This window comes from Thermobia domestica, chromosome 16 (assembly GCF_964235325.1).
Source record: "Thermobia domestica chromosome 16, izTheDome1.hap1.1, whole genome shotgun sequence".
Taxonomy (NCBI): Eukaryota; Metazoa; Arthropoda; class Insecta; order Zygentoma; family Lepismatidae; genus Thermobia; species Thermobia domestica.
The window spans coordinates 11279592-11351680 of record NC_137469.1 but is presented as its reverse complement, the minus strand read 5'-3'; the positions used below and the strand labels follow the sequence as shown (position 1 = coordinate 11351680).

Here is a 72089-nt window from a genome sequence, read left to right as displayed (position 1 = left end):
AATTTAGTCTCCCACCAGCTGCTCAACTTAATAAGCTAAAATTCGGCATTTTTTTTTAAAAAAATAGCATACAGTCTAGAATTTTTAGCGTTTTTGATAATTCCCATCAGATTCTAGAACATTCAATTTTCTTACACACACCCTTGAATAGAAAAGGAATCCAATTATATCTCCAAATCCAATTTTATCAATCAGTATCATATGTTTATTGCATCAATTTTTTTAAAGGTTAGGTTTGCTGATTTATTTGTTTTCTTTTAAAATACGGAGTAAACACATCCTCATGTCTGGTTTTGTAAAACACATGATTTCATTGTTTCGGAGTTTCGATCAAGGCAATTAACAAAATAGACATGCTTAATCCTTCTCTTCTGGGCGCCGCAGTCCCTTCCGAGAAATAATTACAGCGTGTTTTTTAAAATAGCAAATTGATACGTATAAATGAAGGTTGAGAGGGAAGAGACCATTAAACCAGTTATTCTATCACTAATAGTTGAGTTACAGAATACATTGCTTTGTGCATACACCCCCTTTTATTTTGAACATTTAACTTAGTAAAAGTTCCTGGCGTACGTATTGATTCCTTTTTTAGTGGGAGTTGGTAGTGGATTGATATTTAAAAATAACGAAAACGATTAATATTAGTGTCGAATCCACAGTTTGGGGATCAGTGAAATGAATAGTAACTCTCCCAAAGCTGTTCAAGTCTAAGCTTAGCCCCCATCCACATTATGGGGATGAAAATTAAAATGTCCAAGTTCACTAAAATTAGTGTAGAATTCATAGTTTTCGGGGTCGCTAGATGAATAGTGAAAATCTCCAATCTGTCCAAACAGTGTTGTGGTCACGAGAAGAGAAATAAGGGTTTGTCGTCTCGTCTCAATTATGGAAGACTTATTTCTCGTCTTGATTATTGAGGGATTAGTTCTTGTCTCATCTCAAAATTTACTCGGAATGTTTTGTAAATTTATTTGTCCTGATTTTTCTTAATTTCATCCACAATTTATGAGATTTCCTCATCTTTACAAGAGGTTCAAGAAAGGTGTAGTATTGCTTAAATTTAAACTATGTTAATTGTTGTAGCAGTAGTGTGGGGAAGGGAGAGCCGGGACTATACAGCTACGAAAGTTTTTTGTTTTAAATTCCTGCATTATTATTTTTGTCAACGTTATACCTAGCCAATTTTTAAACTGTCAAAATTAATAGCCTATGCTATTCTTATTTTCAGTACATTGTCCCTTTTACTTATTTTATTGTTATTTATGATGTAAAACCTGTTTAAAAACGCTTGCCCTTTCTCTATTGAAAGTCTAAGGAAATCAAAATTTGCTTGAACAAGTCGTTGAAGCGGTAAGGGAATATAAAGGCTAAAATTTGTAAAAAAAAAAAAAAAAAAAAAAAAAAAAAAAAAAAAAAAAAAAAAAAAAAAAAAAAAAAAACCCGAAGCCTAAAACGCACACACTACCCTATTTGTATTCCATACTACTGGTACGAAAAGAAATAACGGTTTTTTGGTTTTTAAAAGAACCGACAGACATTTTTAAAAAACCGGGAAGATTATAAAACAGTTTCGATTTTCTGTGAAAATTGTTCCGAATTTAAAAACTGTGTATTTGTAACTCATACCGATTTTTAATAAAACACCTAACCGTTTTTTTTAGTAAAAAAAAACAAACTGGTTTAAAACCAACAACAGTTTTGGTGAATTCGGTTAGTGACAGAATTTAAAATGTTTTTGAAGATTGTAGTAAAAACTAATTAAACTTTGAGTTGACTTGGGCAGCAGTTTCTAATTGTTCGTGTGTCCAGCATAGTTGGTACGTTGAACTTGGATATTAATATAAGTACTTGCAACCCTAACTGTAGCCGGTGACAAAAGGACAAGCTTGACACAAGTACGATTGTCAGATTTACTCTCACTCCGTGTTGCCACAGTCCTAGCTCTGGAGTGGGCTGAAAAATAGTACCAAATTGAAACGAAAAGGGCTGAATTCATTATTTTATACCATCGGGGGTAAAACTGTCGGGAAACGCGGGGGAACGCCGTCTCCCCACTTTCAGAAAATATCTGTGGCGTCCCCAACTTCTAAAAAATTGCAATGGGCAAATATAGGTACAAGGGACGGCGTGAAGTCATGCATCCCCCTACTTTTTCAGATCCACTTTTACCCCTGAGTGTAATACATGGCTCTATAACATGAAAGTAACAGAGGTAAAGTTCTATAACACTTTCTCCCCGTTTTCCAAGAGTTTAAATCAATAAAGTGTTTTTTAAAATTAATTTTTAAAAACATCCAAATAGGACACTAAAATTTCTAGCACAGTGCTTCTTTCTCGTCTCCTTCATGCGCGGCACGGATGCGTTCATCTAGCATTTGTTTTCCGGTATATTTCGAATTACGAATTTTCTACACAAAGTTCGTAGCGTTATGCGGCGTAACGTCACAGAAATGAATGTTCAACAGCACAGTATGAGTAACGTGAGATGTAGGAAAAGTCTTACTGACACTTTTGAAAATATGACAAGTATTTGCTAAATGGTGTTGAATTGGGTAGAATTGTACCAACTTTTTCACAAAAGGAGCTGAAAATGCCTGCGTGGTACCAAGGGGCCGATGAATGTCAAAAAGGGCTGAATTTGGTACAATTGTACCAAGTGTGGCAACACTGCTCTCACTCAAATATCAGTGTATCGAAAAACTTTATAAATGTAACTACTTTTGTAGTAGATACACAAAGAAAGTAAGACTCACTGTTAGAATAGCAATAGAGGTATCCAAACTCTTTCTTTATCTGTTAAACTTCTTACGATAAGGTAAGTTTCGCAACACGAGGTCAGTTGTTGGCACGTCTTAGGAAGTGGGGTGACAGTTTTGATTCATTGTATTCTGTGATAGTTCAGTGAATTTTGTTATGCGCATTTCTTCTGTTTTGTTATTTTCTTTTTATAGTTTTCCGTGCTTTATTTGTTTGTTATTATTAGTGTTGTTATTAGTTAATGTTGTGTTTAACTGCTATAGTGCTATTTTTGGAGATAGTGACTGAAAATTCCCATATTGTTATAAGAAGCAAAGACATTAATGCAGGGATGTAATTTTTTTAAAAAATATTGTAATTAAAAAAAATCATTATTAAAAAATTGTTCATATAATAAAAATTGTTTATTAATTCATATTTTGTTGCTATGAATAGATTAGGTGTTAAAAAATCACATTACATTTGTGGTAATAAACATTTAAAATAGCATACTATAAATTTTACTATACAATCAGGAAGTTATGAACACTAAACAAAATTTCTTTACAAAATGAAATATAAACATTAAAATTTTGATTTCTTCCTTATAAGCACATCTAAGAATACATAGATTATCTGTAGCTATCATATTTGTTCCAAAATAAACATCGGACAGCTTGACAACAATATCATTCGGGTCTTTAACGATTTTGAGTAACAAAGTAAAATCTGTAGAAAATGTTGCTACCACTCCCAAATTTAGCGGTATTAGCCATGACTTCCAAGAATTTATATTTATCCAAACTGGATTCAAAACATTCTTCATGAACATAGTCAAAGTGGTTGTCTGTCTCCTTCCGTCTTATTGTGTGTTATAGAAGAAAAATCTTGTCCAGTTCTTTACCAGGAGGTAATGTGCCTAAGATCGATGACACATTCCCGCGCTGGATGGCGATGCTGATACGTTGGAAAAGGAATGTAGTAGCTCGGGGGTCACCAGTTTTGATTGCTATTCGATGACCAACTTCATTAATGAAATTAGATCCTTCGTGACCCCAAGACCCACTGGTTTCTATTGCTACTGTTACAAACCAATATTTGTCCAATAGGTTTGAGTATTTTAGTCTTTTGTCTGATTCTCTGTGAGCGCCGACGAGACCTGCCTGAATTGAAGAATGGGGTAAGTTGGAAGGAGCAAACGTATCGGAACATGTGAAATCCCATACTAGTGTTTTTCCATTTTTCCACGGAATTGTATATATAATTAAAAAATAAGAAAATGTAAATATATATAATAGAAAAATAAAAAAATATTTGTGTTTTCCTTTTAAAATTTTGTTTACATGTTTATAAATGATATCATCATCCTTTATAAATTTTTCTTGTTAAACACTTTTGAAATGATTGAGTACGAATAATATGATGCAGAAAGAATTAAACAAAATATCCGCATAACACAGAATGATCGTCCTGATATTGTCGATTATTTGTAAAATATATCTTAGTATTTTTTGATAAAAAGTTTTTTATTTCCTTGGGAATGTCCATAGCAAGACTATCAAAGTAATATCCTTGTTTTTTCTCATTGGTGTAAACTGCAACCCAATGTGATCCACTTGAATCAGATGCATCATGATTAATCACAAGTGCAGCAGGTTGTTCTACCATTACAGGAAGTCTCTCAATAGGGTAAATCCCGGTTACACCTTCCTCAGTAACTTTATCAGCTAGTAACACTTTTAACAATTCGTCATTATACATGATGAAGATTATTTTTTTATTGTCGCAGGTATGTAATTGTCACTGTTATTCACATGTAAAACATAATCATACCCTTTTACATATTCACTATACAGTAATGCTTCATGAACACTGCACCTATATTGTCCGAAACGATGTTTATTATGCGCACACTTGTCAACGTGAAAACTTAATGCAGTATACCTTGGACAGTTTATTTCTTCCAAATTTGTAACATTTCTTTGAAGAATTTCTTCAAGGAAACACTTTCTAGTTATTCCGTAAGTGTAATTACTTGTAATATTTGAACAATATGTTTGAAGTATTTCCTTAAGATGAGAATACTCTACATCGCCTTCGTGCCAGGTAATGCCATACACATTCTCACTTAGATACTTCATGATCGGCTCAGATAACTTATTTAATGGATATAGCAGTTTAAATATCCAATTTTGAAAAAAGGGAACGTCAGGATTTACAATTGCCAACTCCTTTACAATAAATTCATAATCGTTATCGTGAAAAGCAGAGAAATGCACAACCACCCTCATCATACTCAACTGAATAAATTAGAAGGTGTTAGCAGTATAAATATTTCTATCTTTGTCTACTTGTGCTAAGAAATCAAATTCTGCATACGCAATGCTTGTAACAGGTTCAGTTAAAGTTTCTGAAAATGATACTTTTAAATTTACAGGGGAATCAGGAACTACATCCCAAGTGTTATCATCTAAAGTTCCTGTTGGAGACAGAATAAAAGCATACAGGTACAGAGCATATCCATTAGGATATTCTTCAAGAGTAACAGTATGTGAATAATTTTGATAATATATACCAGTACCTGATATCAGTGTATAGTAACTTAAAAGGTATAAATCATTATTAAAATCAGGAGTGAGGGGGTTGGGAGGAAATGATTTTGAGCCAACTTGTAGTTGCAGTTTGTTAACGTTAAAGTTTGGAAACTCATAAGGATTAAGATGTGATTTCCCGTTGAACGCTGTGTTGGAGATGAAACCAATAACCATTCCTTTAAGAATATTACCCAGGAAGAGATTATCAAGGTTGGAAGACTTTACTTGTGCAGGTATAGTATAAGATCTCTCTACTCTTGTCAGAGGTAACTTGGCCGTTTCCGAAACCATTCACGTTTTCAATTGCATAGCTAAATCTGCAGCTACATCAATGAAGCTTGTCGTACATGAAGAATAACTTCCTCAAGTACAACTTTGTAACTCGTATTTTCAGGAGATATTAGATTTATCCTTACTGCAGTGTAATTTTACACGTAAGCTTACTTTATGGGGAAACATACAATCTAAACTTACAATGTCAGTATGAAGGCGTTCGTACATTTCAAAAGATTTACTATTTTTCACCTTATTAGAAGGTTTTTCAAAACAAACATTTGCATTATCTAATTTATTAAAATTTTTTGCAGTATCTTTATGCCACATGGCAAATGCTAAATGTGTTTGGGAAGCATCATAAGAATAATTTAATAGTGTTTCTATGTATGCACGATAAGGATAAGATCCTGATGAAGAACTAATTAATTTATCATTTAACAAAATATCAATTTGACTGAATAATGAATGGAGGAAATTATTTACTGGTGCAACAGTATCATCTTCAGTTAAATTTGTACCATCAGCTTTTGTAATTTTAGAACGTACATAAAAATATAGATATCCAGGATGATTAAATTCCCCTGTTTCTCCAGGAAAAACAAATTCAATAGGTCCTTCCAAGGTTAATGTAGAAATAGCATGATATTCAGTATTAGTAGTTGCTTCAATAGCTGTTTGTGTCATAGGTAGAAAAGAAATCAAATTCATTGGTACAACATTCAGAACTATCTGAAATCAGGAGTGGCATTATGAAAAGATATCGTTTATATGTTTAAGTTTTGTCGGTGGTCCTAACTTTACAATTGGAGGAGCCTTCCTTTTGCGTGACCGTCTGTTACCGCTACCAGTTGGAAACTGTCCAAATTTATTAATGGCTTTTGTCTTTAAACTACCACCAGCTTCTTTTACACGTGCGCGAACAGATTCTTTAAATGGACGATTTTCCAATACATAACCCGCAGCCTGTATACCCGTTTGTAATGCTTGACGCCCTACAGTTGTTTAAGAAATGATAAAGCAAAACGAAATAACCTTTTAAAAAAGTACCTATAGCATGTCCCCTTTGATATACAGGTCCTGAAAAATATCGTATTCCACAGCCACGATGATAAGAATCGTGTCTTGATCTCATTATTATTATTATTACTTAACAGATGCAGGAGAGCGTTTAAAATATAGTGTTACGGTCTGTGTCCCAGATCGAAATGACAAATTTTGCCCTGCATGTTCTTTTAATAGTATTTCGATTGTGTTAAAATAAAATTTTGCAAGTGGCATATAATGAATACCTTCAAAGGTAATTGTTTGAACTTTTCCGTATTTAATATCAGAGATTGTTGCTATACGTAATAATGGTGCTTTTGTATCACCTAAAAATTGATATTGTATATTTGTATAAATAAAAATTTTAATGTGGATATCTACTATCTACATATGGTTGTTTGAGTCCGCGACGTTCTTTCACAAGATCCGATTTTTCAGGAAAAGCTAATTGTAAAGCTAATGTAGGTGACAATGTAACAGATTCTACATGTGCATGATATTCAACATGTACAATATTTGAAAAACGAAATCTTATAATTCTTCATACTGTGTTTAATGCATCTATTAAATGATGAATGGTTGGATAATATCCAATAACAACTTTACTTTTCATAGACTTTGCATTTTTAAGTTTGTACCATATAACATTTTCACCTTCGGTAACATTTTAACATGTTAATGGAATATGTACTTCAGTTAATCCTACATACAAATCGGATTCTGATAATCGTATATTAGTTTTTTAATTGATTAATGTGTTGGATTATTTGTAGGATATGCTTTTGTACTGGCGTTTGAAACTAATGTAATGTAAAAACTATCATCAGTACTTTCAGAAATCATTTTCGTTCAAAGTGAAGTGTCAAGTTTGAAGTCCCAAAACGAAATGGTAATTTTAATCCGTGTTCATCTTTTAAGTTTACTTCTATCGTATCAAAATGTTTCTTTTCAACTTTATCATAATGCGGTGTGTGAAACACAAAAGATTTTACATGACCGTGTTGTACATTATATACACTAAGTTTTCTAACTATCGCACAGTGGGGAGAAGTGTCATTTTAGTGGCTGAAAATTCGAAAATCAACCAACACCTATGCCTAAACTGGCAATACATAATGAATCGGAGATAGTGAGTCCATGCAATGTCGTTCAAAACAATGTGATAAGAAAGCTAATGAGGAGTGTACGAGTCATTAAATGTTGACCATATTTACATTTCTGTTTGTGTCCAAATGAAGTTATAAACTTTTGTGTTTGCGAAAACATCTCTTTGCCAGTTCGGTTGAGATTTTGAATATTCTGGGTATGTATCAAGTACTTGGTACTTAAGTAATTCTTTACATATCGGTAGTCGTATTATTTTATAATTAGGACGGTTTGAAATAAGCCTTTAACTAAATAGAACTCAAAATGTATTTTTATTATACATAATGTGTGTAAACATTTAGTAACTGATGCAGGGAGATGGCGTCTTCATTTTTATTTTGTTTTGATTTACATACTGTAAAGAGTTAATGGTGAAAAAGCTAGCTGCAAGATCTGCCTATTAATTTTATATAATTTTCTGCAGCAAATATAACGATGAAACGTCGGGAGATATTTCAAGTGTAGCGTAGTGCAGATGTAGTTTCTGATCGAAATACCGAAAATGTCTCACGAACAAACGTTAAGGGACTTGCTGAATACATTGTTGTATTCTTCAGATCCCGTAATTTCTTCAATCTCAGAAACTACTATTATCTATCGCAGTCATACAGAGCCTGTTTCACCAGATGGAAGAAAATTATTGTTAGATCCCTTGCTACGTGAGCCTGATGCAGTAACTCAGGATTTATGCTCCAAGAGCGAATAGGTACGAGTGGTAATTACTATCTATACATATGTAATGCATAAATACGTGACATGGCTGCAAGATATTGGATAGAATTCTTGTGCATATGAAGGTGTAGTTCTTGTTGAGTGTCAATCTATCTACATGTCACACTACATGCTTCTTCGTTAATTTCATAAAACGATTCATACTACTAGAAAAAATACATGCGCATACCAAACTATTACGTTACTTCCTTCTGGAACAAAGTGGCCATGCATGGATCGCCAGAGTTACGTTTTCCTCGTTAACTTAATGCAAGGTTCATTATACTACAAAAATCAAACATTCTGTTTTCTGTTTTCCTGAAGTAAGTGGCTATACATATATAAAAAAATCTTTGTTAAGTTCATAAAAAGTTTCATACTACTACAAGAGGACATAGGTGTACCAAATCACCATCTTGCGTCCTTGTCTAAAACAACGTGGATGTGCATGTACCAATATTTTTATTCATGAACAATTATAGGGTTTCTTGAATATTTTCTTGTACGAACATCATTTACTAAATCTATAATATTTGAACCTGGTATTGTTTTTCCTTGGATACGTACTATGCCAGACTTATTCCACTGAATTTTATTACGATTTGTCAATTGTTTTAATAATCGATCTGTTTACCTACGTAGTGTTTTCGGTACTGATTGTAAAATGTCTGATACTAATGGTAAAATAGAAGTATTGTTATCATGTTGGCAAGCTGATGATTTTCTTTTTCTTCTTCTTCCTCCTGAATAACAGGTAATGCAATAGGTTTAGTAATTAGTCCTGCTAAGTTCGCGTGAACATAGCAGGACCACAATACAAATTTCTATAAATTTAAAGATTTTTCTGTACAAATCGTTTGTATTGCGTTTGTACTGGATTGTACCTTAAAAATGCTCGTTTGAAACAGCCTTAAATTCGTAAAATCAAAAAATAAAGTGGTCCTTCTAAGTTCACATGAACATATTAGAACCACATTATTTTTTGATTTTTTTAAATTTGAGACCGGAACAAACGAAATTTTTACGGCACAATCCGGTACAAACGCAGTACAAACGATTTGCAGAAAAAGAATCTTCATTATTTTAGAAAGTTGTATTTTGGTCCTGTTATGTTCACGTGAACTTAGCAGAATTACTTTATTTTTCGAGTTTTTCGAATTTGAGAGCGGTACAAACGAGAATTTTTACGGTACAAACCGGTACAAACGCAGTACAAACGTATGGGATGCAAATATATATAATTTTCAAAAGCGATCCTGCTAAGTTCACACTCGTGACTGAGTCGGTGAACCGTACAAATCCGAAGACCTTGTCATACCTGGAAACCCAGACAGACTCGAAGTAGCAATAATATGAGCTCTTTAGCATTACTCTAAAGTGTTATACTTGATGAATGATACTCGCTGCTTGAGCTCGAATATGCATTTGTTCGATTCTTAGTGTGACATTGCTTAGTCATGTTTAAGTATTTCAAATATAAGGTCATTTAGAGAGATTTCGACACTTTTAAAGTCTGGCAAAGCTAATGATCCTATACGCACGCAGGAAGAAAGTGTCGGTCCTCAGGACAAGTTGCATATGGACAGAAATTAATTTTGCCTGTTGCAAAGGAAGCAGAAGTCTCTAAAGTAAGTACATAAAGCTTAATTTAAGAAAAAAATATCCATCTTATAAATTTCAGCGTGTGAAAAATAAGGTATAGCTGTAATATATGTTGATGAAATGAGACAAAGGATTGGTATTGTGATATAGTATACCTTCTGTATGCATGAGAGGCAGACATTGCCGGTTAGAGGGACGACTCGTGCTAGATATCGTTGACCAATGCATGTAGAGAGATTTCAACATATACCTCCTTCTGTTATAATGAAGGGCAACAGACGAAAACACTTCTATCTCAAAGAACTATCGTCTGGTTCATCTTAGAAAAAATGAAATCTTTAAGTTTTACGTCCCACAGTTATGCCAGCTAGGCTAAAGGGGACGGTGATGATGAGAAATGAATGAAATGGTGGAATGAAGAAAGTAGAAGAAAACGGGAGAGTCCCGAGAAAAGCCACGCACACATTATTTGCCCACCACAAAGTTCACTTGGCGCAAACGCAGTTCACATGTCAAAGATCCTGATGTAAATATTAAAGAAAGCATCTAATGCTGAATAGAAAAATGTTTTTTCCCCACCACATAATACTTCATAAAAGGAATAAGTTGTTTATGATAATTCCACATAGTTTCTCTTTTTCATAAGATGTCATGCGGTTTCTAATGATTGAAGATTATCCTGTTGTGATTGCATCGTCTGAAAGGTCTCTAATACAATTTTGGCTATAGCTATTCCATCGCCCAAGAAACCGGCTATAGCTATTCAACATGTGATGTATGGTTGTTACCACTAACACTGAATTTGTATTCTCACTAACTCTTAATTTTTATTCTGCAATTTCGTTTCAAACATCCAAAAACTCATTCTAATCGTAAGGTACAATGGCGAATATTTGCTGTTATTCTTGAGATATGGTCGATATTACTCCGGATGAATTTAAACAAGTAAACAGAGTGCCATAAATCTCCCATTCTTCCTTAATAATTTGCCACAAACTGCATGAAAATCGGACTTAATTTAGAAAATCTAGACCCAAATGAAATCCGTGAGTTTTACAAAAGTCACCCTGTATAATTGAGTTTCTGCACTGCAGTATTATTAGACAGATATCCCCGCATTGTTGTTCATATGTATTTATGACAAATCTTAGATTATGGTTGGGCCGCCGTGGCTCAATGGTAGAGCGTTCACCTCTGGTGCATGGGGTCCCTGGTTCGATTTCAGCTCGCGCCAAGTGAACTTTGTAGTGGACAAACACCTTGTGCGTGGGTTTCCTCGCGGTTCTCCCATTTTCTTCATTCCACCATTTCATTCATTTCTCATCATCACCGTCTCCTTTAGCCTAGCCGGCATAACCGTTGGACGTAAAACTCCAAGATTCGTTATTAGATTATGGTAAAAATTTGACTTACACACAAAAGATCCCTTGAATGATCTATTTACGTAAATCGAAGACTGTTTGCAAGCTCTCACGCTACTGCTCAGAGTATGATCCATTTCTACATTAAATTAAAGGATCGCTAATGAAGGAAATTAACTTCGTTTGTCAAATTGAATATATCTGTAAGTCCCCTTGAAAGAAAAATTGATGATCCTTAAAAGGGCCCATCATGGCGAAATTAAAATACGGCTAATTTTACAGTAATTATGTGATATCTACAAACAGATAAAAGATAATCGAAATGTGGAACAAGAGTGTTCTAGACAATATCATTTTGCATCAGGTACCATTATCACGAGTCACCTAGTAGCTTTCCGTTTGCAGCCATTTAAAAACGCGAAAATAAATGCCGATTTTCTAAATGGCTGGAAATCGAAAGCAGATAAGTGAGTTGCGATAACGGTATCTCATGTAAAATAATATTGTCTAGCGAGCTCTTGTTCCACATTTCGATTATCTTTTATCTGTTTGAAAATATTACATAATTACTGTAAAATTATCGGTATTTTAATTTGGCCGTGATGGGGCCTCTTAAGATTTTTTTAAAAGTAATACCAGTTAGTTTTGATATAGTAGGCGTGATAACTTTAATATAGAACACACACACTTTCTCTCTTTATATATACATGTAATATTCAGAAGAAACTTTCCCTTCAGAACGAAACATCGCACCACGCAAACTTGAAAAGATTCAACATAATTCGTGTTAGTTTGCTCTATGAAAAGAATTTCGTTATCCTGCGTAAATAAAATAGCTGATTTCTTAAGGAGCATAAATGTAATTGCGTCACATTCTTTGCTGCTTCTACTACAAGAAAACGTGTAAATTAAATTGCTTGTTTCTGTTTTCGCACTCAAGTGAAGGAAAACTTGATTTTACATTCAGAATGATTTTCTTCCTCCCACTAAATTTAGTGAATGTTCGTTTTTTCAGCATAACACAAAATAACAATTATTTCAAGAGACAGTGGCATAAGCTATGCCAAACAGTTGTAACAATTCGAGATCCTGCAATCACCTATCAATCTTAGGATAAGGGCTGTAAAAGGTCACCACTATGTAGCGATTTAAATATATATATATATATATATATATATATATATATATATATATATATATATATATATATATATATATATATATATATATATAGTATATATATAGCCCCTGGTTTATTATATTATCCACGATTTTTATCGGAAGGTGCAAACCACGACTTTTTTTAGCAGGGTTGTCCAAATATATTATGAGAAATTAGATAAAGCAGAAAAGTGATTAACAACCTGACATACAAAAAAATAATACGAAATTTACCATTTTTCGTTTGCTTGTTTATTCATAAGTGAAAGGAGATAATGAAATGCAACTTACCACAATCATAGATAATGTTATTCTACAACAGAAAATATGAACTTGAAGAATTTTCAGAGTTGCCATCTATAGAAATTATAGTGTTGCCAGAATAGCATCTCCCCAAAATCTAAGTTAAGGCAGCGACTAGAGGAATGAACTCAAGCCATTTGATTAGTATGCAACATGTTGTTTTGGTATTCTGTGAAGTGAACTACTTCTTAAATAATAGTTGTATTTAGTTTGCAATAAACAGTACAAAATAAATACAAAATATGATTTAAAAAGTAGTTAAAAGGAGCCAAGACAACATGATAAGTCATCAATTATCCTTGAGTTCATTTTTCTAGTCGTTGCCTTAACCTAGATTTTTGGGTAATTCATATTCTGGTCACACTGTAATACCTATGGATGGTAACACTGAAAATTCTTCACGTTCATATTTTCTATTGTAGAATAACATTATCTATTATTGTGGTAAGTTGCATTTCATTATATCCTTTCACTTATAAATAAACAAGCAAAAGAAAAATGGTTAGCTTTTGTATTATTTATAGTATTCTGCAACCTTAAGTTCTGAAATATTCTGAATGTTTTTAAAAAAAATCACGGAAACTTTATCAAACATGAATCTATGATTGCTAGGAGGTTAGCGTTTAACTTTGTTGGAAGGTAATTATCTGATAATGACGCTTGATTATCCTCCGTAAACGAAATGTCAAGCAAATACACGTTACACTGTATACTAGTAGTGTACACAGAATTTCATTTATGATGCGTCCAAACGCCGAAGTTCATATTGATGTTTCAAATAAGAACGTAGCACCGCAATGTGTATTATTGTATTATGCATATATCTAATATAATGTACCCATATTTCTCAATTTTTACGTCAATAAAGCTTAATTTCAAAAGTTTAACTAAGTTTCGGCATTCTGTAGCCTTTTTAAAGTAATAAATGCTAGTGTTCCTTTAAGGCATATAGTATTTTTCGAAATATGTTTTTTAAATGTTTCTTTTACGATATTCGAGGCGAGATTACATGTTTTACGTGCCGTCTCGTGTCTCATCTTCAAATGTCCAGCATTTGTTTCGTCCCGTCTCGAGAGCACCCTTGTGGCTAAACGGTTAGCGTAGGTGCCTTTGGCGTGGTAGAACCGGGTTCTTGTCGGGGGCTCAGGTGTTCGAGTTGGGTTGATTTTAACGTCCCGTTCAGCAGCGAGGCTATATGAGACGTGGACCTACTGATTAACGTGGAATCCGAACCACATAAGCTTCCGCCGGGAATCGAACCCGGGTCTCATGTGTTCGAATTCTACGTTAAGTTATAGGTCCTTGTCTCGGTTTCAAGACAGGACAAAATGAAAAGCTATTAATTTAACGTGCCACGAATATGTCCTTTATGTTAAGGAAGACGATGATTAAGGAAAAAAAAAGTTTTACGCTTCATGGTTATGCCGGCTAGGATAAGGAAACGGTGATGATTATAAATGAATTCAATGGTAGAATGAAGAAAGTGGGAGGAAACGGGAGAACTCCGAGAAAACACACTCACACGGTGTTTGTCCATCACAAAGCTCACCTGGCGCGAGTTGGGATCGCACCAAAGACACAGGTGAACACTCTACCATTGAGCCACCGCGGTCTCTTCATTAAGGCAAGTGAATAATGATGAAATAATTGGTGAAATGAGGATGTAGGAAAAATGGGAGTACCCAGAGAAAACTCATGAATATGATGTTGTCCGCCACAAACTCACTTGGTCGGGGATGGAACCAGGGACCCCATGCACCAAAGAGAAACTTGTACCATTAAGCTATCGTACTCCCCTTGAGACAGAAAGAGGCAAGGCTCGAGGCATGTCTCGTCTTGTGCTTATCTCTACTTATACAGCCTGGGATCGAATCAGAGGACTCCTTGATTAGACGTGTGTTCTCTACCTCTCAGCGTATTATTATTATTATTATTATTATTATTATTATTATTATTATTATTATTATTACTTGTATATGGAACATGGTGTTAAGAATGCTGTATGCTCTTTGTTTCCATTTTTACTTCCCCGCCTGAATTTCACTTCATTTTCTTAAGTATTTGTGCTCTATTGTGAGTAATCTTTGCATAAAAACTGGAAATTTTTATGTACATTTGCTGCGACGGCATAAGTAAACACCTTTCACCGTTTGTATTGCTGTTTTCAAGAGTGGCTATGGTCAAGTACAAAGAGAGAAGAAGTAAAAACAAAATGCATGTAAAAATTATGCGAATCTAAAAGAATTTAAAATGAAGTAACGTCTATTTGTTTGCGCGAAGAGTGATATAAGAATTGCTTAATAAGGCACGTATGGAAATAGGCCTATCTGTTGCTCAGATTAGTCAGAAGGCTTACAAAAAGGATTCAGGGGGCGTGAAGTATACGATAAAAAAAGAAAGAAAAATAGGAAAGGAATAAAACCAAACTGAATAATTAAATTTAAAAGTACACAGCTAGTATCTTTGTGAATCTATCTCGTCAGTTTGTGAATCTTACACGTCAAATGTGCATCTCGGTTTCCTGACTGCTGCCAGCGTTTTTTCGCCGAAAAGGATGGAATTCCCATTTTTGATCCCGTTCGGTCGAATCTTTGGGTATGTTCTTGTGTTTACTGCAACAGTAGTCATCATATATTACAAAAGAAAACATGCTCGTATGGTGGAGCTTCTAGAGAAGATCCCAGGACCACCAGCTAAACCGCTTCTGGGAAATTTCTTGTACATCAAGAAGAAAAAACGTGAAGGTAAGTGTTTTCTATATTAGATTAGCAACTAGATTTCTGGTTGTTCGACATCCATGGCCATGTTACTGCGTCATGTATAAGGGATGACTTTCTCGGTGATCACACTACCCGGCGAATTGCAGAGGAAGAAAGAAAGAAGGAAGGGACCCTAGTAACAAATTTGGTTGGCCCAACGTTGGGAAAATGATGGTCATGCAACATACCAACGGTGGCCCAACGTCAGGTTTGGTCGCTTTGACAACCATTTCCCAACCAAAAGAACTGTTCCCCGACATTTAGCCAATGTTGAAATAACGCATTTCTTGGTTGGAGAAACAGTCAATTCTAGTTTCGTTGCGTGAAGATGGGGAGAATAGTTGGTTGGCCAATCATACATTTAACCAACGTTGGGCCAACTTAACTTTTTCCACTATAGGCTTTCACCAACCATTACCCACCGTTTTGATCAAATCTCACTCAATTCCCAACGGTGGGCCAACCAACCTTGCTACTAGGGAAGGAAGTGGCATAGAACGAGACTGGGATCACTTGTACCAAAGGCAACAGCGTCAGAGGCTACGTTATTCGGGGCTACCGTAAGTACTTTCTTTCTAATTTTGACTTTTTATACAAGAATTGAGACGGGTTCTAAGATTGATGTTTTAAGCAAGTTTACTTAAGAATTAACAGGCTTCATAATAAACAGATATTAAGCATAATGTTTACACTTTGTGCTTATGTCCTTTATCACCAGCAAATATTGCAAAAGATCTGAAAGTTAAAGCGGTGTCTCAACCATTGCAGTGCATTCAGTACTCCCCAGCTCGAACCCTGCACCTTGTCCACCAAAGGCACATGGGAGCCATTAGATCAGAGAGGAGGGCTATAATAATAATAATAATAATAATAATAATAATAATAATAATAATAATAATAATAATAATAATAATAATAATAATAATAATAATAATAATAATATTTGCAACTCAGCACAAATGCAGAAACACACAACCAAATTAATCATGTTTTAGTAGATAAAAGAACCCAATCATATTGATATTCAATCACTTAGACAAGCTGACTATGACACTGACCACTACCTGGCAGCAGTGAGAATAAGAGAAAGATTATCGTTAAAAAAAAAAAAATAAAGAAATAATTTTCATCTGATAACGGAAAGGTTTAATTGAAAGAAATTAGAGAAGGATCAGGCGAGAGTAGATTATTAGATTGAAGTGTCGAATAGAATCTTAGATAGTTCGGAATGCATTAGTGTTGAGGATACTTGGGTTAAAATTAAGGATAGCATTAAAATTAGAACAAACAAAAAAACTAGGGCACGCGAAAACACATAGAAAATAAAATCTTTAGGTTTTACGTCCCACGATTATACCGGTTAGGCTAAAGGAGGCGGTGATAATGAGAGATGAGTGAAATAGTGGAATGAAGAAAGTAGGAGGAAACGGCAGAAGCCCAAGAAAACACACGAGCACGATATTTGTCAACCACAAAGTCCACACAGCGCGAGCTGGGATCGAACCGGGCACCCCAAGTGCATTCCTGGTCGAACCATCGTTTGTTCCTATGTATTTTCGCTAGGGGGCGAAAACACATAGGAACAAACAATGGTTCGACCAGGAATGCACTAAACGAACAGAGAATAGAAAACAGACACAACTACATTGGCTACAAAATCCGAACGACAGAACTGCATAAAATTTCATTAACATTAGGTGGGAAAGATTTAGAGCTTTTAGAACAAAGAAAAGTGTTTTTTTTTTTTAAAAAAAAAGAAAAATATTCGGGACATGTATAAAAGTTTCAGCGAAGTTAAAAAAGGCTATTAACCTTTATATATACAGCTCGACCCCGATAACTCTAATTTCTTGATAAATCGAATTTTTTCACATTCGCTTGAACTCTCCATGACACTCAAATGTTATAAATAACCTCTGAAAGTCGAATATTTAAAAAATGCAATCTCGGTAAGTCGAATTTTATATCATAATCATATTTTTAAAAAACCTCGGTAACTCGAACTTTCGTATCTACGAATCTCTACAAGTCGAAGTTTACCTCTATAATTCGAATTTCTCTTGACATGACCTCGATAACTCGAAGCTCTATGCTTTTACACAATTGTCATTGTTGCTAGTCCTGTCAGTGTACTGTAATTGTGTTTTACTATTATTAAAGGTGCTATTAAGGTAAGGCCTCGGTATTGAGAGCTGATCTGCCAAACGCTTTGGCTGTCTGTACTTCAAGGTTTCCCCAGGTATCCACTTGACAGAGGCTGCTGAAAACTGGAGTAACATTTGAACCAGAGTAAAAACGGTTCAAATAACCGTATCAATGATCGAAATCGGGCTGTTTGTTGATAAGTAGACGTCTTACCATCTCAACCATCGCCACTCTAATTTTATCAATGAGTTACATATTTTAGTTTCGGAAAACGTCAGCTTTTTTAACGCATTGTACTGATCAACTATACAGGGGTGAACCTGAAAGATGTGCACAAACTCCGGGAGGTGATTCGTGATATGAAAAGAACTGACAAAATTCTCTTGAATATTATCGAATTCCGCGTCGTGTAAGAGTGACAGGGGTGCGAATGTGGAATCGAAACTCCAATCGTGACAATTGGAACGGAACAGAAAGGTGTGCACATACTTTGTGAGGTGATTCGTAACATCAAAAGACGACAAAAAGTCCTGTTGCATGTTGTCGAATTTCGCGTCATGTACGAGTGACAAGAGTGCTAACTTGGAATCGAAAGTCGAATTCTGAAAATTAGAACGGAATAGAAAGATGTGCACAGCAATCACGACGGGTAATTCGACAACATGCAAAAGGACTTTTTGTCTTCTTTCGATGTTACGAATCACCTCCCGGAGTTTGTGCACATCTTTCAGGTTTACCCTGTATATTGTATGATATATAATCAATCTATTCTGGTTAACATGTTGGTTTTGACCCAGGAATTAAAGCTATACACTAGTAAATTTATATATTTAGTCCTGTATTTAAAATAAGTTATTTCAACACAATAAATAAGGAATAGTATTTAAAATTCTGAGAACCTTTGTAACGACCGATATTTTAGGTTCGGTTACAAATTATTTCATAACGATCTATTAATAACCACACACTGTTTATGTTCACCGTTATTTTCACTTACTTTGTTACACTGTAAAAAATGAGGTGTTGAAACAACACAAAATGACTACCACTTTAGCGTGTTACTTGTGTGTTAATTCAGCACCAAGCACATCGCCTTCCGAGCATATCAAAAATAACTAGTTATTACCTGAGAGAACTTGCATTGTTATTTATCGTTTAATGTGAGCAAAGCTTTGTGAAATATCTTTGGCACCTATGTCAAGTAATGAGTAATGTTCTATGTTTTCTGTAATCTGTCACAATAATATTGTTGTAAACCTGTGAATCGTCTGACAACAGTTACATAGGCAACAGTTCTGCCATCTTATGTTCATATATGCTAAGGCACAAGAACAGGAGCGTTATTTCAGACTTCGCTTGAGGGGGGCAAAAGCACCACAGACACAAGACTATCCGGTTTTGTACTAGTATATTAGTAGACAATCGATTAAAGTATATATATTCCTCAAACTCTTGGGGGGGGGGCAATTGCCCCCTCCTGCCCTCCCTAAATGACGCCCCTGCACAAGAATAACAGATAAAGAAAACAGATGGAAGCACAGCTATTTGTATAACTGTTGTCAGATGATTCACAGGTTTACACCAATATTATTGTGACCGATCACAGAAAATATAGAATGTCATTAGTTAATTGCCATAAATGCGAAATATGTTTCGCAAAGCTTTGCTCATACCAAACAATAAAAAACAATGCATATACTTACAGCCAGTAATGAGGTATTTCTGATATGCTCTAAGGCGATGTGTTTGGTGTTAATCGCAACTGGATAAAGACAGTTAACGCTTTAGCAGAGGAAAGTCATCCAACTAAGTATTGGAAACATTTCAATCGGCTCATAGGGAAAACCAGCACCTCTCAGTATCCTCTACTAGACAAGAATACTGCCCTTACAACGGACTCTACGAAAGCGGATGCCTTTGCCCATGTTCTTCAGACCACTTTTACACCAGAAACTTCTTTTCGAGATAGGTCGACACTTTACAGACGCATTGACAGATATACCAATCCTCATAATAGATATCTTCAAATTAACGTAGACCATACTATGGATGACCAGCATCCTTTAACGGCGCCAATAACGCCACTGGATATTACAGACGTGATACGTCACAAGAAAAACACTGCGCCTGGGTTTGATGGTATAACCTACCGCCATATTAAAGAAGGTCCTGCTATTTTGCTACATATTTTGGCAACGCTTTACAATTTTGTTCTCAGAACCGGCTACTATCCACCTACTTGGAAAGTCTCTAAAGTGCTAATGTTTCTGAAACCCCACAAAGATAAAACGGATCCAGTTTCTTATAGGCCAATTCAGCTCACGTCCACACTCGGCAAAATCTTTGAGCGCATCGTAGTCCGCAGACTTCATAGGCATTTGCTAATACACGATCTGTTACCCAAACATCAAGCTGGCTTCCGTCCTGAGCATAGTCTCCTTGATAACCTCTTACGACTTAGCACTATTCTTACGAACCATTATAATAGAACTGCACCCTCATGCCTACTTTTATTCGATCTTGAAAAGGCCTTTGATCGCGTGTGGCATAATGGTCTTGTGTATAAGTTACACTTCTTCAATCTTCCTGCCGCATATATACGTATGGTGTACCACTTTCTTACGAATCGTCTTGCATACATTTCCATCAACGACAGTTTATCTTTCCCTATTTTTCCTTACACCGGTGTCCCGCAAGGTTCAGCCTTATCGCCACTATTATATATCTTGTACGTCAGTGACCTGCCTGTAATGCCTGAGCCTATTTATACCTTCACATTTGCAGACGATACCGCACTGCTGGCTTGTGGCAAAACTATGCACCAAATCAACATCTCTCTGCAAAAAGCCATAGATGCTTTTACCAACTGGTGCAGTAGATGGAAGTTGAAATTAAATTGTACTAAGACCCAGGCTCTCGTCATCATTCCACACAAGAGACGCAGTCGAGTACGCCGCAATCCATCATTACTTAACATTAATGTAGACGGTGTACCCATCCACCCTAGCACTACTGCTAAATATCTGGGGGTAACTTTCGACGCCAAGTTATCTTGGAAACCTCACCTTCTTTCCATCAAGGAGAAAGCGCAAAATCGTTTAAATCTCCTGAAGCGGCTCGTCGGTACTACCTGGGGTTTGCATACCGATACTGTTCTAAACACGTACAAGGCATTTCTTCGCCCATGTCTCACTCACGGTCACACTGCCTGGGTTAGTGCGAGTGATGATTTCTACGAGCGCCTACGTATTATAGAACGCCATGCTTTACGTCTCGCATTTCGAATCAGATTACCTAGCCCGACACGTCTCTTATACGAACGACTAACATTCCCGCACATCACTCGACATCTGGAAGACCTTCGCTCTCGCTACATAGACAAGAAATGGAGAACACAGCACCATACACTTATGGACACCATACACATTGATAGTCGACTTTTCGCCTCACCTACTTATTACTATCCTCCACTGCGACATCTCCTCTCCATCTATAGCCGGACGTATCCAGAGCACCCTGACCATCATTTCTTCGACATTTATCATCCATCAGAATTCAACCCGCACATCTACCCATCGTCTGCACAGTGACTCCACCTAACAAGGGCTTCCCCCTTGTCTATCATCAGTGTTGAGTAGCCCCAACACAGAAGATAAGCTCATTTGTGAATACTAACTCTTCCCTGTGTACTGTGGCGTCTAAGCACTTCATCTCATCATTCGCTCCGCTCATTAAATAAACATCTTTCTAAAATTCACAATCCTTACATCTGATCACTGTTATCTGGAGCACTGTCCTCCATACTACATGTTACTATTCCACATTCCTATCTGTGTTTCTAGTTTGTACCATCAATGTTTTACAACAACAATAATAATTCACCTGTGTATGAATAAAGTGACTTACTTTATTATTGTTGTTAAACCTCATAGCCCATATATGTGCTAAATCATAAGCAATGTCTATCTGAATCACTCCCAAAGAGACGACGTTATCGTCTGCGGTATAACATATTAAAAAAAAAAAAAAAAAAATTTGGTGTTAAATTGACACACAAGTAACACGCTAAAGTGGTAGTCATTTTATGTTATTTCAACATCTCATCTTTTGGTGTGTACATTATTCCTACTAAACGTTAAAATTATAATATACACGTTGCGAATAATGGTATGTATCACTAGGAAGTGCTATTATCTCCTTGAATACTATTTCCGCTTTCAAGGTTAGGTTTTGCTAGAACAAAATCCAACAAATTGATTTAATGTAATCGGAAAGCGTTTATTTTACGCCCTACCCTAGCCAACTCTTTAAACTTGGTCACAAGGAAGCAGGCAAGTTTAGATTTACATCGAAATTGCACCACTTGAGTATAACGTATTATGATGAGGGTCAAGTCGAACAAAACGAGCCCTGCGGGGCTTCTAAACCCCTTCGCTCGCTCAGCTATGTTTCGTAACGTAAGTAAATCACCCTTTTTTAATCATTAAAGTTGTATGTGCCCTTCTCTAACTCCCCATTACCCCTACAACCCCTCACTTCGCGAGGGCCCCATTTCTTACTCTTCTGTTGCTTTATAACGTCATTGTTTATAAGGGCTATCAGAAATCTCTAGGAAAATGGTGGAAAAAAACACAATTTATGCATTATATATTATGTACAAGATAAAATTAGTATTATTTTCATCTAATTTTTAATGAAAAAAGTGTCGAAAATTTAAAAAAAAATAATAAAAAAAACTTTCTTTGGGCAGGGTTTGAATCCATGCCAAAAGCAATTTTCACCATTAGCACGCTCGGCTACGAGGGCCGACAGCATCTGGTGTTTGCTTTGTGCAATATATACGCTATGTGGCAAAAATCGGATAACTCCAACCAATCAGAACCGTGTATTTTAGTTCCTATGGCTAGGGTCGAGGTGATTTTTTTAAAAACGCAATCGGATTTTTTTTTTTTTTTTTTTTTTTTTTACAAAATGTGTTTTGTGATTTTACTGATTTTACGATAGTTTGAGCATTCAAAAGTAAAGACAATATCATAGGAATTTTATAAAAACACATTTTGTCATTTATTCTGAAGTTGATCGCCTCCCTGGTTTTCGACAAAAAGCGTAATAACAACTACGAAAATTTAAAAATCATAAATTTTTAGGACCGCTTTAGAAAGGTATAATAGAGAAAGGTAGGGTAGAGTAGAGTAAAGTAGGGATAAGTAAGGAAGGATAGGATCGGGTTAGCTTAGGATTAGGAAAGTTTGTATCTGTTTTGTTAAAATTAATAGAGCGTAATCGTCTCTGCGTAAGCGTACCAATCGGAGCGCCTTTGTACACCTGCAGCCATGTTCAGAATACAAATGCTCGTTATTTTCCCACAATCCAACCATGTGGTAACCTTGCGCTAATAAATTACCTCTGCTTGCCAAATAGTTCCAAGTTTATAACCGCTTATAAAGAAAAATAAACACAACTTCCGCTCCCCTTACATATTATAAAACACACCAACGAGCAAATTATCCATTCCTTCCCTGTAAGTTTTCAAAATTTTGCTAGAAACGGACGACCAACTTTGGAACTTACCCCCACATTTTGGATATCATATTGTTAGAAATAGGAATTTTGTTGATTTGTTTAATAGATAATAGAGTGATAGTAAATGACATTCTAAAACTCATTGCCCCTAAAACTCTCTTATGTTACTTGTCACCATGCCAAAATTATGAACACGCAATTCATGAATAACAGCAAAATAATTATATAATATATGCCACTGTTGTATAATTTTGATAATGTCAAATTGGAATGGAATATGGAACAAGTGAACCAATGTACAGACGTAGGTGGGGCTGCGGTGGCTCAGTGGTAACGGGTTCACCTCTGGTGTATGGGGTCCCTGATTTGATCCCAGCTCGCACCAAGTGAGTTTTGTGGTGGACAAACACCGCGTGCGTGGGTTTTCTCCCGTTTCCTCCCACTTTTTCTTTCCACCATTCCATTCACTTCTCATCATCACCATTTCTTTTAGTCTAGCAGCCATATTCGTGGGATGTAAAACCAGAGGTAACGAACGCTCTACCACTGAGCCACGTGACCCGAAATACCTCGAAAGGGATAGTGGCTCTATACACTGAGATACGGTGTTAATGAATACGAAATATAATGAAACTTTTTAAGTATTAATTGTAAAGCTCTTGTAGGAATTATAAAGTATATATTACGTTAGTTTATCTTTTAAATTTATCTTTCAGATTTATTCAAGTTGATGTGTAAGGCTTCCAAGTATTATTTTCCAATCCTACGTTTCTGGTTTGGTCCTCTCGGATATGTTATACTGTTAGCACCGGAAGATCTCGAGGTAAGACGCTTAAACTAAAAATTTTAATATATTTTTTTTTTGTTGGTGTCTTAAAATCTTGGGCGTAAATAAGGGCCCCGCAGACCCCGCATTGCGAGGGGCCTCAAGCCAACAAGGGGCCCCAAATCGTGAAGTGGGACGTAGAGAAGGGACCCTGCTCCACGCTGTCTGCGGAAGGGCCCCCAAGCCTTCAATTACGCCACTGCTTAAAATAGAATACTGGTCTTATCTAAATTGTTTTTCTCTTATTGAAGCGAACGGAAGCGAGTTGCAACCATTTGACAAGTACGTTCAGTCGCTCAACTATATGGACGAATTGTTGAGTGCAGTAGTTATGTTGGAAACAGTGGCGGTTTCAGGAGTCACCCAGAGAAAATTCCCCTTACTAAGACGTATCTATAATCGTCCTCAACGTAGTAGTGTTTTCTTAGTAATATTTTCGCCTCGTGTATTGAAAGTCCCTCCCTCCATGGGAAACCTAAAATTATCGTCCATGACAAATTTGCAGTGCACTTAAAGCACACATTGGCAAACTTTCTGTAGATACATTCGTTATTAAATTCACGGTAGAGTAGCACGATATGTTCAATGAATACTAGAAAATAACTGGTCGTAATTTTAATATCAATTATTTTTATTTCAATACTGAATATGTTCATTGTGTCAGGCTGTCTTGCAATTTAACAAGAATATCAAAACACACATGAACAACTCATAGGAATGTTAGTGATTTCCAAGTCTTATTACCCACGGGCTTCTTCGCACCCGTGTTAGTTCGTTGCGAGCTTCAAACTTTCCATTTGAAATTTTGTCTTAAACTGAAGAAGAAAAACAAACTTAAAGTTCCAATAGTAGAGTTAAAGTGTTACATTTATTTGCCTAACTTTAACTATATACATGGTTTTGATTATATTTAACTATTTTTTTATTATTATTTTAAGTATGTTTAATTTCCTTTAACTGTCTTGAATTGTTTGCCTAACTTAATTTTTAACTATCTTTCCTTCTCTTTCAACTATTTTAAACCTTATATTTAACTTTAATTTTTACATATCTTAAAATTTTTTAACATTTTTTTTACCCACTATTATTTTTAATTATCTCTAATCCTTGGCGTATTTACGATTTTGTTTCGAAGGGGATGGGGCTTTGCTAACTTTATTCCTGGAAATGTGAAAATTCTGCAAGATATTTAATTTACTTTAAAGTAGTAAATAAAATTTCGAGGAGCTTAAGTCCGGAAGTTCCCTTAAATACGCCACTGCCTCTAATTATTTTTTTTTTATCTATCTTCAAATGTTTAAACTGACGTTAATTTTTCACCGTTTAGTACTTGACATAACTTTAATGTTTAAAAATCAATTTTCAATTTTTTACCTACCTTAACTTTTTTACTTGCAGTTTTACACATTTTTAATACTTCTTAATTTTTAAACTGAGGAATGACGAATGCAACATTTAGGAGGAACAAAAGTCTGTTTTGTGTATCCTGGAATAAAGAGTTAAGGAAAAAGACTCATGAAATGTTTCGTATGTAGTTTTATGCTCTGTGGGGCAGAAACATGGACATTACCCAAAAGTGATGAAAAAAGACTGTTGGATTTCGAAATGTGGGTGTGGAGAAGAATGGAGAGAATTCGCTGGGTCGAATAGAAGACGAATAAGGAAGCAATAGTAACGATAAGCTAGAAAATAAAAAAAATCGATGTAATTAAAAGAAGAAGAAACTGGTTGGAACATTGGCTAAGAAAAAACTGTATCATAGGCAAGGTGTAAGAAGGTACACTGGAAAGAAAAAGGTAGAGAGGGCAAAAGACGCTACAGTTGTTGGATGATACTTAAACAGAAAATTCTTACGTCAAGACGAATAGATTAGCTAAAGATCATGGAGCATAAAAGCTTCTTAGCATGTGGAAAGTGCCCTCCCAATCAAGACAGAATACCTCTGATAATTTAGTTTGTTGTTTACCTTTTTTTTAACGTGCTTTCAATATTTTACGTATGTTTAATATTTTATCTATCTTCAATTTCCAATTTTTTAAACCTACCTTCAATGTTTTTTTCTTATTTGGCACTAGGGGCCTTATGCAGAGTCGTTTTGACGTATGATTAGCGTCATACTAAAGGCCTGACTACTGCAGGAAACATATATTAGTCGAACTCTTTAGTATGGCACTAATAACGCGTCAAAACGACTCTGCATAAGGCTCTAGGTGTCTATATATTAAACTGTTAGGTTTATATGTTTGTGGTCAATCCTTTCGAAAATGAGATCTCGAACACCACAAATACTATAAACGTGCCTTTTTCTCTGGTCGATTTTCAAATTTAGTGTAGATTTGCCAGTTCTCATTCAAATCTTAAAAAAAAATGTCTTTATTTTTCTATTCCACATTTTAGGCGTCGTTTTGGCCCGATTAGTTTAATATTGTCACTAGGCTGTTAAGGTTGAAACCCTTATGAAAGGCAACCAGTAAAGGAGCTATGTATAGCGGGTTGATGGACATTTCAGGCGCTTTGCTTTAATCTGACAAGTGAATGACAAACCCTATTGCAAGCTGGTAACTTCGAAGGCTTGTGGACCCACAATGAGGCGTATTCGGATATGAAATTAAAGAAAAAAAATGTATTTGGTATCATCTATTACTTATTCAAGTTTGCCACAAACTCACTGAAATGCTATATATTATAACAGTACATTTATATGTTTGTATATAGCAATTCACACACTTTGACACTCCTCCTGTGTTCGTAAAGGGACTTGCACAGATATAGTGAGAAGTGGGAAGGAGATTCGCGCTCATATTAGAACTGTACGCGCTGTAAATAGTGCAGGTTCAGCTAGTAATTATTGAAAATCTGTTTCTGATTTTTATTTAATGTTCCATTTGATAGTGAATATCCATGCAGTAATCGTTTCTCTATAAAATCATTTTCAGGTTATCCTGAGCAATATGAAACATATTGACAAAAGCAGAGACTACAAATTTGTTGAACCTTGGCTTGGAAGAGGTCTTATCACGGGATCAGGTAACTATATGCTATTTGTTCGTTTGATTTCATCAACCACTGCATAATTAACTTAATGTCAAAATGTACATGCCTTTTGATCTCTACAAGTATGTATATTTTAGTAAAACAGAGAGATAAGTAGGTTTTATATACAGTGTGTTTCAAAACAACACCGACAATGTTTGGAAGATGATTCCTGACCCCAAGATAAGAGAAAAAGTATAGACCAATCTGGGTGCACAAATGCTTCCTTTAGGAGTTGTAGGCTGCGAAAACATGAAAAAATGAACTTTAAAGGTCCATAGCTCCAATATTATGGAACCTACCGTAGTTGGGTCAAGACTTCACTTACTAATTAATAATGCACGCTATCCAAAAATACATTTTTCAGAATCCTAAGGTACTAACGTACGTAACAATTTTTATATAGGGAGTTGTGCTACGGAATATAATACATACTCACCAACTGTTTCTATAAAAATTGTTGCGGAAATATCGCAAGATTCTAAAACATGGATATTTGGATAGGGCACATACTAGTTCTTACGTGAAGTCTTTACCCGACTACGATAGGTTCCATAGTATTGGAACTATGGGCCTTTAAAGTTCTTTTTTTATCTCAGGCACATCTCATCTCCCCCATAACATTCTCTTCCCCCTGTAAATGATAATGAAAATGACCCAAAATACACGGTTAGTTGGTTGTTTTTTGTTTTAAAAGTTAAGTTCTCCCTTTTTAGCACCGAAGCTCGAACAATAAGGCTATGGCTTAACAAAGATGCGTTACCCTTCCCTCCCGTAGTGAACGCGACTTAGATGGCTACTCGGTAATTTTACTTTCGCCAGAGTTAAAAATCATACTGTGAGTCAGTCAGGGTTTCCCTTACTGCCACACCTTTATTCTCATTCATGCGAATCACGAGAAATGATCTTATTGTGTTAAGATTTTTCTGTGATTAGCTAATTTTTCGGAATTCTTTGTATTTTTCTGGATTTTCTTTTGTTATACACACATATACTTTATAATAGCAGAGTTCCAATACTCTGCACAAAGCATCTTCCAAGGAGCTGTTTCTTGCTAAAAATCCCCTTGTCTGGCAACATGTCTTTCCTTTTTTTTCCCTTCCGTTAGACATCTTTCACTGATTCCGAAATAGCAGGCTGTGTATTGTTCCGAAACGCACTAAATACGCTCGAGTCGACGTATTCTGTGCGTTTTTTATTGCTTTCGTGTTTGCAGCACATTGTGATTATCCATCCACATTTAAATACAAAGTCAGCGTGTTTCAAGTAGAGATGGCCAAAACCGGTTCCTGGTGGAACCGTTTTTCGGGTCTGAACGGATCCGGTTCTTGAAGATCCGGTTCCGGAACCGGTTTTTCGGATCCAGGTCTGGAACCGGTTTTTCGGATCCAGATCTGGAACCGGTTTTTCGGATCCAGGTCTGGAACCGGTTTTTCGGATCCAGGTCTAGAACCGGTTCTTCGGATCCAGGTCTAGAACCGGTTCTTCGGTAACCGAAACTTTGTTACCATCCCTACGCTAAACGCGCGCTGCTGGCAAGCTGTGAGCAATGTGCTAGATGAAATGGTGGAAGCGCCCAGGCGGTGACAGCTTGTTTCATTTGGCTAAATAAAGCGGGTAACTGGCAAACTCATTGGCTAAACAGGCAAACTGGCCAACTCATTTGGCTAAACACCCACTGGTGGACCAAAATTTTTTTGGGGGGCACAAGCGGGTCTGGGCGGGGAAGGTACAAGTGCATGGTCCTCTTTGCATTATTTTTGAAGGTGAACTTTGTGCTTCCTTTACGGGTGTTTGGGGGCTTTCAGGTCCAGGTCTGGAAGTGGTTCCTAAGATCCGGTTCTGGAACCGGGTTTTCAGATCCAGATCTGGAACCGGTTCCTAAGATCCGGTTCTGGAACCGGGTTTTCAGATCCAGATCTGGAACCGGTTCTTAAGATCCGGTTCTGGAACAGGGTTTTCGGATCCAGGTCTGGAACCGGTTCCTAAGATCCGGTTCTGGAACCGGGTTTTCGGATCCAGGTCCGGAACCGGTTCCAGAACCGGTTCTGAAAACCGGATCTCCGAGAACCGGTTCCTCGCGGAACCGGTTCCGCCGGAACCGGAACTTCGTGGCCATCCTTAGTTTCAAGCGTACGCATGAGCGATTAAAAAAAAAGCGTTGCGAACCCATCGACTAGCCGTATACTATAACAGACATCTAGCTAACATCTTAACGTGAATTCCGAACCCCATGAACGTTCATCGGGAATAGAATCCAACCTTCCCACTCCTAAAGATATAATTCGATGTTAAATGTCGCTTTCGAGCAGCTAGGGTTTAAGACAAGGCTTACTGTTTCTAAGCGGGATATGAACCGCAACTCAGGTTTGTATCAAAGACACATACTCTGCCGGAAATTGAACCATGGACTACGCACACGCGTGCACGCAGCGTTAGCGTCAGTGTTCGTTGGATCTCTTAAGGGCCTTCACTACAGCAAAATTAAACTACCGCTAATTTTAGAGATTTTCTGTAATATCTTCAAACCAAATAAAAATATTCGAAAAGCAGAAACGTAGTGAACTAGATGATTCTATTTTGCATGTGATACCATTATCACAACTCATCTATCTGCTTTTGATTTGCAACTGTAGATAGATTTAGCATTTTTCGCGGGTTCTGTAAATAGCGGCATACCAAAAGCAGATAGGTGAATTATGGTAAAGGTATCACATGTAAAATTGTATTGTCTAGTTCACTACGTTTCTGTTTTTCGAATATTTTTATTTGGTTTGAAGATATTACAGAAAAACTCTAAAATTAGGGTAGTTTAATTTCGCTGTAGTGAAGACCCTTAAGAAAATTCCCCTCGACTGACACAAAATTTTCCCTTTTCTTATCAAATTTCCCCTAGTTTGTTGAGTGTCCCATTCCTATAACAGAAGCAGTGTAATAAGATTAATTTAAGCTGTATTAAAGGCAGTAGCAACCACATTTGTTTCATTCAATTGCTTTTTGCTGCTATGTTTTTTTTTTTTACTTTTTCCTTCATTTTGTTCCTACAAAAAATACACACAAATACACCCAGCAAACAACTGGATGAAATTGTGTTACTTTGAACCTTTCCGCAACACAAATTATTGCTATTATATTGGTTTATTTCTGAAGAACAAAGACAAATTTAAGCATTTATATTGATCACTCAGCCAGCGAGAGAATTTCCCTGGATTTTCACTTTAAAAAATCCATTTTTTTCTTTTTGCTAATTTTATTTATGATCTTTCCCAAGATTCGGGAAATTTCCCTCAAACTACAAATACTGTTAGCATCTGGAGAATGCATCCGGAGGGGTGCTTACGGGGCAATAGCTGAAACTGTCTCGTCTCGAAAAGTGTATCTGTTTCTATTGCAGGGCCGTAACTTGTGGGGGTAGAGGCAGTAGTAGTCCCCCCGTTATGGCTAGCCGAGTCAGCAAAAATTTTTGTGACGTCATAGGTCAAAGGTCAATGACCTCGGCCAGGGGTCAATGACCTAGGGGTACCTAGGACCACCCCCTCTAAATTTTGGCAGGGGAACCATGGCCCACCCCTAAATTTTGGCAGGGGTACATAGGACCACCCCCCCTTAAATTTTGGAAATTGCCAAATCTAAAAATTTGGTGTGGTAGCCTAGGACCATAGTATGTACCTCTATCAATATTGGGTGTCTATGTCGTTCCCTTTCATGGGTAAAAAAATTGCCAAAAATTCAAATTTCGGGGGTTTTTGACCTTATTTATCCCCTTTGATGAGGTATTATTACCCTATATAGTTATATGGGCGTATACAGGGGTTCATTACCTTTCATAACATATGGGTATATTAATGCACCCCTTGAAAAATTTGGGAGGGGTACCTTGGCCCACCCCTTAAATTTTGGAAATTGACCAATTTAAACATTTGGTATTATAGTACCGGACCCTAACATGTATTATGATAAATTTGGGTGGTCCACCTCGTTTCCTTCTAGGGGTATAAAATTGCCAAAATATAAACGTAAGCAATACGTTATACCACGTGTTTGGTTTTGGTCGATTTTATCCCCTTTGATGAGGTGTTATTATCCTATATAGTTATATGGGCGTATACAGGGGGTCCATTCCCTTTCATAAGACATGGGTATATTAATGCACCCTTTAAAAATTTGGGAGGGGTACCTTGGCCCACCACCTAAATTTTGGAAATTGCCCAATTTAAACATTGGGTATTATAGTACAGGACCCTAATATGTATCATGATAAATTTGGGTGGTCCACCTCGTCCCCTTTTAGGGGTACAAAATTGCCAAAAATGGTTTTTGGTCGATTTTACCCCCTTTGATGAGGTGTTATTACCTTATATAGTTATATGGTCATGTATAGGGGTACATTCCCTTTCATAAGACATGGGTATATTAATGCACCCCTTGAAAAATTTGGGAGGGGTACCTTGGCCCACCCCTTAAATTTTGGAAATTGACCAATTTAAACATTGGGTATTATAGTATAGGACCCTAATATGTATTATGATAAATTTGGATGGTCCACCTCGTTCCCTTTTAGGGGTATAAAATTGTCAAAAATATAAACGTAAGCAATACGTTGTACCACGTGTTTGTTCTTTTGGCCCATTTATCCCCTTGGATGAGGTCCTACTACATTATATAGTTATATGGTTATGTATAGGGGTCTATTTCCTATCATAAGACATGGGTATATTGGTGCACCCCTTGAAAAATTTGGGAGGGGTACCTTGGCCCACCCCTTCATTTTTAGAAATTGCCCATTTTACACATTTGGTATAATAGTATAGGACCCTAATATATATTACTATAAATTTGGGTGGTCCACCTCGTTCCCTTTTAGGGGTACCAAATTGCCAAAATTTTAGTACAACTACGTGTTTGGACTTTTGACCTAATTTATCGCCTTTGATGAGGTGTTATTATCCTATATGGTTATATGGGCGTATACAGGGTTCATTACCTTTCATAAAACATGGGTATATTAATGCACCCCTTGAAAAATTTGGGAGAGGTACCTTGGCCCACCCCTTAAATTTTGGAAATTGTCCAATTTAAACATTTGGTATAATAGTATAGGACCCTAATATATATTACTATAAACTCGTTCCCGTTTAGGGGTACAAAATTGCCAAAATATAAACGTAAGCAATACGTTGTACCACGTGTTTCGTTTTTTTACCTAATTTATTCCATTGGATGAAGTCCTATTACCTTATATCGTTATATGGTCACGTATGGGGATTCATTTCCTATCATAAGACATAGGTACATTTGTGCACCCCGTTTAAATTTTTGGGAGGGGTACTTTGGCCCACCCCTTTAATTTTGGAAATTGCCCCTTTTACATGTTTGGTATTATAGTATAGGACCCTAATATAGATTAGTATAAATTTGGATGATTCACCTCGTTTCCTTTCATGGGTACGAAATTGCCAAATTTTAGTACAACCACGTGTTTGGTTTTGGCTCAATTTATCCCCTTGGATGAGGTCCTATTACCTTATATGGTTATATGGCCATGTATGTATTGGTCCATTTCCTATTATAAGACATGTGTACATTGATGCACCCCAGGGAGAGGATTCGGTATCATAGTACATGACCTCAACATGTATCATGATAAATTTGGATGGTCCATCCTGTTCCCTTTCATGGGTAAAAAATTGCTAAAATATAAACATAAGCAATATGTTGTACCATGTGTTTGGTTTCTGGCCCAATTTTTCCCCTTTGATGATGTTCTATTACGTTATATGGTTATATGGACATGTATATGGGTTCATTTCCTATCATAAGACATGGGTACATTGACGCATACTTTAAAAATTTGGGAGGGGTATCTTGGCTCATCCACTCGGTTTTAGAAATTGTTTAATATAAGCATTTGGTATCATAGTACAGGACTTCAATATGTACCACTATAAATTTGGATGGTCCACATCGTTCCCTTTCATGGGTAAAGAACTACCAAAAATCAAATTTTGGAGGTTATTGACCCCGTCTGATAAGGATTTAACACGTTATATGGGTATGTACAGAGGTTTATTACCTTCATATGTTTATGTTCCCTTTTAAATTTGGGAATTATCAAATAACAAAATTCGGTAAACGTTTTCTAGGACCCATTGGTGTTCCTCTTATGGCCAAATATTCAAAATTTAAAGGTTATTGACCGGCTTTATTATTGAATAAGTACAGGATTTATTACTTTTTTCATAAGACACAGGTGTGTTTGTGTACCAATCTTAAATTTTGGGAGGGGGTACATTTCTTATTGTCATATCAATAATTGGTAATTGTTCTTAGAATTGGGTGGTATCTCTTTCTTTGGGTAAATCATTGTCAAATATGAGTATGATCACGTGATCAGTTATTGACCTATGATGGGATTAGGAGCCCAGGACATTGGTACATTTAAACTTTATAGGATAATTTGAGAATGCATCATTGGTATTGATTATTACAGCCAAATATAAACGTAAGCAATACGATGTACCACGTGATTGACCTTGATGAGGTAGTGTACAGGGATACATAGCTAACCTTATTGAATCTTATGACTCATAGTCTTAAGGAAATACAGGCTACAACACTGGCAAAGTTATTGTTGATGCAATTTGATTGGTGGATCACTATCTTTCGTGCAATCTGATTGGCTGATCACTATCTTTCGTGCAATCTGATTGGTTGCTGATGTTCAAATCTTTGCTGCATTCAGTTTTTAAGTTTTGTTTAACATTTAAAAATCTTGGTTTCGTTCAACATTTTGCACTCACTGATAAATATGATCAAAACCGTTTATTTGTTAATCGAATAGTTAAAAACCGGATAAAGTTTGACGGTTAACCGTGAAACGTAAAATTTTTTTGTTTGAAAGTTTTTGTTTGAAAACTCTTGTTTCAAATTTGTTTGAATTTTTTTGAAAACCGTTTATTTGTTAATCGAATAGTTAAAAAACCGGATAAAGTTTGACGGTTAACCGTGAAACGTAAAATTTTTAGTTTGAATTTTTTGTTTGAAACTTTGCTTGAAAATTCTTGCTTTCAAATTTTTGTTTGAATTTTTTTGTTTCAGAATTTTGTTTGAAATTTCTTTGACAACTTTTGTTTCAAAATTTTTTGTTTAAAAATTTTTCGTTTGAAATTTAAAAAAATTTTTGTATCAAAATTTTGTTTAAAATTTTTGTTTGAAATTTTTCGTTTCCAAATTTTTTGTTTGAAATTTTTTGTTTCAAAATTTTGTTTGAATTTTTTTGTTTAAAATTTTTTGTTGAAATTTTTTGTTTGAATTTTTCGTTTCCAAGTTTTTCCGTTTCAAAAATTTTTTTCAAAATTTTGTTTCAAAGATTTTGTTCGAAATATTTGTTTGTAAACTTTTTTGTTTGAAATTATTGTTTGGAAAATTTTGGTTTGACATCTTTTAAGTTTGTGCACTCATTAGTAAAGAACCGGAACTGTTTAGAACAAAAACATCTGGCAACATTATGGTGCACGTCAGAACATGATAATGCAACGTCATCAGTTTTGCATCATATATAAGTATCGTTCGCGTTAGTATTCATGATAACGTCATCATGGCTACTTGTCTGCAGTTTCTAAACACACGTGATGTGATGAAATCATTTACCAAGATTACTGATTTACAACAGAATGTACCTTATAGAATCTTAGCTAGCCAAATGATCCCTACAAAGTTTGGATTAAGAATCGTAGTGAAGCTTGAAAATGATAAGAATATAATTTTACCAGCAAGATATTTTCCCATGGAAGCATCAAAACAAGAAGAAGTGCTGCGTTTCTTAAATACTGGATCTGTATCTTTATGTTACAAAGGATTCTTGGGTCGAAGTCATCAACTTGAATTTAGTACACAGCCAGATTCGTCAGCAATTGTGATTCAAACGTCAGCACACCAGACATAGTTGTATGAATTTGGTTGGTCAGCATGACGTCAGTAACTGTGATGAAACCATGAATTCAAGCGTCAGCACATGACGTCAGTCGTAGTTCTATAAATCAACCAATACAGTGAAATCATTTGAGCAAGTGCTTTTCAGGAGGAAAGATGTGTACTTCTAACGATAAAGAATTCATCTTCGCAAGCTATTATCCAATAAATATATTTCAAACAAAACATGTGATGATTGGTATCAGTGCTAGAACATTTGACCCAGTGATTCGATTGGGCAAAGCAGAACAATTTGGTGTACAACTGACCTGTGAAGAATGGGACGAATCGACCAAATGAACGATTATTTTCATGATGAGCTAAATGTGACCATAGTCAAATCATTAGGCTCAAATCATGAAGTGGTGCTGCGTACAGTCCTCGAAGAGAAGATGGTGCTGTTACGTAAAAAGAGTACATTTCATGTCCCTCGCAACATGGTGTATCTAACGCAAACAGAATGGAACAAATTCATCAGCGTATTTCAGTGTGTTAAACATGCAGTGGAAGTGTGTAACAAAACAAGTATATTCCTGAAAAAGTACTATTTATGCATATTGTACAACATGTATCTAGATATTGTGATGGTTGTCAACATCGTTCGTGGGTGCATACCTGTATTGATAAACAGTTTATTTGTGATCAAATGGACATTGAGTTTCCACCATTTGATATTGCAATAGACCTTAAAAGACTTCAACTGGAATTAAAATTATACGCTAAAGACAAACTAGTGCAAGAAGTTCAAAATACATTGTATCGACAATATCCAGAACCACTATCTAGTATGGATGTATGTGGAGTGTAATAAAATGATCCATTTGAATGAATTGTGTTTTTTTTCATTTCAAGTACAACCCCATATTCTGACGTGTACTATTGCACCACAATGTTGCTAGAGGTTTTAGTTCTAAACAGTTCCGGTTCTTTACTAATAAGTGCACAAACTTTTAAAAATGTCAAACCAAACTTTGAAACAAAAATTTCGAACAAAAATCTTTGAAACAAAATTTTGAAACGAAAAAAATTCAAACAAAAAATTTCAAACGATAAATTTCAAACAAAATTTTGAAACGAAAAAAATTTCAAACAAAATTTTGAAACAAAAAATTTAAAACAAAAAAATTTCAAACAAAAATTTTAAACAAAATTTTGAAACGAAAAAATTTTAAAAAATTTCAAACGAAAAATGTTTAAGCAAAAAATTTTGAAACAAAAGTTGTCAAAAAAAAATTTCAAACAAAATTCTGAAACAAAAAATTCAAACAAAAATTTGAAAGCAAGAATTTTCAAACAAAATGTTTCAAGCAAAAAAAAATTTCAAACTAAAAAATTTTTACGTTTCACGGTTAACCGTCAAACTTTATCCGGTTTTTAACTATTCGATTAACAAATAAACGGTTTTGATCATATTTATCAGTGAGTGCAAAATGTTGAACGAAACCAAGATTTTTAAATGTTAAACAAAACTTAAAAACTGAATGCAGCAAAGATTTGAACATCAGCAACCAATCAGATTGCACGAAAGATAGTGATCAGCCAATCAGATTGCACGAAAGATAGTGATCCACCAATCAAATTGCATCAACAATAACTTTGCCAGTGTTGTAGCCTGTATTTCCTTAAGACTATGAGTCATAAGATTCAATAAGGTTAGCTATGTATCCCTGTACACTACCTCATCAAGGTCAATCACGTGGTACATCGTATTGCTTACGTTTATATTTGGCTGTAATAATCAATACCAATGATGCATTCTCAAATTATCCTATAAAGTTTAAATGTACCAATGTCCTGGGCTCCTAATCCCATCATAGGTCAATAACTGATCACGTGATCATACTCATATTTGACAATGATTTACCCAAAGAAAGAGATACCACCCAATTCTAAGAACAATTACCAATTATTGATATGACAATAAGAAATGTACCCCCTCCCAAAATTTAAGATTGGTACACAAACACACCTGTGTCTTATGAAAAAAGTAATAAATCCTGTACTTATTCAATAATAAAGCCGGTCAATAACCTTTAAATTTTGAATATTTGGCCATAAGAGGAACACCAATGGGTCCTAGAAAACGTTTACCGAATTTTGTTATTTGATAATTCCCAAATTTAAAAGGGAACATAAACATATGAAGGTAATAAACCTCTGTACATACCCATATAACGTGTTAAATCCTTATCAGACGGGGTCAATAACCTCCAAAATTTGATTTTTGGTAGTTCTTTACCCATGAAAGGGAACGATGTGGACCATCCAAATTTATAGTGGTACATATTGAAGTCCTGTACTATGATACCAAATGCTTATATTAAACAATTTCTAAAACCGAGTGGATGAGCCAAGATACCCCTCCCAAATTTTTAAAGTATGCGTCAATGTACCCATGTCTTATGATAGGAAATGAACCCATATACATGTCCATATAACCATATAACGTAATAGAACATCATCAAAGGGGAAAAATTGGGCCAGAAACCAAACACATGGTACAACATATTGCTTATGTTTATATTTTAGCAATTTTTTACCCATGAAAGGGAACAAGATGGACCATCCAAATTTATCATGATACATGTTGAGGTCATGTACTATGATACCGAATCCTCTCCCTGGGGTGCATCAATGTACACATGTCTTATAATAGGAAATGGACCAATACATACATGGCCATATAACCATATAAGGTAATAGGACCTCATCCAAGGGGATAAATTGAGCCAAAACCAAACACGTGGTTGTACTAAAATTTGGCAATTTCGTACCCATGAAAGGAAACGAGGTGAATCATCCAAATTTATACTAATCTATATTAGGGTCCTATACTATAATACCAAACATGTAAAAGGGGCAATTTCCAAAATTAAAGGGGTGGGCCAAAGTACCCCTCCCAAAAATTTAAACGGGGTGCACAAATGTACCTATGTCTTATGATAGGAAATGAATCCCCATACGTGACCATATAACGATATAAGGTAATAGGACTTCATCCAATGGAATAAATTAGGTAAAAAACGAAACACGTGGTACAACGTATTGCTTACGTTTATATTTTGGCAATTTTGTACCCCTAAAAGGGAACGAGGTGGACCACCCAAATTTATAGTAATATATATTAGGGTCCTATACTATTATACCAAATGTGTAAAATGGGCAATTTCTAAAAATGAAGGGGTGGGCCAAGGTACCCCTCCCAAATTTTTCAAGGGGTGCACCAATATACCCATGTCTTATGATAGGAAATAGACCCCTATACATAACCATATAACTATATAATGTAGTAGGACCTCATCCAAGGGGATAAATGGGCCAAAAGAACAAACACGTGGTACAACGTATTGCTTACGTTTATATTTTTGACAATTTTATACCCCTAAAAGGGAACGAGGTGGACCATCCAAATTTATCATAATACATATTAGGGTCCTATACTGTAATACCCAATGTTTAAATTGGTCAATTTCCAAAATTTAAGGGGTGGGCCAAGGTACCCCTCCCAAATTTTTCAAGGGGTGCATTAATATACCCATGTCTTATGAAAGGGAATGTACCCCTATACATGACCATATAACTATATAAGGTAATAACACCTCATCAAAGGGGGTAAAATCGACCAAAAACCATTTTTGGCAATTTTGTACCCCTAAAAGGGGACGAGGTGGACCACCCAAATTTATCATGATACATATTAGGGTCCTGTACTATAATACCCAATGTTTAAATTGGGCAATTTCCAAAATTTAGGTGGTGGGCCAAGGTACCCCTCCCAAATTTTTAAAGGGTGCATTAATATACCCATGTCTTATGAAAGGGAATGGACCCCCTGTATACGCCCATATAACTATATAGGATAATAACACCTCATCAAAGGGGATAAAATCGACCAAAACCAAACACGTGGTATAACGTATTGCTTACGTTTATATTTTGGCAATTTTATACCCCTAGAAGGAAACGAGGTGGACCACCCAAATTTATCATAATACATGTTAGGGTCCGGTACTATAATACCAAATGTTTAAATTGGTCAATTTCCAAAATTTAAGGGGTGGGCCAAGGTACCCCTCCCAAATTTTTCAAGGGGTGCATTAATATACCCATATGTTATGAAAGGTAATGAACCCCTGTATACGCCCATATAACTATATAGGGTAATAATACCTCATCAAAGGGGATAAATAAGGTCAAAAACCCCCGAAATTTGAATTTTTGGCAATTTTTTTACCCATGAAAGGGAACGACATAGACACCCAATATTGATAGAGGTACATACTATGGTCCTAGGCTACCACACCAAATTTTTAGATTTGGCAATTTCCAAAATTTAAGGGGGGGTGGTCCTATGTACCCCTGCCAAAATTTAGGGGTGGGCCATGGTTCCCCTGCCAAAATTTAGAGGGGGTGGTCCTAGGTACCCCTAGGTCATTGACCCCTGGCCGAGGTCATTGACCTTTGACCTATGACGTCACAAAAATTTTTGCTGACTCGGCTAGCCATAACGGGGGGACTACTACTGAGGTAACTGCCTCTCCCCCAGAGAAGCTCCCCGCCGTTCAAGGGGGACCCACTTTACGACCACTTTACGACAAACCAAATAGGAATTTCTAAAGACACGGTCTGATCTCCTAAATTTTATATTTCAACTACCACTCTCTCTTGCTACTGGCCCAGGCATGTATTTCTCACATCAAACTGTGAGATTCAATACCGGTATATTTTTAACCTAATTCTAACTATTCATTTTATTTTATTTCATTAACAGGTCCAAAATGGCATGCACACCGGAAAATACTGACGCCTGCTTTTCATTTTCGAATTGTGGAACAATTTGTGGATGTGTTTAATGAAAACGCCAAAATTCTTGTGGAGATGTTGAGGAAAGAAGTGGGCAAGGAATCATTTAATATTTTCCCGTACGTTACACGCTGTACACTCGATGTTATTTGTGGTAAGTCGCTTGGAAAATTATAAAGATTCACAAAAAAAAAAATGTTTTTTACTTCATTTATCAAGAATAGTATTAATGTTTTAATGGTATGTTTTTTTTTGACATATTAATACTATTCAAATTTGGGGTCATGGTGGCTCATTGGTAGAACGCTTATTTCTGGTGCGTGGGGTCCTTGGTTTGTTTATGGTGGACAATGAACGTGTCCATGGGTTTTCTCTGGGTAGTCCCATCTCCTCCCACTTTCTCATTCCACCAATTCTTTCATCATCATTCACTTGCCTTAATTATCTGTCCCCTTTAACGTAAAGGGCATCAACGTGGGATGTTAACTAAATATTTCATTTCATTTTCTACGTAGATAAATATTGAAACCGGAAATTGTAGTGGATTTGTATCACTTCCGGTTTTAATAGAGGATTAATGATGGAGATGAAATGTATTTTTGGGACGCTTAATCGATTGCAAGAAACTACCTAGTTCTCGCTATCTATCTTCATTTGCTCTAAACCTGAAAAATGGTTGATCTCTATCGCTTTACGTTTAAATAACATTATCATCTCGATAAATTAAATCGATTATAACTGTTGACCTCTATATCTCGATCATGTTTGGTGGTGATTCATCAAATAAGTAGTTCTTGGGATTTTTCTTCCGGACGGACGGATACTCGGATAGACAGAGCGTGTATATATAACGGAGTTTTGGTAAACTGGACTTCTTAAAAATAGGCGGTTACGTAACCATGTAACCAAAGCAAGCAACCGCTCCTGAAATATAATGTGGTAAGAGCAGTTACAAGCGCAGAGTTTCATCAAACGTGGTTCAAGCACAATATGAAATCAGAAGCTTGATTTTTGTAAATACAGTAAAACACCGATTATTCGCGGAATTATGTGGCAAGGGCACCGCAGATAACCCGAAGAAAGACTAAAAATCAGGTGCAAACACGAAAACATAAAAGCTACGTATGTTTTATTGTACCAAAAAACATGATAAAACTTTTAAAAAGTATACAGTACAGTAATTTTGATTTTTCAATGCAATTTAGTTTTATGTTTTAGAATATACAGTGCTTATTTGCATGCGCAATGTCAGTCCGCAGTGACTAATTATGAACAATTATTGAGCGCGATTGCAGCAGGATTAAAAATTTTTCAGATAATTATTCGTGGATAATCGGTGCTTTACTGTACACCTTAATAGAGTAAGTATCTGTTTTTCCATAATGTTTTACATAAAGGGGAAGAAGTTTAAAGCCCCCGAAACCCGCCTTACCTCGCTACTGGCGTTTAATCCTAGGAATAACTGTTATATCTTCTCTTTACAGAGTCGTCCATGGGAACAAAAGTGAACTCCCAAAAAAATTGTGAAAGCGAATACGTTTCAGCAATATCTAGGTAAGAAATTAGTATATATTTTAAAAATTACATTTACTCAATTAAGCAAAATGTGTTCAGATATGAGTAACTCAAGTTTTAAAACTGACAAAAAGAATGACAAACAACATTCTTAACAACAACAACAACAACAAAAAAAAAAGACATCTTATACAGCGTAAAAACTAATGTCAAAAAGACAAACAAACAAACAAAAAAAAACTTATAAGTAATTTAAATATTTATGATATCTTTGGCAGGAAATGTGAAAGCTTAAAATTTTAGTATAGGTTTATCTATCTGATAAGTGGCTGTGATACAAGGTAATCAAATATAGTTCTTCCCGTTCTAGCGCAATGATGAACAATGAGCAATACAGTGGATAGTACGTACCAGTGGCGTATTTAGGGGGTGGCTATCGGACTCAATAGAATCCCCCGAAATAGATAAATTTATATATAGTATATGTAATAACTGTATATCTACATAGAACCAGTACATATACACCCACTCAGGAGAATGTGCATAGCCCCCCCCCGAAACAAAATCCTAAATACGCCACTGGTACGTACCTTTAGGTTTCAAAGTAATCTTTCATCAACATCCAACACCTTTTGCAAACGTTTCTGCATCTGCACAATACCTTTGTAATAAAACTCTGCGGTCGTGGATGCAAAGAATTACATTAGTGTGTTCGTCAGGTCTTCCTCATTTGCGAAGGATCTTCCACGCCGGTGTATGTCGAGGGAATGAAGCTGGTGGTAATCTGTTTGTAAGACCCGGTGATTCGGTAGATGGTACAGTGTCTCCCAGCCAAGTTGCTGAAGGGTCTCCAGGATCCTTTTTGCAATATGTGGCTTGGTATTGTGGTGCAGGAATAGCACACTCTTGCAATTCACCAATGCCAGCTTCTTTTGCCGCAATTTATGGTGCACCCTTTACAACTGCTGAGATTAGAGGTCAATAGTGATGGTCTAATCAGGTGAAAGGAGCTTGTAATGCACTACTTGACGACAATTCCACCGTACAGAGAGTATACCCATTCGTTGGTGCAGAGATGGTCTTGAGGGATAAGGAACAAAGTCACGTCGGGACATCAAACACCTGGTACAGTGGGGATTGTCATAGAGGTCCCACTTTTCGTCACCAGTGAGCAAGTCATTAAAGATGGGCAATTTCAGGTGCCGAGTGAGCAAGGATAAAAAGGGCTGTCATTTGTTGTTCCTTGTTGGTTACCAACGATGCGTGGGGTACCCATTGCTTAACTTGTATGACTTTCCTATTCCATACAGGTGCAGTCTGACTGTTTCAGCGGAAACAGCAATCTTTCTGCAAGTTCATTACACGTTAGACCACAATCCTTCTCGATGGCTGTTTTCAGGGCTTCGTCATCCAACATATGCGGTCGTCCACTGCGAGATTTATCCAAAAGGCTCACATATCCCGAACGGAATTTCTGAAACCAATGCCTGGAGGTGCGTTCGTTCACGGCATTCTCCCCAACTGCCTGGCATATGCAGAGACTTGATGCGGTAGCTGACAAGCCCACTTTAAAGTCATATAACAAACACCAACAAGCTGCTTCGATACCTCCATTTCTCTTCGACATTGGACGAACTATAACGTCTGTATGTACGCAACGTGCCTGTATTACTGAAGGTCGATAGTCAAATTAACTTCGGATTGCTTGACTGTGTCATTTCGTTTCCTCTCTGATCAATGAGACGTTAAAAACGGCAAGAAGTTTTTTGGTTACCTTGTTTCTTTGCTAAGCCATTGACCTTAGCAAATTAAAGGTTTTACTGACGACTGACGAATAATACAGTTTTAAATCTTTGTACGTATTTCCCGTTTCTTCGTCCATTCACCAAGTTCTGTAACACCGCCATGATGTTATTTTCACACCGTTTAAGACCGTGTCTGTGTCTAATTGGTATCACCAGGTCTGTGTTGACCACAACACGGAATCTTTCATGTTGAATTAACACATTAAAGTGTAAGTCATTCTGAGAAAACTGACCTGTGTGAAACTTGAGTAGTTTTAATACTGATATTTTGGGCTATGTACTTTCCTTATTAGCAGACAATTACCAAAGCATTACACATTTTTATTTATTTATTTCTATAGATTTGGGGAGTTGCTGCAGTATCGACAAACCAAGCCTTGGTTACACTCCGACTATATTTTTAATCTGACATCTTCTGGACGGGAAATGAAACGAGTGGTAAAGATCTTGCACAATTTCAGCAACAAAGTAAGTATAATTTCCTTCTACTTACGGTACCTATAATCTATTAAAGCTTTTAAATGCATATTTTATACAAGAGCATTCATAAATTTACAGTAGATATTTGCATCAGTGTCGTATATTGAGAATAAATTATTTTTTTTCAAATATTCATTCATTATTTTATATGGTAATACAAAATATACATACAAAATATTCTGCAAAATGTAATTGAATATTTTTTACAATAATTGGGAGAAGAGTCTACACAGGGCCGTCGCATGGATTGCAGGCGCCCGGGGCGAGAATCCCCCCCCCCTAGTGTGTTATGAAAAACAACCAGAGTTCATTCTGTACTCCTAGATTTAAATATGGAATTAAGATAAAAGAAGTTGGTATTATATCATCTTTTTAAAGTGAATGGAAAATGATTATTAAAAAAATAATAGATGTTTGTTGGATATGACAACGATTTGTGTTGTTGACATTGTAATGGTTGACAAGGATGTAGTCAGAATTTCGATTCGGGGACACTGGGAAAGGGGGTCTGGGAATACCTCACCCCCAAGTACACGAGGTCCGGCAGAACCCCTCGAAACTTTTTGTAAAAATTATGCCTTACAATTGCATTGTAAAGATTTCTAAAAAAAAAAAAAAAAAAAAAACTGTTTTAAATTTGAACCAATACAGGATAGCCTAAATTTCAATGTAATTAAGATTTCTTTTTACATCTTAGTAGGCAGAAACTCTTAAGTCCCCTGTATAGCTAGTTCCCTGATAATTAATAAAGACAGTTTTTGTATGAGGTTAGTACAGAATTGAAGGACTGAAAAGAAATTTTATTCTGTTATTGATTGGAAACTACGTGCGAAGTTGTATCAGAAATACCTGTTATTATCAAGTGGTGTCAAATTAAGCAGATAATTGTAGTATTGCAGTTATTGTGGTATTACATGAACATTTCTTGGGCGGAATAGGAATAAAGAAATGTTACTGAATCCTACTGAAGTTCCTGCAGTTTATACCAAACTGTCATACGGTTAAGAAGTAAGTACTAGCAGGTCTCGGTCAGTTTTTCAAGATAAAAAACTCTTCTCACAGAGGGCTGGAGAGAGTTCCAGTTGTGTGATCCTACACGATGTTGTACATTACCAGTAATTTTACTTAGCCGTTGCCTGATCATTATTAAACTATCTGAATTCACATTATTAAAAAATAATTTCCCACCATAATCTGAATTCCTTGAATTTTGTTGATTTGTAGTCCCGGCGACCCCTGGCCGCGGCGCCCGGGGCAATTGCCCCGGCCGCCCCGCTCACGCGATGGCCCTGAGTCTACATATGAAGAATTAAGTCTATGCCGAGCTCCTTTGTGGCTAATCCGTTAACGTACGCGCCTTTGGTGTGAGAGTTCATGTGGTTCGGATTCTACGTTAATCAGTAGGTCCACGTCTCATATAGCCTCGCTGCTCAACGGTACGTTAAACTCAAAATCAACTCAACTCAAAAGTCTATGTGTCGAATCGGGCTGCCCTTTTGGTAAGTCTAAAGCGGGACACACGTATACAATATCTGCAGATTGTCGGTTACTCATACCCAAATTTATACACGCAACAGTTTATTATAAATAATGGAAAGATATACAAATTTAATCCCAAAACATACACTAAACAGGAAAGCCGTAGCTTCTGCTTTGTTAGCGGTCGGTTGAACAGAAGTTATGAACCATTGCATCGGTCAAAGAATAACATCATTGGCTGCTAACATGAAAAGTTGAGGGACAAATCCGCATCGATATCTCCAAAGTCATAATTACAAATCGGGCGTCGAAATCTACCAATGTCACTAAGAATTTCTGTCGCATATTTCTAGGTGTTAGATTAATTAGGCATTCCTCTTAGACGTAGTTCGGGACACTGAAAATCTTCTTAGAGTTCGGGATGTCCCGCCTAATTTGAGAGAGATATCAAGCTTATTGTCACATAATGGAATTTGGCGTCTTTTCGTAGTCAGAAACTGTCGCAAATTGAAAATGACATGAGATACACCATAGCCGACAAAGCAAAGCCTTAACATTATAAAGGAAGCCATTCGTGGAAAGCTCAATAGTGTCATAGGAAGGACGTTAGAAAAGATGTGCAAGTTGTCTCCTAAAGAGATGACAGGATTATCGGAGTACATGTGAATGGGACATGTCATACTGACACACCTAGTGACTAGACGATAGGTGGACTCAGAAGATAATAAACGGCTTATAATGTTTGTGAATCACAGAACCAGCGGGCGGGATTAGTGGTGCTACTGCAGGGAACAAGAGAAACAGAGCCCCCGTGAAGCTTTTTCTTGCTGGTTCAAACAACGGCACGCTAATACATCCTACACGAGAGCAAGATGTTAACCCAGCCTGTAACTCTGTTTCTTCAACGCCAAAAAACCGCCACCACTACCAACGGACAGACAGTGTGCTTAACGTACAATAGAACGACGATGTTTCTTATCCTGTACCACCGCTACTAGAGTATAATGTAGGTGAGTCTGTGCGTATAATACACTATAAAAAAAAAAAAAAAAAAAAGCAAATGGCAGTAATCTGCCCTCTAGAAGGGATTACATTTATTGTTCACTGTAACTTCGGCTTTTTCCTTGAAAAAAAAAAAAACATTAATATTTGGGCCCCCTAGAAAAATATGAAGTTGGGCACAGTAGAGAAATATTAAATTTGGCTCTCTTAGTATTTGAAATCTTAATAATCAGTTTTATTACTTCTAGGGGTCGCATTTACTGAAGTAGGCCACAGATTACATTTATGGTTCATCTTAGGGAAATATATTTTGTTGAGATAATGGAACACCTGCAGCAGCACCTTAAATTCAGTTCGGTAAAAAATGTATTCTGAGCCTATTCCATGTTTTGTAAGTTAAATTGAGAGAACAAAATTTGGCACAACTTGGAGCCTTAAGAGATATATAATATTTCTGGAGTCCCTAATGGTAGACATTTTACTCAAATGGGCCTAGCTTACATTTCCGTTCTATTTCATTTTCTTGGGGGATTAGGGGGGAGGTTGAACCTATTTCATGCTTAATTTATACTTTCATGTTCGTATCATATCATATCCAGTACATCTTGAACTGGTCTTCCTTCGAACGACGAGGAGCTTAAATTGGCGGTCATTAGCTTCCTGTCCCAACAAGTTACGACACTGGTCGTGTGTTGGTCATATAGTACGTATTTAGAGATCCATGTACAGGGTGTGTCGTGCGCCAACATTAAATTTTATCTGTAAAAAAGAGTACTAGAGAAGGTCACGAAATATCCAAATCAGTATTTGGCAATGGAACGGTGGCATTGAAGACTGTTTATAGTAGTATGAGCGAATCCAAACTGGAAAGTTGTCGGTTGAAAACGAGCAACGATCCAGACATCCTTCGACGTCATAAACAAATGAAAATATGCAAAAAGTAGTACAAATAATTTGTTCAAACAGGCGAATTACTATTCCAGAGGTTTCGAAGAACTAAACATTTCGTATAGGTCCGTGAAAAGCATTTTAACCGATGATTAAATGGACAAATGGGCAATGCTTCTTCACCACGAAAACGCGCCGTGCCAGACCTTGCTTTCGATCCGCGAGTTTTTGGCCGAAAAAATATTCCTGTCTGTCCACACTCACTGTGGTTTTAGGGGTGTTCGGAATTTGATTTCGTATCCGGGATTCGGAATTCATCTAATTTCTGAATGTTCCGAAATTCCGGAACGTCTTGAAACTGTGTTCCGATTCCGGAATTGGAATTTCCGTTCCGAAAAATTCCGGAATTAGGAACAGCCCTAATAAAATAGGCATTTTTTGAAAGATTAACCAAACTAAAGGGAAGAACTAGCTCGAATTTCTAGGTTCTAATTTCTGCACCAAAATCACGAATTTACACTGAATCACTTATTGATTGAGACTTTAAGGATAACCAGACAAAGTCCCAAATCTTATGTGCAATCGTTCACAGTGAACGGATCTAGAGAATGAAACAAACCAAAGGCCGTGGACCAAAGCTCCTTCTTTCAGCACTGCGGAATCAATATTCAGTTTCAAAGCTATGCTTTGCGCACACCTCTCAGTTCGGGGTAACAGCAAAAATGATTTTTTTCAATAAGAAGTTCCAGAAGTTCCGAAATTCCGGAACGTCTTGAAACTGTGTTCCGATTCCGGAATTAGAATTTCCGTTCCGAAAAATTTCGGAATTCCGGAATTAGCAACAGCCCTATGTGGTCTCCAGATATAGCACCATACAACTTCCGGCTCTTCGCAAAAGCTAAACGAAAACGTTTCGACACCATTCCTAACATTGAGAGGGCAGCTAAACGCCCTTCGTAAAGAAGCTTCCAGAAATGCTTCCAGTTATGGATTAAGGTTGGTTTAAAGTGACAAGTTTTGCTGATAGATGGCACTACAGTCTTCGTATCTCTCCCATTTATTTTTTTTACCTTCCACGGAAATTCACGATGTCTCTTACAAATTTCAACCTACAGACTTCAATCTTTTAGAAAAGGAACTTCATAATCTATCAAAGGCAATAATCCGTGCCGATTTTTTATTTAGAATTTTCTTCATTGTTGAAATGCCTTAATTGTTGAAATGGATATCCAAACCTTTAACAATGGAACTGTTTCAACAATTAAGAAAATTCTAAATAAAAAATCGGCACGGGTTATTGCCTTCGATAGATTATGAAGTTCCTTTTCTAAAAGTTTGAAGTCTGTAGGTTGAAATTTGTAAGGGAAATTGTAAATTTTCGTGAAAGGTAAAAAAATATATATATATATATATATATATATATACATGGGAGAGATAAGACTGTAGTGACATCTATCGACCAAACTTGTCCCTTTACACTAACCTTAAACTTTGGAATAAGTGAATTGTTAGCCAAGGACAGTACCTTGAAGGGTATTAAATCAAATTCCATACAAACTTATTGCTTTGTTTCTAATAACATTATTCACCGTATTTTTTGATCACACCTCGTATAAAAAATTATAATCTATTCTTTGTATCTTTAGATTGTAATGATTACCTATTGAATACATGTCTTCTATTAAACAATGACAAATTTCTGTTTGTCTTACAGGTTATACAAGAAAGAAAGAAACTACTGCGAATCAGGGCTCAACAAGACAGGGAATCCCAGAAACGTGACGAAAGAGATATAGGTAAGAACCAAATGAAATTAATGAAACACACGAGGATAACATCAGAACTCCATATTTTAATCTTTCGTGTTTTATTCTAAAATCTACCGGAACTTCTAAAACGTACAAACTAGTAAACAATCTTAAAGTTTATTCGAAATTTAAAAGCAGTAAAGTTTTTCTACAGGAGAATAGCATGAAAAGCACCATAGATAATACTATCTCTTGTAAAATTTGTAAAATGACGTTCAGGAGCTATTCCACCATGGGTTCTTCAACTATCATGCAAGAATATGTTATCTATATATATAAAAGAGAACGCAGAAAATCCTTTGTCCGCTCATCACGCTAATACGGCTGAACCGATTTCTTTCATTTTTGGGGGGTTGTTAGGATTTGGACCCTAGATGGTTTTTATCATATCACTTTAATTTTCAATTACCAGTGTCTTGAGATAATTGACCAATCAGGTGTCAATACGTAAAAAAAATCCTTTGTCCGCTCATCACGCTAATACGGCTGAACCGATTTCTTTCATTTTTGGGGGGTTGTTAGGATGTGGACCCTAGATGGTTTTTATCATATCACTTTAATTTTCAATTACCAGTGTCTTGAGATAATTGACCATTCAGGTGTCCATACGTACAAATCCTTTGTTATTAGTTCATCATAGGTATAAAAATAAACGTATTTATATGCAACCCGCATGACCCTGTGACTCGGCGGGTTAACATAACTGACAGGCGCTATAAATCACTTGAAAGCGAAAAAGTAAAAATTATCTAAGTAACAAAGTTTATTGCGTTCCGGGGTGACCGCAGCGAAGCGGGGTGAACGCTGCTAGTAATATATAAAATAAAGTGGATCTCTCCGTAGTATTGAGTTTAGACGTATCCCAAAAGAACATATCCCTTCTAATTGGCCACTTCATTCTTCCTGAAAGAAGACAACAAACATGTCTCTCCGTAGTATTGAGTTTAGACGTATCCCAAAAGGACATATCCCTTCTAAGTGGCCACTTCATTCTTCCTGAAAGAAGACAACAAACATGTCTCTCCGTAGTATTGAGTTTAGACGTATCCCAAAAGAACATATCCCTTCTAAGTGGCCACTTCATTCTTCCTGAAAGAAGACAACAAACATGTCTCTCCGTAGTATTGAGTTTAGACGTATCCCAAAAGAACACATGTCTTCTAAGTGGCCACTTCATTCTTCCTGAAAGAAGACAACAAACATGTCTCTCCGTAGTATTGAGTTTAGACGTATCCCAAAAGGACATATCCCTTCTAAGTGGCCACTTCATTCTTCCTGAAAGAAGACAACAAACATGTCTCTCCGTAGTATTGAGTTTAGACGTATCCCAAAAGGACATATCCCTTCTAAGTGGCCACTTCATTCTTCCTGAAAGAAGACAACAAACATGTAGCTTATTTTGAAACAAAAAATTTTACATACTAGTTAAATTTTCTCCTTGGTGTTTTAAAAAGATTATCTGAATTCAGAACTCTTTCTTCCTTTTTCTGCCTCTAAATTCAAGAATCAGAATCTTCGGTGTCGATAAATCTACTTGGTAGAAGTTCTGTTCATTTGAATCAGACCATTACGTGGTTAAAATTTACGTCCTAGTTACAAAGAATCTCAAGCCAATTTTGGTGGAATCATTTGGTACTGAAAAGAAACTCCATATAAATGTTATGTCACTTTATTAATTATTAATAACTAACACATTAGTAAGTGATTAGTGGACAACTTCCTCTGAGTAAGGAAGCGTTATATTTAATTTTATTTTTTTTAAACATAAGTGAAAAGTTTAAATTTTAAATAATCGTCTATATATGGAATATTGGACTTTATGGTTCAGAGACTTGGACATTAAGGAAGTTAGAAAATAAATATTTAGATAGCTTCGAATTGTGGTATGGACAGAAAGAGTAACAAACGAAGATGTTTTAAAACAGATGGGAGAGAACAAAATGCTTCTAGTCACCATCCTTCGTAGAAAGGCCAACTGGATTGGACACTTCTAGCGAAGAAATTGTCTACTTCATAGTGCCATAGAAGGTAAGATGGAAGGAAAGCTAGGAATAGATGATTTGAAAAACGCAAGTAATAGATGATTTGAAAAATAGAAGAAAACATTAGGAGTTAAAACAGGAATTGAAAATTGAGAAACGGAAGAAATATTTCCAGATTCAAACTGAAAATTAAGAAAAAGAAAACTTTATTAGTTCCAGAACCTGCCAAAAGAGATATACTTAATAATAATAATAATAATAATAATAATAATAATAATAATAATAATAATAATAATAATAATAATAATAATAATAATAATAATAATAATAATAATAATAATTTTTATATTCAATATTTGACATTGCAAAAGCACTCTTCATAAGAATACAAGAAAAATTAGCTAAGACTACGAAAACATCAGGTATAAACAGATCTTATGTGTAACTTAATTAACGTAACAAACATGAGGTGATTCCTAACACCGAGTTAAGACGAAAAGTATAGACCACCCTGAGAGTAGAAATGTTTCCTTTCGGCGCTATGATCATTGGAAAATTTATCGGAGAAATGCAAAAACTACCATATAACGCCAGAACAAAATGTCGAATTGAAGTCGGGTAAAAGGGAATGCCCATTATTTTTAGTTGTAGATTCTATTAATGTAGAATTGGATGTAATGCAGAGGCGGCACAAGGGTGATCTCCAAAGAAACTGGAGTATTTCTTCGAGTACAGTAGACTACCGAGTATCCGGCTTGCGACTATCCGGCCTCCATACTATCCGGCCGAGTGTTCTTTTATCGTAATTAAATGGGGAAGGCAAGGAGTTGCATTGGCATTATTGCCAAGGCATTGGAAACGGGCGTCTGCTACGATCCTCTTATGTGTCGTGTGCAAAATACAAGTTGCGACAGGAAAAGAGCAGCGTTCTGCTCCTTGTTCATTGTTTCGTCATGTGTAACGGACCTCAATACCAGTACACTTCCCGCTGTTCCTGATTATAACTGTACAGTACTGTAATCGTAAATTCATCTTGTGGTATGCTTAATGAGTTCATAGAACTCCGGCCTACCTTTTTTTTTTTTTTGTTCTTGTTGTTATTCGGCCTTCCCTTCCATCAAATTAAGCCGGAACGTGAACAACAAACAAGGCGATTCAGTATTGGAGTACGTCGTCTTTGTCGATTTGCAGCAATATTTACAAATTGTTCAAGTTCCTCATGGCAATAATTTCTGAAATGTCAAACAATCACAATAGTTATTTGACGCTTAATGAAATAAAAACCTGGTTTATCATCTTGTAAAATGTATGACAAACTGGATTTTTTTAAAAATTATGGAGACTGTAACCAATTACAGTTATTAAGAAGAGAAAGAGAAACTAGTTGGAACATTAACTAAGAAGGAACTGTATTATGAGGGACAAGCTAGAGGGTATGGTGGCAGGAAAGAGAGGGAGGGGACGAAGGAGACCACAATTGATGGACGATATCAAAACAGAAAAATCGTACTTGAAGACGAACACGTTAGCGGAAGACCATGGAGCATGGTAGCTTCTCAGATACGGTAAGTGAACTGTCAATAATGGCAGAATACCTATAATAATAATGATGAGGATATGTAACCATTGAGAAATACAACAAACTATAGTAGAATTTACTACCTCTTTAAATTTTTCTGTATCTATTTGTACTGAAAGTGCTCATAATCATTGTTATGATATTGCAATAGCTATAAACAAAATATAAGATATATTTATAATAAATACCATTTACTTTTTCAGGTGTTAAAAGAAGGCTGGCCTTCTTGGATTTACTTCTTGAATTTTCAGTAGACAACGGAGGTAGCTTAACAGATGTAGACATCAGAGAGGAAGTGGACACCGTTATGTTTGCAGTAAGTTTTCTCAGTAACCGTTTATCTACACAAAATACAGATCTTTCCTTTAAAAACATTGATATCAATAAGATTTCGTTTAATTTCTACAGTTTGTGACAAGGTAACGGCAGTTGAAACTTACATTTATCCTAACATAGTCATAAAGCTGTTAAATTGGCAAAAGTACTGCGGTGTGTAGGTAAATAGCGTTCTCACATTGAAATTGGGAATTCCTGAGTTCGCATCTTGAACTTTACTAGTTTGCAAGAGTTTCTTATTAACGTAAGAGTTCGGGAAGTATGTTCTCCCAAGAGGAAAGGTAACTTTGTCACTCGTTTTCAAGAAAAGCAAGAGATAACTAACAAAGGAAGGCGAAAACAATTCTTTATTGTCAAATTTACTGGGTATTCAAATCGGAATGATATTTTCATAGGGCTAACTGCTTAATCCCTTTTCTAAATTTTACCCAGGGGGACTCGTGAGCGATGTCCCACTGGTAGAAATCAAATTTTTATTGCTTCAAAATGAAGAAACGGAAGTTCACGATATTTAATAACACAAAGGGATAAATGTTTAAGGGATATTTAATAACATTTCTCAAACACAAAATATATTAAAACGTGCAATATCCATCTTTAACACATTACTCATATTAAACTATAAATTGTAAGGTATGATTCACAATATATTTTTCTCAATACATTACTCATCTTACACTTTAAATTCTAAGATAACATTTCTCAAACACAAAATATTTTAAAACTTGCTATGTTTATTATTAATACATTACTCACTTTAAAGTTTAAGTTCCAAGACAATATTTCTCAAACATAAAATGTTTTAAAACTTGCAATATTTATTTTGAATACATTACTCACCTTATGCATTAATATGTTCTTTGTGATAACATTTCTCGAACACTTATTTTAAAACTTCTAATGTCAATATTTAATACATTATTCATCTTATTCTAAGATAACACTTTTCAAACACAAAATAATTTAAAATTTGCTATATTTATTATTAATACATTACTCACTTTGAAGTTTAAGTTCCAAGAGAAGAGTTCTCAAACACAAAATATTTAATGCCATGCCTATTTCTAACGTTTGAATTCTTCATGATAACATTTCTCAAACACAAAATATTTTAAACTCACAATGTTTATGTTAAATACATTATTCGCCTTAAGTTTGAAATTCTAAGATAGCATTTCTAAAGGGCCGCTTTGGTTCAATGCAGGAGCGCTCACCTCTGGCGTGTAGGGTTCCTGGTTTGATCCCAGCTCGCACCAAATGGTCTTTGTGATGGACAAACACCATGTGCATGGATCTTGATGGTTTTCTCCCGTTTCCTCCCAGTTTTGTCATTTCGCCATTATCACCCATCCTATCACAACCTTGGGGGTGCGGTGGCCCAGTGGTAGAGCGTTCACTTGCGGTGCTTGGGGTCCCTGGTTCAATCCCAACTCGCGCCATGTGGACTTTGTGGTGGACAAACACCGTGCTCGTGGGTTTCCTCGGGGTTGTCCCGTTTCCTCCCACTTTCTTCATTTCACTAATTTCTCATTATCACCGTCTCCTTTAGCCTAACCGGCATAACCGTGGGACGTTAAACTTAAAGATTTCATTTCATTTCATTTCCAATCACCACCTTTTTCTTAGCCTCGGTATAATTATGGATTTTTAAACTCTAAAAAAACTTCAAACACAAAATATTTTAAATCTTGCAATGTCTATTTTTCAGGGTCATGACACGACAGCGTGTGCAATCAATTGGTGTCTACATCTTTTAGGAGGGCATCCAGACATTCAGGTAAAGCAAGTTGATGGTTCATTTCTTCATTTTCATTATGGTAAAATTGAAATTCGATGTTGAAAATAATTATCTATTATTGTGCGACTTATCCTTTCTAGACTTATACTTGCTCAATGCATATTACACGGATGAGTTCATGAAAATTGATCAAATTGTTGATTTCACTACACAATTTCAATTTGGGGAGGCAATTTGTAAAATATAGGAATACTCGTAAAATAAAATAGAAAAATAGGTGCTGATCCTTCAATATTTATTACACATTGCTCATTCAAACATGAATTTTAGAAATATAAAATGTTCACTAGGTTCACTCCTTAAAACAAAATGAATGTGTTTCAAGGAATGATGGTATAGAGTCTAGTAGGGTTTCGGTAAATTGTTTTAGGAATGTTGAGAGAGCTTGTTATTTATTTATTTCTGATGAGATGGCTGGTATGTGATAAGGAAAACATTTTGAGTTTCTGCCAAGATTTGGAGAGTGAGGGGGGATATATTAAGCGAGAATATTCTATTAGAGAGCGTGGCATACTGTGTCCTCTTTCAGGTCACTACTTAGAAACATGTAGCATCATAGTTAAAAGTACATATTAAGTCTTATTTTTAAGAGAAAAGAACACAAAGGATCAGAATAAGAGCCCAGAAGACACCCATATCACGTTCAAATAGACCTCTTAGCGCATCTATCAACTGGAAATAGAAACTAAATTCAGGGCAAATTATGCAAGTTTTTCTGTAAATGGAGAACCCATTACTTCAAATGGACAATAACAATTTTACTACAAAAAACTATAACAAAATACAGAGAAACGTACGGAAAATATATGTATGATACTGCGATACTGTGTTGTTCTTAGTTTCTGACACTGAATATAACTTAGTGTCATTTCAAAATAAATATCTTTATATTTGGTTACAACACTGTTAATATGATGATATTGCAGAACATGTCAAGCGATTCTCCCTTGTCAATATTTGCACTGTACTGTACAAAATTTCAGTACTTTCCTCTTTATTAGTAGTTTAAAAGTTAGAAGTGTGCTCCAAGATAAATAGTTCGCTCTCTATGTACCTTTACTTAATAATAATAATAATAATAATAATAATAATAATAATAATAATAATAATAATAATAATAATAATAATAATAATAATAATAATAATAATAATAAACTAATAATAATAATAAACTTTATTTTTTACGTGCTGAGAACAGCTAAAATACAGCAAAAATACAGCACTTTGTCTTATTCTACATTATTTTACCAATGAATATATAGTACTAGTGATAAAATTATGATTACATCTATAACGTAAATTATTAATAATAAAAATATTAACAGTGTAGTGTACGTCAATTATTAAAACAAAGAGGTGTCAAAAATTAAAAGTAAAAAAATAAAAACTACTAAGTTATATTTAAAATTCTAAAGTAAAGTGATATTTTAAGATATGTGTTCATTATGGCTTTCTAAAATCCTACAGATTAAAATATGTTTTCTATTATGCGGTTGCAATAAAATTTTTGCCCTTGTACCATATGTTGGAACTTTAAAATCAACATTTTTAAAAATATAGTCTGAGGTATATTGGTTGTTAAGTAACTTTCCTACAAATACAGATTCAATCAATTTTCTCCTGTCAGCCAGTCGTTACAAATTAAAATACGTTATTCAATGTTCATACGTGCTAGAATAATAGTCAAGTCCTAACTTAAAACAAAGTATTCTAATAAAACACTTTTGCACCATCTCGAGTTTGTTTACGAGAGTTTTTGTTAGGCTGTTCCAAGTCACTGATGCATATTCTAGTTTCGACCTTACCAGTAATTTATATAAGAGAACATATGTATTTGATTGACAGAAAGCAGGCCATTGATTAAACAGGTGACCGATTACTTTTCTTGCTTCATTACATACATTTTGTATATGATCACCAAAGCGTAGTGACCTGTCAAATGTTACACCTAAATCCTTTATTGTGTCAACTTTCTGTATTACAATACCTTTCGTATTGACTTACATAGTATTGTGATTTGTTATTGTAGGTCATGCACTTAGTTTTCAGACAATTGATACTCATACCGTTATCCTTGCACCATATAATGATTCTATTTAAGTCATCTTGTAGCCTATCGTTGTCCTCAATATTATTTACTACACTAAATAGTTTAATGTCATCAGCATAAAGTAAAACATTTGAATGATTTAAAACTGTTGGTAAGTCATTAGATTATAATAATAATAATAATAATAATAATAATAATAATAATAATAATAATAATAATAATAATAATAATAATGTAAAACAGTTTATTAAGTAGGGAAAGCACAATGATCTATATTAGTTATTTTAGCTGATAAACGGATTAGAAGGTCAAGACAAAATAGATAAACTTCTTAATTTTCGATAAATAGTCTTCGAGTAATTTCAGATTATTTGTTATACAGGTTGTTGAAAGAGCGACTCAAACATTTTTTGCTACAAGTGTTCAATGTTAGCACAATTCGTCACACAGCAGACAGCGAATTGATAGGCGAGTTCTTTCCAAACCTTGATCAATGTGTTTGTAGTAATTGTTGCAACAATTGCTTTAATCCTCTTTCCTTAAAATTCCTCAATCTCCTTAAAATTCTCCACACAGACGTCACTGGAATTACTAATTCATGACTATAGTGCTGCCAAAATGTCTTGAACCGTGGCAAAAATGTTAACTAAACCTCACACACTATACAGACTCAGGCTTTGAGCCAATAACGGTTCAGTTGCTGCTAAGCAGGAGAACCTTGCAGCCGTGACTGGAATTTCTTCAGACTGGAATTTCTTCAGACGATAGCAGCGCTTGGAACGGAAGATTAGGTGTCAAGTCAATGTGGTATATCTATAGCCGTCCGAATTGACTTCTTGGGGCTACGCGTGAACGACTCTCTCACTCGTTCAACACGTTCTTCAGTCACTCTTGATTAAGGTGACCAGATTCTGACAAGCAAAAAGTAGGACACAAATATAATAGTTTATGATAGTTTAATACGTCGGCAATAGGCATGTCCTTATTTCATTTAACGTTAAACTTAAGTTAATCATTCGTTTTTGTTAAAAAGAAAAGTACTGAACGAAAGTATTCCAGGAATTCAACACAACTCCAAATGCTTTGTTGAATTACAAAGTGGTTTATTTTATGAACATACAGTGAAACTTAGTGTTGGGTTAAATATTTTTTTAAAAATCGATTTTCGAAGTATGATATTATTTTTAAAGAATGAGAAAAAATTTAGACTGTCACGAGGGAACTTCTACTTAACTTGGTTAGCATCACTGTGATAAGTTGATCACTTTTCACTGATCATCACTTTTCCTACTTTACCGATATCTCAAAGAGCCCTTTTCAGTAAAAACAATGTATTGTAAAACTATGGTTTGTTGCCTGTTCTCCATCCCTAAATTTTGAGGTGTGTTATAAAACATAGTGGTTCATCAGTCAGGAAAAGAGTGCCTGTAATTGAAAATGTTGTGAATAAAGAATGAAATATTAAAATATTTTAAATAAGTTAACTCAGGACATTTGGCAGGACATTTTAAAAAAGAAGTACATTTCTCGGTGTTTTCGCAACACGCAGGACAGCTCTTTAAAAAACAGTACTGTACTAGAGACCTGCACGGGCCGAATTTTTCGGCCCGAGCCCAATATAGCCCGAACGTACCTAGGCCCGGCCCAGCCCGGGCCCGAAAAGTTTTGGAGATTTTCGGCCCGAGCCCGGCCCGGTCCGATAAGTTTTTCAAAATTTTTGGCCCAAGCCCGGCCCGGGCCCGATATATTTTAAAAGATTTTGGCCCGACCCCGGCCCGATAAATTTTTTAAAAAATTAGCTCGAGCCCGAATCTTTCTCAAAATTTAGTACTAAATTTGACCTAATCCTCAGAAACATTTTCTAAACTCTGGTTCACAACCTGACGCTTGCCTCCCGAATGGTACCATTGCCTCCTAGAACTTTGCCTCTCATTGAGAGAATAAAAACTCCATTCCCTGTAACAAAAATCTAACTTAATTGATTTTTAGCATAAAGTGAAGATGCCAATATTGTTTAGCGACAGGCAAACATTTGCACCTCTTCTTTTTATATTTTGAGTTCAGTGAAAATCAAGGTCAGAGCTCAATTTACCGCATAATGCCTGCAATCCTCTATAGTGAAAGTGGAGCCGCTAAGCAACACAAACATTTTTGCATTCTTTGTAACATTTTTCACGGACACACTTCTTCAACGTTTGGCTTTATTCCAATTATCATTTAACGAAAGTCAATAAATATTAAAGAATTGCAATTGATCGGCCCCAGCCCGGCCCGACCTGAAGAGAAATCAGTGTCGGCCAGCCCAAGCCCGGCCCGGCCCAAAGAAATAACAGTGTCTGGCCGCTCAAGCCCGGCCGGCTCGAAGAAATAACAGTGTCGGCCCGCCCAAGCCCGGCCCGTGCAGGTCTCTTTACTGTACTGCGAAAATCAGTACCTCTGGTCGTCCCGTACTCCTTTCTTTGCACAGACAGCCAGTGCTTTCAAAGTGATAGTACCATGTACAGATGTTTTTATCACTTGGTAGATCGTAATTGAATTTAATACGGAAAGCACGTTGTACTGTAACTACAGATTCAGCCTTTGCAAAATGTAAAACACACTTTGCTACTACGGCAGACAGAGAAAACAGCGCATGCGCAGGCGTGCGTATTAAACTATTTGAGTTGCTCTTCCATTTCATGTATTATTTATAAATGTAAGTTAATTGTGATAAGTATTACAAAGGCTTAAAACGTAGAAATTCATTTTGAAACGTCATATATATATATATATATATATATATATATATATATATATATATATATATATATATATATATATATATATATACAGGATGTTAATGAACTATACCAACAAACTGTAAGAGATGATTTCTCACATCAAAATAACAGAAAAAATTTCATATGGACCTATGGCGAAAAGTGCACAGTTTCAGAGTTAGGGCTGTCCAAAATCACGAAAAAGCCAAATTTCAATAGGCCCTATTTCGAATTCCAGAAACTGTGAATGATCATTTTTATCAGCGTAAAGGATGTCAGGCATACACAATCCAAAAGTGCATATTTCATCAATTGTCAATAGGTGTAGAGGGAATTCCTTACAGGGTGTAATTCTCACATATGTTTTCAATACAGTTTTCAGATATACCATGATTTCAAGAAGGGTCCAAAGTAGGCAGGAGGTAAAAATTGACAACAATTGACATCCAATACAATGGAGGGAAGGAGGAAGTGTTAGGAACCGGCAGCTCAATGTTTCTTTGTGTTCGCAATAACGTGTGATGATATGTATTTCGTCACGGTATATTTCACGTTTTCTTCACTTATAAGCATGATAGAAAACATCACAGCATGCGTTTTCCCGAGTACGAGAGACCGTGCTGCTGACGATCCTTAACACTTCCGACATCGCGCCAAAGGATTCCATGTTCATTGTTGTCAAGGCTCATCGTTTTCCTACTTTGCACCAATCATAAAGTCAGAGCATATCTTAAAAATCGGTTGATGGTATGTTTGGGAATTTCACCGTGCAGGGAATAATCTGTACACCCATTGAAAATTAATGAAATATGCATTTTTGGACTGCATTAGCATGGCTTCCTATACGCTGATAAGGACCACCATCCACAGGCTCTCGAATTCGAAATAGATCCTCTTGAAATTTGATTTTTTCGCGATTTTGGAAAGCCCGAGCTCTGAAAGTATGCACTTTTCGCCATAGGTCCATATGAACTTTTTTTCTTATTTTGATGTGAGGAATCACATCTTAAAGTTTGTTTGTATAGTTCATTGTTAGTTCATTAGGAAACACCCTTACACCATCTGACTTTCACCTAGTAATGCGACCGTGTTGCTGCCAAGAGGAAGAAATATGACAACGTGTTTCCTCTCGACGTTTCTCCCATTGTGCGCTTGTTTCAATGGAGGCACAACCAACCCCTGTTTCCATGTCAAATTTTGCAGATGACCCCCGTTGGAGATATTCACGATACGCCACTGGTGTCGCTACTATTTTCATTGCATTCTACACATACGATTTGGTAGTTCAATTGTTTGTTTGACGGCTCTATGTGCATTATTAGCTGAGCTGCTACGGGTAGTCAGATACAAGTCTGCAACTACTTCTCTAGCGGCTAAATGGGGAAGGATATTACAAAGTTTGTCCTCTAAAAGTTGCCTTACATTTAATGTCCTTTCGAACGATTCCAACAGTTATACCACTTTCCATTGCAAATTATGAAGTTGTCCCCCGTTGGAGATATTCACGAGACGCCACTGTTCTCGCTACTACTTTTATTGCATTCTACACATACGATTTGGTAATGCAATTTTTTTTTGTTTGAAGGCTCTACGTGCAGTATTAGCTGCGATATAGGCCTTGTACGTTCTTATTGAATCACCCTGTATATGAGTGGCTCGAGGAAACATAATGGTGTGTCTCAGGTATGTTTCATTTTGTAATTTTCGAGTAAACTCGGAAAGAAGGTTCAACATTCCCATACACTTCCCCTGCCATCTGCCGGTACATTTCCGAAATTAAACTACCTACATACTGTTCTGTGGTACGACCATATCCCTTCCATCTAATAACTCGATTTGAACGGAAGTGACGCTTACCATTATGTTCGCCTGAGCCGCTCTGTATATATATTTAGCTACAGAATATCAATTTTTAAAATTTTAATTTTAGGACAAGGTTGTAGAGGAATTGGACGGAATTTTTGGTGACTCTGATCGACTTCCGACGATGGAGGATTTCAATGATATGAAATATCTTGAGAGATGTATTAAAGAAACTGTCCGATTGTATCCAAGCGTTCCTATCATCGCCAGACAACTCAGGGAGGAAGTGCAACTTAGTAAGTACTTTGCTTTTATTTCCAACTTTCAAATCTCTTTTTTGTGAATTAACGTGCCCAGCTTAAAAAAAGGAATCTATAGTAAATTGTGTTCTCCATGGGAGAAGTTACATCCAAACTACTGTCTCGTTTTTGAGTCGAGACGAAAATTTTCATAGTCTTGTGCGTGACCAAATTTTAGATCTCAAACACTGTTTTAGTGATCCAGAGATGGAATGAGTCAGTGAGTTGTGGGTCAAGATTTATGAGTGGGTCAATGGATCGTTGGTCAACATTTCGTGACCCACTGCGACACACTACCCATTTTGACCTAGTGCCCCACTTTGCCCCACCTACTCTGCTCCATAGGTGTCCAAACTCGCGAGCCCGACGCTCGTGAGCTCGGTACTCACGCTCAACCGGGCTCGGGATCAATAAATGAGCGCGAGCCCGAGTGAGCCCGAGACCCAATGAAATAAGTGAGCGCGAGCCCGAGTGAGCGCGAGCTAAGTTAACAGAAGCGATCGCGAGCCCGAGTGATCGCGAGCCCAGTTGGGAGAAGTGATCGCGAGCGCTAGTGATTGCGAGTCCAGTTGAGACAGGTGAGCGCGAGCCCGAGTGAGTGCGAACCCACTCGATAGAGATGAGCACGAGCCCGAGTGAGTGCGAGCCCAGTCGAGAGAGATGAGCACGAGCCCGAGTGAGTGCGAACCTAGTCGAGAGAGATGAGCGCGAGCCCAGATAAGATTAGTGAGTGCGAGCGAGAGTAAGCGCGAGCCCAGTTGGGAGAAGTGATCGCGAGCGCTGGTGATCGCGAGTCCAGTTGAGACTAGTGAGCGCGAGCGCGAGTGAGTGCGAGCCCAGTCCAGAGAGATGAGCGCGAGCCCGAGTGAGTGCGAGCTCAGTTGAGAGAAGTGTGCGCGAGCCCAGCTGAGACAGGTGAGCGCGAGCCCGAGCGAGCCCAGTGGAAAATGGCCACCTTTTCTCTGCTCAGTGCATTGTATTCGGCATCTTCTGAACACTGGTGAATTTTGTTTCTATTTACTTTTCCAATTGTTTGTCCTTCTATTACCTTACTTACTGAGCTGAATACTGTATATCTAACAAGGGAAGAGAGGGAGATTATATATCGAAGTTGAAGATGGTTTATACACCAATCGAAAGCACTGATGACACCTATTACGAAACAGTAATAAACATTTTCCGAATGCATATACTGTACGACTTACATGAATATACAGGGTATCCAGAAGGTCCGTTGCCACCCCTAGAATAAGCGCTATGCAGACCACATGCATCTTAAACACGGACGCTAGCCACTAGACAAGCAGCGAGGTCTGCATGGCGGAAATATTCCCAAAGAATGCACTGTAAAAAATCGTTGTGTTATTTCAACGACATGCCTATGTGTTAACACAATTGTGATAAAATATAACACAAAAAAGTGGTTAGAACAACCCACTCTCCATTTGGAGTTGTGTGTCAAATGCCTATAGTTGAAATGACACACAGCTTGTGTGTTAAATTAACACAAGTGTAGAATCTTCGGTGTTGTTTTCTGCGTGATTGCCAAATATGTTGGGCATCTAGTTATAAAGGCTTATGAATTCAAGCTACAGACAAACACAGTAGAAAGAAATACTTAAACAAATCCAGATATACGCAAAATTTCAAAATGTAAACCACACGATGTGTTTTCAATTGTTTTACATAATGTTTCTGAAGAAACCCTAACAGCACAAGATGTGCTAGGCATGTGCCATTTAGGTGTTCTAAATGTATCTCCCACATTTGATGCATTTATTGCTTCTTTTTCTAAGCGATTGTGTACTAGAAGCAACAAACGCATCAACTTGATTAGATGACAACTCTCGCCGATCATTTGAAAGTGAATATGGAAGAACTATAAAATAAAGTAAATAGACAGTCGTCATTTTGTTATAAAATTAGGTCTACATGGCGAGCAGATTTTATCTTACCCCGAACGGTTGTGGCTTAAAGGAGCACTGTGATTAGCTCAATTCAAAAGACCTCAACAATTTATCCCTCTACATCCGACGTTTTCTTCATCGCCTCCGTGGTCAAGTCGGAAGAGCACACGGCTAGAATTGAAACTTTGTTGGTTCGTGCCCCCCCCCCCCCCCGCCTCTGCTATGCGTTTTTCTTTACTTGTTTAAAGTTTTCTTTTAGACAGCATAATGTAAACACATTACGCATATAGGCGATTTAACATATTTTGGGGGAGTAATTTTGTGGTCCATTAACACTTACGGCACGGCTCAACACCGGTTGTGTGTTAAAGACGTAACACACCCCCTGAGTTAAACGCCAACACTGAGGGGTATGTGTTGAACTAACACCGCATAGTGGTAGTCTCGCTGGAACCACTGCCCTGTATTAAAATTGAGTTGAATTAACACACCCAATTTTTACTGTTGTTGTTACCAAAAATAGCTTTATATAGAGTCATTTTAACAAGAGAATATAGAATTTTCTCTGGTAATTTATATTTTAAATAACACTTACGGAACACTGTTCATTTTTGCTTAGAAACTGGACATTTTGACGTCCCGTTTGAGAATCAGAAATTAACGGAACAACGGTTGATAAAAAAAGGACTGTCCTGGCTAAAACGAGAGGTTTGCTCACCTTACGTAGGGAAAGTTTAACGACAATGCATTCATTATTTATTTGATTTGAATAGCGTCCAGTTTTCTGTGCTTTCAAACCCTTTAAACTTTCTTTGTCGGCTTAGAATATCGAAGGGAGAATTTTTAACATGAAAATTTCCATTGACCGAATTTTTCATTGTTGTAAAATTCACTGTGCATGGACCCTGGTAGAAGGTAGAACACTTTATACACAGGATCCGGTTTTCTCCCATAACATATGCGGTTTCTGTTACAAAATGATACAAAACATTCCTAAGATCAATACAAAGTTCACTAATTAATTAGTGTGCCGGTGCTGTGCCATTAGTTGTAGCTCAGAATATGTAATAAATAAATGCAACCAAATGGGGATGAAACTGATGCACAACACGGTACTTAACTGTAAAATTATGGTTGAATTTAATGAAATTCAAATGTTTCTAATTTTGAAAAATGACTAGTTGTGGGAAAGGTAAGAGAAAGAGAAAGGTTTTAACTGAGATAAAGGAATGAGCACAAGATTGATAATTCCAACGCGGCTGGCGTCGTCCTAGTCATCTGCAACAATGAATGTCTTCTCCTGGAGGAGCCTGGATAAGCTGGAAACAGTCAACATCTGGATCTCTATCCTGTTGATCTGCAAGGGACGTCGATAATGCGTCTTTACGATAATGTTCTCCTACACCTTCATTCCACTAGTCTGCTGACGAACTCAAAAGTGTCTGCGGCGATAAACCTACAGAATGGTACTCTTGACTTATGGAGCTGGCTATTCTCCAACGGTGCGATTCGCTTCTCTCGTCGAATCTTGCATCTACCCTATTCGTGTGTCGAATATCCCTTGTTGTGTCTCTCGTGGTTTTGTTCGGCTGAAGAATGATGACCTAAGAGTCCAATGAATCGGGATGTATCAGGCTATGCTTGAAGGTATGCGGAAAGGTAATGAGGAAGCTAGTCGAGGTTATTAACAAAAATATGTTTACAACAGGTGTCTAAGAATGTACAATCCTGATCAAAGTTTTCTTCCGTTGAATTTTCAAAAGTTCGTGATTCTTTCGTTGATAATGCAATTTAATAAAGTAATCGAATTTAGTAAATTAAGTTGGAGTTTACACAATTATCTCATGGCCACTTCACATGTAATACACAGTTACTTCACATTAGTGTAAACAGGTGTCCAAAGGCCCAGCCAAGTTGATTGGAGGTGGGCTAAAATTGGCAGTGCTCCAACCAAGAAAAGAGAGGTTGATATCCCGAGAAACTCCAGATAATCTGAGAGAGAAGGAAAACCACGAAACTCCACGCAAGCTACGTGGTTGCGGTTAGGAATCTCGCAAAGCTCCGTGCAAACTAGAATGTGGTTAGTTCCCATAATACTCCAGGCAAATGGAGGGACAGGAGGCCTTAAAGCTCCAGGCAAGCTAGCAGGCTTGCGTTAGGTTAGGACCTTCAGAGCTCCAGGCAAGCTAACAGAAGAGAGTCTACCAGCCGAAACTGATGTCCAAAGAGGCTATACATACTTTCCTTTGAGCAGCGGGGGCTTCCATCACACGACCAAGTGATGACGATGATTCCTGTCGTCTGCTTCATGTAGTAACTTGTAGTAGAAAAACACGTGGTTTAGAATAAAAATGAAAGGGTCAATCCATGCTAAGTGATAGAGAAAACAGGAAAATTGCCGCTCGACCTTTTTTAAAAAAAACTGATTTGTTTAGAAATGTTGAGAATACTTCATACTTCGATATAAGAATACTTCAAAACCACAATTAATTATTTTTTTTTACAACATCGCATGGCGACACGGTGGCTGCTGCCATTTTGCGTTTTCTCGATTTCAGGCGTTTACGTTGTTTTCAATATCTCAGCACGTATTTGTCCTACCAAATTGAAAATTGCTGGGCGTCTCCAACTTGCGCAGAGCTAAAACTTTGATCTCGTAACATTTTTGCCTAAAACCACTTGAAAGGGGTGAAATCAGGGCCTATAGTAGCAACATTTTTGGACATTGAAGACGTGTTTGGGAAGAGGAAGCAATTGACGTAGAGGTCTAAATTTGTCTGTGTATGTACTGTAGTCCGAGGCTATAAGTTTATACTAAAAAATTTGCGGATCTGTAGCTGCTCCCAAAGGCCTGAAAAAAGTCATAAATTTGGGGAATTATGCCAATTTGACATGTTTCATTGTCCAATATCTCCAATGGGCCTGGATAAAAAAGATCTGAAATTTTTGGAATAATTACTCCTTTAGTATACCATATTAGTGTTTACAGTGTTTACAGCGAGTGAGTTTACACTGATTGGGCAATGTAGATTAAACGAAAGTCTCCTGCATGAGTTGACAGTTAAAACAAGAATAAACATGATTGAATATTATTGATATAGCAAGCAGCAAGAGCAAGGAGTACTAACGGACTTTTTCTCAAGTGTACATTTTGACTTTTCACGCCTTCTGATGATAGAAGCATTCTTTACTAGTGCTGATGGTGGGATTAGACAGTGAGTCACAACTAGAGGAAAGAAACGAGCTTGAGACCGTTGACTGGACTAACCATTCATCTTATTTTATTTTATTTTACAACAACGATTTTCTAGTATATGGATTTGTGGATTTGTGAACAAAAGACCTTCTAGAATTTGATATCATTCCTTAATACTTTGGCCCCTTTGTGCTCAAAACCACAAAACGTGCTTTGTTCTGTGTTATAGTATACTAAAGGAGTAACTATTTTCAAAATTACAGATTTTTTTTTATCCAGGCCTATTGGAGATATTAGCATAATTCACCAAGTTTACGACATTTTTCAGGCCTTTGGGAGCAGGTACAGGTCTGCAAAATTTTCAGTATAAACTTATGACCCCGGACTACATGCACACACAAATTCGGACCTCTACAACAGTTGCTTCCTCTTCCTAAACATGTCTTCAATGTCCAAAAATGTTGATACTGTAAGCCCTGATTTCACACCTTTCAAGTGGTTTTAGGCAAAAATATTAAGGGGGACAATGTTTTTGCTCTGCACAAGTTGGAGACGCCCAGTAATTTTCATTTCGCTAGGACTAACTCATGTGGAGATATTGAATAATCCGTAAATGCTTCAAATCGAGAAAATGCAAAATGGCGGCAGACGCTGCGTAGCTACGAGATGTTTTAAAAATCCAATGATCGTGGTTTTGAAGTACCCTAATAAAGGACAAACATTTATTTTTTAAAAAACAGATCTTTTGGGGATGGTCGAGCTGTACATGCTTCATCGCATACAATGGATTGACTCGAAAATGAAATGAAATCTTTGAGTTTTACGTCCCACGATTATGCCGGCTAGGCTAAAGGAGACGGTGATGATGAGAAATGAATGAAATGGTGGAATGAAGAAAGTGGGATGAAAAGGGAGAACCCCGAGAAAACCCACGCACATGGTGTTTGTCCACAACAAATTTCACTTGACGCGAGTTGGTATCGAACCAGGGACCCTACGCACCAGAGATGAATGCTCTACCACTGTTCCACCGCGGCCCCAAAAAACATGTAGTTTTGTTTATAAATAAAAAGCATACGTTGATGTTTGCACTTATATTACATTATTCTTTCTATGCATAGAACTGACATTTCAGTCCGTTAGGGAATATAGTGAAAAATCAGTATCATCTTTCATATTTTATTAATTATTTGATTAATAAATTAGAAAAAAATATTTATTCCCGTTAACGTACTATACTGGTGCTAAGATTTTATCAAATTAGCTAAATTACTATTAAATTAATTATAAAATAGCTACATACTTAATATTTTAATTATCTTAAAATGTTTGTGTTTTTTTGTAAATTTAAAATGTTTAATTTTTCTTTTTTTTTCTTTATTCAGAAAAATACACTTTACCTGCTGGTTGCACGGTAATGATTGTCACCTACATGGTTCACAGAAATCCGGAATTTTTTCCAAATCCAGAGGAATTTAATCCTGATAATTTTCTGCCTGAAAGGGTCCAAGGTCGACATCCGTACGCTTACATACCATTTAGTGCTGGACCTAGAAACTGCATAGGTAAATATTTTCTTACAATAACGTAAAATATAATAAAATCTTATGAAAACAGTTTTTAAATGAAAACAGTTTTTTTTTTTTTTTTAACGAAAGAAATCCCAACGTAGTGTGCACGAAAATGAAAATTTTCGATTCTTGGTGGGAGAACATAAAAAAAAAAAATACAATTTTACACTATAGCGCCACGTCTCAAATAGCGTCAGTACGGTAATAAAAATGAACGGTGAACTTTAAGGTGGCCTTCACACTAGGATCCTGTGAGTCGTTCACGTGAGCTGCAGCTGCTAGGTATTCATAATCTTCAATGTACGCCTTCACACACGCGCTTCGGTGCAAGTGAACCGCGGCTGTGAGCTGCGATGAAGAATACCCCGCCAGTAGCCGGCTGGAGCGGGCTGCTGGTGGGGAAGAAAATAATACGTAGTCTTATAAGAGCTCTTCACACGTGAGCGTGAACTCAGTTGGAATGGAGAAAAAATATATATATATTTGATACTGGCCATTTTCTCATTTTGGTGTTAGCTCTAATGTAATACACACTTTATATAATTTACAGTTGGTCAAACGAAAATATAGACATCCTGAAGTAACTGAAAAATTTTCCTTCATCCTCTCTCAGTTTAGGAAACAAACTGTAAAATGAACATTCTTCTAGTCTTGATCGGTTTATAGGATGGATCCATATTGTTCTATTCTTCTTTTCCTTTTTTCCTTGTAATTTATCGACAAAATTAAAGCTACAGCTTCTTCTGACTCTAACATGGCTGCCATTTTGGTATCACGATCTTTTGAGCGGCTCAGAAGTATCCAATGCTTTCACACTACAGATTCACATGAGTGGCTCATAAGATCCTAGTGTGAAGGGAACCTAACATACAAGAAACAAAAGAAACAGCAACAACAAAATTTAAAATGTAAAGTAAATAGCTATACGTTTATTTTTTTAGTTTAACGTCCTAGGGTTATGCTCATTAGTCTAAAGGAAACAGATGATTAATGAAAGTGAATGGTTATGAAATTAAATTTTCGTGCTCTCCCACCAGGAATCGAACCCTGAACCACATGCATGAAAGCCGCTCACACGCCATTTTTTAAATTTATTGTTTATGGTCTTCTGAAAATACAAAATCCAGGTTACAATATTACACATTGTATTTTATGGACAATAAGGCGGATCTTAATTTTTAAGCATTTTTTTTAAATACCGTAACATTTTTGTGAGGAACGATGTTTCGTCGTAAGTGGGTTGGCGCTCCCATCGGTTTTCGAGCGTGACGTCATACTGGTTAGTTCCGTCGTCCCAGGTTAGAGGCGCTACGGTTCGCCTTGTTTCCAGTTTTTCGCAGAGTTTATAGTAATCTGTGGTTCTGGGTTTGTGATGGCGGAGCGAGGGGAAGACAGTGTTAGCAAGATTGTAAATCCTCGCAACTCATGTTCGTCGCATCGGTGCACTGCTGCTTTCAGTTGAATCCAATGTTGCCAGATAGAGATAGGTTTCTCGCGGCATTGAATATAAGGCCATTTTTAAGACTGACGGGAATTTTAAATTAAACACTGGACATTTTTATATTAATTTCGAGTATAAGACGATCCTGAATTTTGGAGGCAATTTTTCGAACAAAAAAGTACGTCTTATAGACCTAAAATACGGTAAGAGTAATGTATGTTAATACAATAGGGTCTACATAAATATTTGTCTGTAATCTATATATAAGAATTATATAAAAACAACAGAGAGTCAGAATATTGTGTTTCTATTGCTACTCTATCAAGATATAAAAATCAATGCAAAATACATTATATAAGCAAGAAAGCAATAAAAAATTTCTACCAATCAAATATGACGTGTAAAAAGTTCGCAAACAAAATATATATTTTGTTTTAGTTGAAATATACCAAACGTTCTTTAGTTACTGGACGCCCCTCATAAATAGAAATGAACTTTACAATGTACTTATTTTAATTTTAAAGTAGTGTGTACGTTTATCACTCAATTAGTATTTTGCTTTTCTGTGATTTAGTCTATTTTAATTAAAACAATGCTTTTTTATTTTTTTATTTTTGCAGGAATGAAATTCGCCATGTTGGAAATGAAATCTGCAGTATCATACGTACTTCGAAATTATAAGCTTGAGTCCCTTGACGAGCGGCGTAAAATTCCTTTGTTGGGAGAAATGATACTTCGACCCAAAAATGGACTTAACATGAGAATCACTCCACGGAAATCTAAATAAAGGAAAGATGATACCTCAGTTCGTACCTAGCCCTTAACACGGCTCGTATTGCATGTAGTCTAGAAATAAAAACAATATCTAATCACAATGTGCTAAATATCTATGTATAATACGCGTGATGTGTAAATAATAACAAAACATAATTGTATTGTAATATTTTATAATAGTAATTTAGTGTAATACGAAGACAAGTTTAATGTATATCTTATCTAGATTGTAATAAAAATAAATATTTTTATTTTTGTTTTTTAATTAACAAAATGATTTAATTATTACAGTACTTAAAGATACAGAAGCATACTTTATATATATATTAGGGTGGTCCAAAACACAAAACTAACAGTGGTCGGGCGTCCACAAGGCTTATTTGATTCATTCTGATGTATACAAAGAACGAACGAAATTTCAGTACAATTAAGTCATATTTACAGGTCGCTCCATTTTGTCTGTTTTTTTTTTCAGTTGTCAAAACTTTTAGAAAACAAATGTCACTATTTTTGTATTCTCAATTTACAAAAAACGCTTTCTCCAATGAAGTGGGAAAATTTGTATGTTGGTTTTCAACCAATCGAAGAATAAAATGCTTCTGTTCCTCATCTTTTGTCAAGACTTCATTATACTTTCGGATGAATCTTATACATCTTTCAGCTACATCATTCAGCACAGCCATTTGTATTGATAATTAGCAAGATTCTTTTTTTTTTTTTTTAAAGGATTATCTCGAAAGTGTTTTGAAGTTTATTTGAGAGCGGACTGAGACTTCTCTTTGCCTTTTCCCAATAGAACATCAGATATCGACAGTAGTGATGTATCGCTCGCGAGTGAGCTGACTCTTCTGACTAACTCTTTTCTTTTAGATGAGTGAGTGAGTCGTTGTTCCCTAGAAATGAGCAACGATTCTTCGAGAGTAGTTACTCTTTGAGAGTTGCTGATCTTCGGGAGTCGTTCTTTGGGAGTCGCAGATGCGTGCCGACTACGTGGGTGCTCCGGGCCTCCGGCACCCACACATATAATCTTGTGAGTGCGGACCCACAAGATTTTTAGTTTTATAACGTTTTTTTTTTTTAAGGGTTACGGGAATAGGGTAACATAGTGAAATCTTTATTCATCAATTAAGTTTCATCATGCAGAAAATAAGTTCCTACTCCCAGCCATTAGAGGGTTACGCCCTCTCTCTGGCATGGAGTTTAGAGCATCACTATTGAGTTCAAGGTAATGATATATGGGCAAAGTGCAGTAATCATGAACACAAATATTATTAAATGCATAATAAATTAATAAATTGTTTCTGAAAAAATATATAACAGAAAAGTGCAGATATATTATTGAGGTGCTAAGATACTAATAGAAATCACAATACATAATAAATATAATAGAATAAAGAATAATGATGATTATGAAAAATGAGGTGAAGTGCTTACACATCACAAACAGATTAATATTAGTAAGACAGATGCAGGGTTAAATCTTCTGTCCCGGGGCGGCTCGGGACTAATGAACACATTTGGAAGCCCTTGTTAGTGATGAGGATCTCTGTGCTAAGATGGAAAGAGATGAGGAAGATGATGATCAATGACATATACTTCATATATTTCCCTTTCAGCCGCAGG

The 72089-nt window shown here is 36.2% G+C and overlaps 1 pseudogene; it reads left to right on the top strand.

Annotated features, from left to right (window-relative positions):
• The first annotated feature begins 15590 nt into the window (after window positions 1-15590).
• Window positions 15591-70564, top strand: LOC145672416 (cytochrome P450 4C1-like; annotated as a pseudogene).
• The last annotated feature ends 1525 nt before the right edge of the window (window positions 70565-72089 follow it).